The sequence below is a fragment of the Triticum aestivum genome, chromosome 7D, assembly GCF_018294505.1.
Source record: "Triticum aestivum cultivar Chinese Spring chromosome 7D, IWGSC CS RefSeq v2.1, whole genome shotgun sequence".
NCBI classification, from domain to species: domain Eukaryota; kingdom Viridiplantae; phylum Streptophyta; class Magnoliopsida; order Poales; family Poaceae; genus Triticum; species Triticum aestivum.
The window spans coordinates 392,926,790-392,998,878 of record NC_057814.1 but is presented as its reverse complement, the minus strand read 5'-3'; the positions used below and the strand labels follow the sequence as shown (position 1 = coordinate 392,998,878).

The window sequence follows — 72,089 nt, the reverse complement described above, 5'->3', positions numbered from 1 at the left end:
TCAGCAGAACTACCGTGGTGTTGTTTTTGTGTAGAAATAAAAGTTCTCGGAATGCGCTGAAAATCAACGGAGAATTTTTCTAGAAAATATAAAAAATACTGGAACAAAAATCTACCAGAGGGGAGTCCCGGGGGCCCCACGAGGATGGGGCGCGCCCTTGTGCCTCGTGGACTACCCGTGGGGCCCCTGACTTGTTCTCGACGCCAACCTCTCCTATAAATACAGAAACCTCCAGAAATTAACCAAGATAGGAAGTTCCGCCGCCGCAAGCCTCTGTAGCCATGAGAAATCAATATAGGCCCTCTCCGACACCCTGCCGGAGGGGGCCATCATCACCGGAGGCCATGGAGGAGGATCCCAGAGGGGCCATCATCGCCATGAAGGCCAAGGACCAGAGGGAGAACCTCTCCCCATCCAGAGGGGAGGCCATGGAGGAGGAAGCACAAGGGGGAGAACCTCTCCTCCTCTCTCTCAGTGGCGCCGATGTGCCATCAGGAGGGGAATCATCGCCGCGGTGATCGTCTTCATCAAACATCACCATCACCATCACCATCCTCATCTCTTTTACGCGGTACACTCTCCCACACCCCGCTGTAATCCCTACTTGAACATGGTGCTTTGTGCCACATATTATGATCCAATGATGTGTTGCCATCCTATTATGTTTTGAGTAGATATCCTTTGTCTTTGGGTTGATTGATGATCTAGATTGGTATGAGTTGTATGTTTTATTTTGGTGTTGTCCTATGGTGCCCTCCGTGTCGCGCAAGCGTGAGGGATTCCCCCTATAGGGTGTTGCAATATGTCCATGGTTTACTTATTGTCTGCGTTGCTTGAGTGATAGAAGCATAAACACGGATAAGTGGGTCACGGCGTATGGGATAAAGGGGACTTGATGCTTTAATGCTATGGTTGGATTTTACCTTAATGATCTTTAGTAGTTGCAGATGCTTGCTAGAGTTCCAATCATAAGTGCATATGATCCAAGACGAGAAACTATGTTAGCTTATGCCTCTCCCTCATATGAAATTGCAATAGTGATTACCATCTTGTTAACAATTGCCTAGGACAATTACGCACACCGATCCATCATTATTCCACACTCGCTATTTATAATATTTAGTAATATATTCTAACTTTATGATAACAACACCTACTTTTATATTTTAGCTCTCCGATACCATGCAAAATTATCCTCTTCATACCCACGACGTAGTTTTATTTCTCATTTCTAGTTGGAAGCAAACATTCGGTGTACGTAGAGTCGTATCAGTGGTAGATAAGACTTGAGAGAATATTGATCTTACCTTTAGCTCCTTGTGGGTTCGACACTCCATACTTATCACTTCCACCATTGGGAATTTCTATGATGATTCCCTGCACTTGGGGATTATCAATCATTACCCTTTACCTTTTATTGATCAAATGCTAGAAAGATTATCCAAACATACACATTTTTGCTTCCTACATGGTTATTCTGGTTTCTCTCAAATACCTGTGTCAAAAGAGGATCAAGAAAACACCACCTTTACTTGCCCTTTTGGTACCTTTGCTTATAGACATATGCCTGTTGGTTTATGCAATGCACCTGCTACCTTTCAAAGATGTATGACTGCTATATTCTTTGACTTTTGTGAAAAGATTGTTGAAGTTTTCATGGATGATTTCTCCGTATATGGAACTTATTTTGATGATTGCTTAAGCAACCTTGATCGAGTTTTGCAGAGATGTGAAGAAACTAATCTTGTCTTGAATTGGGAGAAGTGCCACTTTATGGTTAATGAAGGTATTGTCGTGGGACATAAATTTTTTGAAAGAGGTATTGAAGTTGATAAAGCTAAAGTCGATGCTATTGAGAAGATGCCGTGTCCTAAGGACATTAAAGGTATAAGGAGTTTCCTTGGTCATGCCGGTTTTTATAGGAGGTTCATTAAAGACTTCTCAAAAATTTCTAGGCCTCTGACTAATTTCTTACAAAAAGATGTTCCTTTTGTCTTTGATGATGATTGTGTAGAAGCATTTGAAATACTTAAGAAAGCTTTGATTTCTGCACCTATTGTTCAGCCTCCTGATTGGAATTTACCCTTTGAAATTATGTGTGATGCTAGTGATTATGATGTAGGTGCTGTTCTAGGACAAACAGTTGATAAGAAATTAAATGTTATCCAATATGCTAGTAAAACTCTAGAAAGTGCCCAAAGAAATTATGCTACTACCGAAAAAGAATTTTTAGCAGTTGTATTTGCTAGTGATAAGTTCAGACCTTATATTGTTGATTCTAAAGTAACTGTTCACACTGATCATGTTGCTATTGAATATCTTATGGAAAAGAAAGATGCTAAACCTAGAATTATTAGATGGGTTATCTTGCTACAAGAATTTGATTTGCATATTATTGATAGAAAGGGAGCTGAGAACCCCGTTGCAAACAACTTGTCTAGGTTAGAGAATGTTCTTGATGACCCACTACCTATTGATGATAGCTTTCTTGATGAACAATTAGCTGTCATAAATGCTTCTCGTACTGCTCCATGGTATGCTGATTATGCTAATTACATTGTTGCTAAATTTATACCACCTAGTTTCACATACCAGCAAAAGAAAAAGTTTTTCTATGATTTAAGACATTACTTCTGGGATGACCCACACCTTTATAAAGAAGGAGTAGATGGTGTTATTAGACGTTGTATACCTGAGCATGAACAGGAACAGATCCTACGCAAGTGTCACTCCGAGGCTTATGGAGGACACCACGCTGGAGATAGAACTGCACATAAGGTATTGCAATCCGGTTTTTATTGGCGTGCTCTCTTCAAAGATGCTCGTAAGTTTGTCTCGTCTTGTGATGAATGTCAAAGAATTGGTAATATTAGTAGACGTCAAGAAATGCCTATGAACTATTCACTTGTTATTGAACCATTTGATGTTTGGGGCTTTGATTATATGGGACTGTTTCCTTCCTCTAATGGGTATACACATATTTTAGTTGCTGTTGATTACGTTACTAAGTGGGTAGAAGCTATTCCAACCAGTAGTGCTGATCATAACACCTCTATTAAGATGCTTAAAGAATTTATTTTTCCGAGGTTTGGAGTCCCTAGATATTTAATGACTAATGGTGGTTCACATTTTATTCATGGCGCTTTTCGTAAAATGCTTGCTAAGTATGATGTTAATCCTAGAATTTCATCTCCATACCACCCATAGTCTAGTGGTCAAGTAGAACTGAGTAATAGAGAGATTAAATTAATTTTGCAAAAGACTGTTAATAGATCTAGAAAGAATTGGTGCAAGAAACTTGATGATGCATTATGGGCCTATAGAACTGCATATAAAAATCCTATGGGTATGTCTCCATATAAAATGGTTTATGGAAAAGCATGTCACTTACCTCTCGAACTAGAACATAAGGCATATTGGGCCATTAAAGAGCTCAATTATGATTTCAAACTTGCCGGTGAGAAGAGGTTATTTGACATTAGCTCACTTGATGAATGGAGAACCCAGGCCTATGAGAATGCCAAATTGTTTAAAGAAAAAGTTAAAAGATGGCATGACAAAAGGATACAAAAGCGTGAGTTTAATGTAGGTGATTATGTTTTGCTATACAACTCTCGTTTAAGGTTTTTTGCAGGAAAACTCCTCTCTAAATGGGAAGGCCCTTACATTATCGAGGAGGTCTATCGTTCCGGTGCCATAAAAATCAATATCTTCGAAGGCACAAATCCAAAGGTGGTGAACGGTCAAAGAGTCAAACATTATTATATCTCAGGTAATCCCATAAATGTTGAAACTAATGTTATTGAAAACGTAACCCCGGAGGAGTACATAAGGGACACTTTCCAGAATGTTTCAGACTCCGAAAAGGAATAGGTATGTGGTACGGTAAGTAAACCGACTCCAAAACAGTTCTAATAGCATTTTTTCTCCGTTTTGGAATATTTAAGAAAATAGGAAAATAAGAAGTAGTCCGAAAGGGACACGAGGCATCCACGAGGGTGGAGGGCGCACCCTACCCCCTGGGTGCGCCCCCTGCCTCGTGGGCACCTCGTGTGCCCTCCGGACTCTGTTTTCTTGCACGATACTTCTTTTGGTCGGTAAAAATTCATTATATAATCTCCCGAAGGTTTTGACCACCGTACCACGCAAATATCCTCTGTTTTTGTTTTGAGCTGTTTTTCTGACAGATCTAGAGCATCATGACATCTTCAAACGCTCCCAAGGACAAGTTCTTTGAGAAGGTTATCAATCCCTACCTCGCGGAGGTGCTGCAACACCCTCAAACCATTGAGATGCGTGATGGGTTGTTGCACATCCGCGATGTCGAGGGACCAAGAAGGACCGGAAGCGTGGAGACAAGACTCGAAGCAATGGAGCAACAAGTTTTCAAGTGCCAGGGGATGGTGGAATGCGGACTCAACGCCAACCACGTGATGATCGCGGAGTTCACCAACAACCACAAGCTGGATGCCAAGAACATTGGGGAGACCATCTTCAAGCTTCACGAGAAAATCGAGCATCTCCAAGCCCAGATCTATGACCTGCAAAACCAAAATTGTGAGTATGAATATAGATTCAAGAGGATGAGTTTGGCTGCAGATTTAAGGATCCCGAAGACTCAATCATCCTTCTATGATGGTGAACCTATGCCTTGGAAGATGGACGACAAGCCTACATCATCAACAACTCCATCATCACCACCTCCGAGGAAAGAGACATAAATACATGGGTATGGGAACTCCCCTTGGCAACTGCCAAGCTTGGGGGAGGTGCCCCGGTATCGTATCACCATCACACTTCTATCTTTAGCGTTTTTCTTAGTTCGATCCTTTTGGTAATATCTTGATCTAGTAGAATAAAGTTTTAGTATGGTCTAGTTTTGAGTTTTGCTTTATGATCCTTCTATGTAATCGAGTCCGTGAGCTATATATAATAAAGATTAGTTTTGAGTCGAGGGCTTGATTATCTTACTATGATCTTGAGGGAATAAAAATAAAAAGAAAGAATAAAAAGAAATAAAGAGATCATATGGGTTTTGTGGAGAGTAATGACTTCACATATAAAGACTATGATGAATAAAAGTTGTTGAGAGTTGACAAACATAGTTTTGGTCATCGTTGCAATTAATAGGAAGTAATAAAGAATAGAGGTTTTCACATATAAATATACTATCTTGGACATCTTTTATGATTGTGAGCACTCATTAAAATATGACATGCTAAAAAGTTGATGTTGGACAAGGAAGACAACGTAATGGGTTATGTTTTCTTATATCTGAAATAAAGTATATTGTCATGGATCGTCCAACATGTTGAGCTTGCCTTTCCCCCTCATGCTAGCCAAATTCTTTGCACCAAGTAGAGATACTACTTGTGCTTCCGAATACCCTTAAACCCAGTTTTGCCATGAGTGTCCACCATACCTACCTATGGATTGAGTAAGATCCTTCAAGTAAGTTGTCATTGTTGCATGCAATAAAAATTGCTCTCTAAATATGTATGATCTATTAGTGTGGAGAAAATAAGCTTTATACGATCTTGTGATATGGAAGCAATAAAAGCGACGGACTGCATAATAAAGGTCCATATCACAAGTGGCAATATAAAGTGACGTTCTTTCGCATTAAGATTTTGTGCATCCAACCATAAAAGCACATGACAACCTCTGCTTCCCTCTGCGAAGGGCCTATCTTTTATTCTTGTCTTATATCTTATACAAGAGTCATGGTGATCTTCACCATTCCTTTTTACATTTTATCCTTTGGCAAGCACATTGTGTTGGAAAGATCCTGATATATATATATCCAATTGGATGTAAGTTATCATGAACTATTATTGTTGACATTATCCTTGAGGTAAAAGGTTGGGAGGCAACACTATAAGCCCCTATCTTTCTCTGTGTCTGATTAAAACTCCATACCCATAAGTATTGCGTGAGTGTTAGCAATTGTGAAAGACTAAATGATAGTTGAGTATGTGGACTTGCTGAAAAGCTCTTATATTGACTCTTTCCGATGTTATGATAAATTGCAATTGCTTCAATGACCGAGATCATAGTTTATTAGTTTTCAATGAAGTTTCTGATTCATACTTTACATTGTGAATATATTGTTACTTTAGCGTAAGAAATCATATGACAATATATATGTTGCTGTTATAAGAATGATCATGATGCCCTCATGTCCGTATTTTATTTTATCGACACCTCTATCTCTAAACATGTGGACATATTTTTCGTTATCGGCTTCCGCTTGAGGACAAGCGAGGTCTAAGCTTGGGGGAGTTGATACGTCCATTTTGCATCATGTTTTTATATCGATATTTATTGCATTATGGGCTGTTATTACACATTATGTCACAATACTTTTGCCTTTTCTCTCTTATTTTACAAGGTTTACATGAAGAGGGAGAATACCGACAGCTGGAATTCTGGGCTGGAAAAGAAGCAAATATTAGAGACCTATTCTGCACAACTCCAAAAGTCCTGAAACTCCACGAAAGTCAGTTTGGGAATATATATAAAATATTGGGCGAAGAAAGCACCAGAGGAGGGCCACCTACCATCCACGAGGGTGGGGGCCCGCCCTACCCCCTGGGCGCGCCCCCTGCCTCGTGGGCCCCTTGGCAGGCCTCCGGTGCCCATCTTTGGCTATATGAAGTCTTTCGCCCTGGAAAAAATCGGAAGGAAGCTTTCGGGACGAAGCACCGCCACCACGAGGTGGAACCTGGCGAAACCAATCTAGGGCTCCGGCGGAGCTGTTCTGCCGGGGAAACATCCCTCCGAGAGGGGGAAATCATCACCATCGTCATCACCATCGATCCTCTCATCGGGAGGGACTCAATCTCCATCAACATCTTCACCAGCACCATCTCCTCTCAAACCCTAGTTCATCTCTTGTATCCAATCTTTGTCCCAAAACCTCAGATTGGTACCTGTGGGTTGCTAGTAGTGTTGATTACTCCTTGCAGTTGATGCTAGTTGGTTTATTTGGTGGAAGATCATATGTTCAGATCCTTTATGCATATTAATACCCCTCTGATTATGAACATGAATATGATTTGTGAGTAGTTACATTTGTTCCTGAGGACATGGGAGAAGTCTTGCTATAAGTAGTCATGTGAATTTGGTATTCGTTCGATATTTTGATGAGATGTATGTTGTCTTTCCTCTAGTGGTGTTATGTGAACGTCGACTACATGACACTTCACCATTGTTTAGGCCTAGAGGAAGGCATTGGGAAGTAATAAGTAGATGATGGGTTGCTAGAGTGACAGAAGCTTAAACCCTAGTTTATGTGTTGCTTCGTAAGGGGCTGATTGGATCCACCTGTTTCATGCTATGGTTAGGTTTACCTTAATACTTCTTTTGTAGTTGCGGATGCTTGCAATAGGGGTTAATCATAAGTGGGATGCTTGTCCAAGGAAGGGCAGTACCCAAGCACCGGTCTACCCACATATCAAATTATCAAAGTAACGAACGCGAATCATATGAGCGTGATGAAAACTAGCTTGACGATAATTCCCATGTGTCCTCGGGAGCGCTTTCCTTTATATAAGAGTTTGTCCAGGCTTGTCCTTTGCTACAAAAAGGATTGGGACACCTTGCTGCACCTTGTTTACTTTTGTTACTGGTTACCCATTACGAATTACCTTATCACAAAACTATATGTTACCTATAATTTCAGTGCTTGCAGAGAATACCTTACTGAAAACCGCTTGTCATTTCCTTCTGCTCCTCGTTGGATTTGACACTCTTACTTATCGAAAGGACTACGATAGATCCCCTATACTTGTGGGTCATCAACCCACGAGGACACATACAGAGAGGACATCCAGCGGTTCCAATGGCGCTCCCCGTGGCTCCAATGGTGCTCCCAGCGGCCGACGACGACGACGGCGGGCAGTTCACCACGCATCATGCAGTGGACACCCACGTGAGGGGGAAGGCCCTCTCGGTGGTGTACACGAAAGATCCGGTCTAGGTGGAGAGCTCCATCCAAACTATGGAGCAGTTCCTTGACGAGGACAAGTACCGAGTGGTTGGCTTCGACCTCGAGTACACCATTGGTCGTGCCGAGCAGGATCAGAAGGTTGTCGTCGCCCAGTTGTGCATGCGACATGACGTCCTCGTCTACCACTACCACCTTGCCACAAGGCCTTGCGAGCGTTTCTCCAGGTTTATCAACAGCTCTGACTACAGTTTCGCTATGGTGGACACAACCAACGATCTAAAAGCACTCAAGGTTTCGGACTTGAAATGTCTGAATCTTGTCAACATCCAGCACCACTACAAGGTCTAGGACAGCGACAAAAACAAACTGAACTCCCTGGTTGACCTCGCCTCGGCCATCATCGACCCCTACTACGCGAAGATGAAGGAAGAGAGCAATATGGACAAGAACTCCTGGCACAGTGTGTGGCATGAGAGACTGGATGAACAACAAGTCAAGTACGCGGCCATGGATGCGTACACAAGCTACGAGATGTACAGGCGGATCGTTGACATGAGGAACTGTCTTCTTCCTGACCTAGACGAGGGATCGAGCCACATAGCAGTGGCGGGAGCGTCACAAGAAGTAGATGACTAGACGATCGTTTCTCCTACTTTAGAATGCATGCAATTGTTTATTGAGGTGTGTGCGAATGATCTGTATAGTCACTTATGTAATTGGATGTTTATTTCAGTTATATATATATACATGTTATTCTACTGTAGATAGAGCAATTCACACGGCTTATTAGCAGCAATCGTCTGTGTTATTATTGGTCTTCGCACACATTTCTGATTACGGACCTGTTTGCTGCGTATCACACACGTCTTGTTCAGTTGAACCATTTCCATTGTGTTGCCTAATATCACACACAGTTCATCCCAGTGAACCCTATGCTGTATATCGCACACACCTTCATCTGGCTGCCCGTTTCTTTTGTTCCTCCTCATCCCAAACAGTTAATTGAGCAGAATTGTATGCCCTGCATCGCACACACAACTAAATTCTGAACCGTGTTTGATGCATCTGTCATCGCAAACGTTTTGCACCTCTTTTGACGGGTTTTTTACACCACCGTTTGCGATTATGGCATCGCACATAGTTTCGTCGAAGGGTCTCTGATCGTAGTGTCGCGTTTGGACCATCCTGCAGTAGTGAAAGTAGAGAAGTATTTCCCTCAGTTAGAGAACCAAGGTATCAATCCAGTAGGAGGTACAAGCATGTCTCCAATATATGCACCTGCACAAACAATCAAACACTTGCACCCAACGCGATAAAAGGGGTTGTCAATCCCTTCACGGTCAATTGCAATGATGAGATCTGATAGAGATAGGTATAAAGATTACTAAAATGTAAAACTAAATAAAAGTAAGTAAATTGCATCAAGGTATTTTTGGGTTTTTTGGTTTATACATCTGAAAATATATGATGGAAAATAGACCCGAGGGCCATAGGTTTCACTAGAGGCTTCTCTCTTGAAGGCAAATAATATGGTGGGTGAACAAATTACTGTCGAGCAATTGATAGAAAAGCGCAAAGTTATGACAATATCCAAGGCAATGATTATGCATATAGGCATCACGCCCATGTCAAGTAGACCGAAACGATTCTGCATCTACTACGATTATTCCACACATTGACCGACTCTTGCTTGCATCTAGAGTATTAAGTTCAAGATAACAGAGTAACGCATTAAGTAAGATGATATGATGTAGAGGGATAAGATCAAGCAATATGATGAAAACCCCATCTTTTTATCCTTGATGGCAACAATAAAAATATGTGCCTCGCTACCCATACTATGTCACTGGGTGAGGACACCGCAAGATTGAACCCAAAACTAAGCTCCTCTCCCATTGCAAGAAATACCAATCAAGTTGGCCAAACCAAACCGATAATTCGAAGAGAAATACAAAGATATCAAATCATGCATATAAGAATTCAGAGGAGATTCAAATAATATTCATAGATAATCTGATCATAAATCCACAACTCATCGGATCTCGACAAATACACCGCAAAAGAATATGACATTGGATAGAACTCCAAGAACATCGAGGAGAACATGGTATTGAAGAACATAGAGAGAGAACAAGTCATCTAGCTACTAGATATGGACCCATAGGTCTGAGGTAAACTACTCATGCTTCATCGGAAGGGCAATAGGGTTGATGTAGATGCCCTCCGTGATTGAATCCCCCTCCGGCAGATCACCAGTAAAGGCCCCAAGATGGGATCTCACGGGAACAGAAGGTTGCGGCAGCGGAAAAGTATTTCGAGGATGCTTCTGAGGGTTTGGGAATATTTGGGAATTTATAGGCCGAAGAATAATGTTAGAGGAGCTCCAAGGGACCCACAAGGCAGGGGGCACGCCCTGCACCCTTGTCGTCGCCTCGGGACTCTTCTGACTTGGTTCTCAAGTCCTACATGTGTCTTCTGGTTCAAGAAAAATCATTGAAAGTTTTATTCCGTTTGGACTTCATTTGATATTCCTTTTCTGCGAAACTCAAAAACAAGGAAAAAACAGAAACTGGCACTGGGCTCTGGGTTAATAAGTTAGTCCCAAAAATAATATTAAATAGCATATTAATGCATATAAAAGATCCAAAACAGATAATATAATAGCATGGAACAATCAAAAATTATAGATACGTTGGAGACGTATCACAACACAGCTACGGTAGGTACTTCCTTCAGTGATGAAACCAAGGTTATCAAACCAGTAGGAGAACCAAGCAACACTATGTAAATGGTGCCTACACACAAAGAACAAATACTTGCAACCCGACGCGTAAGAGGGGTTGTCAATCCCTCTCGGGTAAAAGATAGATTGGTTTGTAGTAGATTGGATAAACAGATCTCGCGAAAACACAAAATAAAATAAAAAAATTGCAGCAAGGTATTTTTGGGTTTTTGAAATAATAGATCTGAAAGCAAAAGCAAATAAAAATAGATCTCGAAGCAAATACGATAAAGAATAGACCCGAGGCCGTAGATTTCATTAGTGGCTTCTCTCGAGAAAAATAGCATACGGTGGGTAAACAAATTACTGTTGGGCAATTGATAGAACTTCAAATAATCATGACGATATCCAGGCAATGATCATTATATAGGCAGCACGTCCAGGATTAGTAGACCGACTCCTGCCTGCATCTACTACTATTACTCCACACATCGACCGCTATCCAGCATGCATCTAGTGTATTAAGTTCATGGAAAAATAGAGTAATGCAATAAGAACGATGACATGATGTAGACAAGATCTATTCATGTAGGAATAGACCCCATCTTGTTATCCTTAATGGCAACGATCAATACGTATCTTGCTGCCCCTTCTGTCACTGGGAAAGAGCACCGCACGACCGAACCCATCACAAAGCACCTCTTCCCATGGCAAGAAAAAATGATCTAGTCGGCCTAACTAAACCAAAGATTCGAAGAAGAAATACGAGGCTATAATAATCATGCATATAAGAGATCAAAACTCAAATAACTTTCATGGATAAAATAGATCTGATCATAAACTCAAAGTTCATCGGGTCCCAACAAACACACCGCAAAAAGAGTTACATCAAATAGATCTCCAAGAGACCATTGTATTGAGAATCAAAAGGGAGAGAGGAAGCCATCTAGCTACTAACTACGGACCCGTAGGTCCACAATGAACTACTCACGCATCATCGGAGAGGCACCAATGAGGATGATGAACCCCTCCGTGATGGTGTCTAGATTGGATCTAGTGGTTCTGGAACTTGCGGCGGCTGGAATTGTGTTTCGTCGACTCCCCTAGGGTTTTTGGATTTTTGGGGTATTTATAGAGCAAAGAGGCGGTGCGGTAGGCGGCCGAGGTGGGCACAACCCACCAGGCGCGCCTGGGCCCCCAGGCGCGCCCAGGTGGGTTGTACTCCCCTCGGAGCCCCCCTCTGGTACTTCTTTGGCCCAGCGTGTGTCTTCTGGTCCAGAAAAATTCTCCAAAAAGTTTTGCTACGTTTGGACTCCGTTTGGTATTGATTCTCTGTGAAGTAAAAAACAAGCAAAAAACAGCAACTGGCACTAGGCACTATGTCAATAGGATAGTCCTAAAAATGATATAAAGTTGCTATAAAATGATTGTAGAACATCCAAGAATGAAAATATAACAGCATGGAACAATCAAAAATTATAGATACGTTGGAGACGTATCAACATCCCCAAGCTTAATTCCTGCTCATCCTCGAGTAGGTAAATGATAAAAACAGAATTTTTGATGTGGAATGCTTCCTAACATGTTCATCACATAATCTTTTCTTTTGTAGTATGGACATATGGACTTTTATATGGTTCAAAGCAATAGTCTAGTTTTGACATGAAGATTTCAATACTCAAGCATATCAACAAGCAACCATGTCTTTCAAAATATCAACACTAAAGCAAGTTATCCCTAGCCCATCATGCTCAGTAATTGATCCATTCATGAAACACACTCGCATATTAGCTACACCCAATGCTCAAGTACGATCATAGTGCCCCTTAGTTGGTGCTTTATAAGAGAAGATGGAGACTCAAATAAAAATAAAAATTGCATAAAGTAAATAGAAAGGCCCTTCGCAGAGGGAAGTAGGGATCTGTAGAGGTGCCAGAGCTCAAAGCGAAAAAATAGAGATAAAACATTTTGGGTGGCATGATTTTCCTATCAACGAAAATGATCGAGTAGTTACCAATACTTTCCATGCTAGATATATGATAGGCGGTTCCCAAACAGAAAATAAAGTTTATTCCTTTTTCCACCATACTTTCACATTCCACGGCTAGCCGTATCCACGGGTGTCGTCCATACCAACACTTTCCAAGGAATTTATTATTTGACAACATAAAGTAATTCATTTTTCATTTCGGGATTGGGCATCCCTAATACCTTTGTCGTACTCTCGCGCAATGACAAGTGAATAAACACTCATCTTGAGAATAACACATCTAGCATGGAAAAATATCAGCCACCCCCTACCGTTTCATGAGCGGTACGAGCACACAAAAAGGAATTTATTTTGAAAATTAGAGATGGCACATACAAATTTGCTTAGAATGGCACGGGAATACCGCATATAGGTAGGTATGGTGGACTCATATGGCAAAACTATTACAAAGAATCAAGTTTATTTTGGATGCACAATTAGTATTCCTACTTAGTACAAGTGAAGGCTAGCAAAAAGATTGAGAAGCATCCAACCAAGAAACAAAAAATCACATAAGCGAGCATTAAGCATAACTAACACTGATTAATGCACCACAACTAGGATGTAATTTCATTGCATAACTATTGACTTTCATGCTTGCATAGGGAATCACAAACCTTAACACCAATATTCTTACTAACGCATAATTACTCACCAACATGACTCACATATTACTATCATCATATCGCAAAACTATTACAAAGAATCAAGTTTATTTTGTCCAATGATCTTCATGAAAGTTTTTATTATATCCCTATTGAATATCTATCACTTTGGGACTAATTTGATATGTTCCTTTTGATAAGCTCAAACAAATTTAAGTGAAGAACATGAGCATAAAGATTTTCTTCTCTCAAAATAATATAAGTGAAGCATGAGAGAATTTCTTCAAAATTTTACTAACTCTCAAATAAATCTAAGTGAAGCATGAGAGCATTTCTTCAAAAATATTAAAGCACGCCGTGCTCAAAAAGATATAAGTGAAGCACTAGAGCAATTCCATAGCTCAAAAAATTTAAGTGAAGCACATAGAGCAATTCTAAATCATACCATAATTTTGGCTCTCTCAAATAGGTGTGTCCAGCAAGGATAGATGACACAAACTAAAAGGCAAAACAAGTCAAGACTCATATAATACAAGACGCTCCAAGCAAAACTCATGATATGTGACGAATAAAAATATAGCTCCAAGTAAAATACCGATGGTCGTTAGAAGAAAGAGGGGATGCCACTCGGGGCATCCCCAAGCTTAGTTGCTTGTTCCTCTTTGGATAATAACTTGGGGTGCCATGGGGCATCCCCAAGCTTAGGCTCTTCTTACTCCTTATTCCTTCATCCATTGTGATCTCACCCAAAACTTGAAAACTTCAATCACGCAAAACTCAACAAAACCTTCGTGAGATCCGTTAGTATAACAAAGCAAATCACTACTCTAAGTACTGTTGCAAACCCATTCATATTTTGTTTTGCATTATATCTACTGTATTAAAACTTTACTATGGCTCATATCCCCCAATACAAAGCATAGATTCATCAAAATAAGCACACAATGCAAAGAAAATAGAATCTGTCAAAAACAGAACAGTTTGTAGCAATATGAAAACTTCGAATACTTATGTAACTCCAAAAATTCTGAAAAATTAGGACAACGTAGGCAATTTGTATATCAATCTTGTTTAAAAAATTCTGAATTTTATCACGCTTCTGTGATTATTTAAATTTTTTTACTGAGCGCAAAAGTTTCTGTTTTTCAACAAGATCAAATCAACCCAACATGATCCCAAAGACTTTGCTTGGCACAAACACTAATTAAAACATGCAAAGCACAACCATAACAGTAGCATAATTGTGCAAACACTCAAGAATAGAAATAAAAAGGCAAAAATAAATTTTATTCATTGGGTTGCCTCCCAACAAGCGCTATCGTTTTATGCCCCTAGCTAAGCATAATGCATAGATCTAAGTATTGTCATCTTTGGTTCTAGATCAATAGGATGCCCTCATGATTGATTCATATGGTGGCTTAATTCTTGTTCTAGGGAAGTGTTCCATTCCCTTTATTAGTGGAAATTGAAATTTAATACTGCCTTCTTTCATATCAATCACGGCACCAATAATACGTTAAAAGGGTCTACCAAGTATGATAGGACAAGACGGATTGCAATCAATATCAAGAACAATAAAATCTGTGGGCACATAATTCCTATTTGCAAGAATAAGAACATCATTAATTATTCCCATAGGCTTTTTAATAGTAGAATCCGCCAAGTGCAAATTAAGAGAACATTCTTCAATGTCGGTAAGACCAAGCACATGACATAGAGATTTCGGAATTGTGGAAACACTAGCACCCAAATCACACAAGGCAAAACACTCATAATTTTTAATCTTGACTTTGATAGTAGGTTCCCATTCATCATGTAATTTTCTAGGAATTGAAATCTCTTAGTCCAACTTTTCTTCTAAAGCTTTCAACATGGCATCTACGATATGTTCAATAAAAGCTTTATTTTGTTCATAAGCATGGGGTGAATTTATCATGGATTGCGACAAACAAATACAATCAATCAAAGAACAATTATCATAATTAAAGTCTTTGTAATCCAAAAGAGTGGGCACATCATTAGTTAAAGTTTTGACCTCTCCAAACCCACTTTTACAATTTTCTCAACAGATTTTCACCCTCCGAATTATCGGGACGCCTCTAGCTAAAGTTGACTCTTCTTCAGTCCCCTTTTCATCAATCTTAATTTTACTAAACAAGGAATCAATAGAAGAAACACCAATAACTTTAAGATCTTCATCATTCTTGTCTTCTAACGAGATTGGTTTAGCGGCCATTTTATTTACTAAGGTAGCTTGTGCATCGGATATTTTGCCTAGCAAACTTTCAGCAAAAGCATACTTAGATTGGAGATTACAAACTTCTCTACTAATATCATCGGGTTGTTTTGTTATAGCATCCATCACAACAGAGTGTTCCTTAAGTTCTTTGGTAAAATATTCATTATGCTCAAATTGTGTAGTCATATATTCCTTAGTACTTTTCTCAATTTCAAGAAAAATATTGGGTTAAGGAACATCATAATATTTTCTTTGAGGCATCATGTCTACACAAACAAGAACAAATCTGGCCAGAAAACGGCGAACGAAAAAGAGGGCGAATAAAACGGCAAATTTTTGTGAAGTGGGGGAGATGAAAATGAGAGGCAAATGGCAAATAATGTAAATTGCAAGGAGGTGAGATTTGTGATTAGGAACCTGATAGATGTTGATGATGTCTCCCCGGCAACGGCGCCAGAAATCCTTTCTTGATGGCTCGTGTCCGTGTTAGTATTTACGTGAAGAGGAAGGGATGATGCAGCACAGCTACGGTAGGTATTTCCCTCAGTGATGAAACCAAGGTTATCGAACCAGTAGGAGAACCAAGCAACACTATGTAAACGGTACCTGCACACAAAGAACAAATACTTGCAACCCGACGCGTAAGAGGGGTTGTCAATCCCTCTCGAGTAAAAGATAGATTGGTTTGTAGTAGATTGGATAAATCGATCTCGTAGAAGCACGAAATAAAATAAAAAATAAAAAATGCAGCAAGGTATTTTTGAGTTTTTGGAATAATAGATCTGAAAGCAAAATAAAATAAAAATAGATCTCGAAGCAAATATGATAAAGAATAGAGCCGGGGGCCATAGATTTCACTAGTGGATTCTCTCGGGAGCATACAGTGGGTAAACAAATTACTATTGGGCAATTCATAGAACTTCAAGTAATCACGACGATATCCAGGCAATGATCATTATATAGACATCACGTCCAGGATTAGTAGACCGACTCCTGCGTGCATCTACTACTATTACTTCACACATCAACCGCTATCCAGCATGCATCTAGTGTATTAAGTTCATGGAAAAACGGAGTAATGCAACAAGAACGATGACATGATGTAGACAAGATCTAATCATGTAGAAATAGACCCCATCTTGTTATCCTTAATGGCAACGATCAATACGTGTCTTGCTGCCCCTTCTATCACTGGGAAAGAACACCGCATGACCGAACCCATCACAAAGAACCTCTTCCCATGGCAAGAAAAATCGATCTAGTCGGCCTAACTAAACCAAAGATTCGAAGAAGAAATACGAGCTATAAGTAATCATGCATATAAGAGATCAAAACTCAAATAACTTTCATGGACAAAATAGATCTGATAGTAAACTCAAAGTTCATCGGATCCCAACAAACACACAGCAAAAAGAGTTACATCAAATAGATCTCCAAGAGACCATTGTATTGAGAATCAAGAGAGAGAGAGAGAGGAAGCCATCTAGCTACTAACTACGGACCCGTATGTCTATAATGAAATACTCACGCATTATCGGAGAGGCAATAATGAGGATGATGAACCCCTCCGTGATGGTGTCTAGATTGAATTTGGTGGTTCTGGAACTTGCGGTGGCTGGAATTGTGTTTCATCGACTCCCCTAAGGGTTTTTGGATTTTCGGGGTATTTATAGAGTAAAGAGGCAGTGCGGGAGGCGGCCGACGTGGGCACAACCCACCAAGGCACGCCCAGGTGGGTTGTGCTCCCCTCGGAGCCCCCCTCTGGTACTTCTTTGGCCCAACGTGTGTCTTCTGGTCCAGAAAAATTCTCCAAAAAGTTTCGCTGCGTTTGGACTTCGTTTGGTATTGATTATTTGTGAAGTAAAAAACAAGGAAAAAAGAACAACTGGCACCGGGCACTATGTCAATAGGTTAGTCCCAAAAAATGATATAAAGTTGCTATAAAATGATTGTAAAACATCCAAGCATGATAATATAACAACATGAAACAATAAAAAATTATAGATACATTGGAGACGTATCAGCCTCCTCCCGTGGACTTCTTTGGCTCCCTGAGTGTCTTCTGGGTAGAAAAAAATCTCCACAAAGTTTTGTGGCATTCGGACTCCGTTTGGTATTGATCTCTGCAAAGTAAAAAACAAGAGAAAAAACAACTGGCACTAGGAACTATGTCAATAGGTTAGTCCCAAAAATGATATAAAGTTGCTAGTAAATGAATATAAAACATCCAAGATTGATAATACAACAACATGAAACAATAAAAAAATTATAGATATGTTGGAGACGTATCAACATCCCCATGCTTAATTCTCGCTCGTCCTTGAGTAGGTAAATGATAAAAACAGAATTTTTGATGTGGCATGTTGCCTAACATGTTCATCACATATTCTTTTCTTTTGTAGCATGGACATTTAGACTTTAGATGATTCAAAGCAATAGTCTATAATTGACACGAGGACATGAATACTCAAGCATATCAGCAAGCAACCATGTCTTTCAAAATATCAACACTAAAGAAAGCTATCCCTAGCCCATTATGCTCAATCATTGATCCATTCATGAAACACACTCAGATATTAACTATGCCCAAAGCACCAGTATGATAATAGTGCTCCCTAGTTGTTGCTTTATAAGAGAAGATGGAGACTCAAAAAATTAAAAAATTACATAAAGTAAATAGATAGGTCCTTCACAGAGGGAAGCAGAGATTTGTAGAGGTGCCAGAGCTCAAAGCTTAAATTGAGAAATAAAATTGTTTTGAAAGGCATGCTTTTCCTATCAACGAAAACGAACGAGAATTCCCAATACTTTCCATGCTAGATAAATCATAGGCGATTCCCGAACATAAAATAAAGCTTATTCCTTTTTCCACCATTCTGTCACAATCCATGGCTAGCCGTATCCACTGGTGCCTTCCATACCAACACTTTCCAAAGAATTTATTATTGACAACCTAAATAAAAAAATTCATTTCGAGACTGGGCATCCCTATTACCTGCCATACTCTCGTGCAATGACAAGTGAATAAACACTCATTTTGAGAATAACATATCTAGCATGGAAAATATTGGCCACCCCCTGCCGCTTCATAAGCAGTATGGGCACACAAAAAGGAAATTCATTTTGAAAATTAGAGTTGGCACATACAAATTTACTTGGAACGATATGTAAATACCGCATATAGATAGGTATGGTGGACTCATTGGCACAACTTGTTTTAAGGAGTTTGGATGCACAAGCAGTATTCCCGCTTAGTACAAGGAAAGGCGCAAATAGATTGAGAAGCAACCAACCAAAAAATAAAAACAATCATAAATGGGCAATACACATAACTAACACCGAATAATGCACCACAAGAAGGATATAACTTCATTGCATAACTGACTTTCGTGCTTGCATAGGGAATCACAAACCTTAACACCAATATTCTTACTAAAGCATAATTACTCACCAACATGACTCATATATTACTATCTCCATATCTCAAAACTATTACAAGGAATCAAGTTTATAATGTCCAATGATCTTCATGAAAGTTTTTATTATATCCACCTTGGATATCTATCACTTTGGACTAATTTCATATGTTACCATTGCTACTAGCAAAGCTCTCAAACAAATTTAAGTGAAGCACAAGAGCATAAATATTTCTTCAAAATAATTTACATCTCTCAAAATAATATAAGTGAAGCATGAGAGGATTTCTTCAAATATTTACTAACTCTCAAAATAATCCAAGTGAAGCACGAGAGCATATTTCTTCAAAAATTAAAGCACCACCGTGCTCAAAAAGATATAAGTGGAGCACTAGAGCAATTCTATAGCTCAAATAATTGAAGTGAAGCACATAGAGCGACTCTAAAAATCATAGCATCATTATGGCTCTCTCAAATAGGTGTGTCCAGCAAGGATGATTGTGGCAAACTAAAAAGTAAAAAAGCAAAAACTCATATAATACAAGACGGTCCAAGCAAAACTCATGATATGTGACGAATAAAAATATAGCTCCAAGTAAAATTACCGATGGTCGTTAGAAAAAAGAGAGGATGCCTTCCGGGGCATCCCCAAGCTTAGTTGCTTGGTTCTCCTTGAATATTACCTTGGGGTGCCATGGGCATCCTCAAGCTTATCCTCATTTCACTCATTATTCCTTCATCCATATCTCACCCAAAAATTGAAACTTCAATCACACAAAACTTAACAAAAACCTTCGGGAGATCCGTTAGTATAATAAAACAAATCACCACTCTAAGTACTGTTGCAAACTCATTCATATTTTATTATTACATTATACCTACTGTATTCTAACTTTACCATGGATTCATCAAAATAAGCACACAATGTAACGAAAGCAGAATTTGTCAAAAACAGAATAGTCTGTAGCAATCTGAATTTTGACTATACTTCTGTAACTCCAAAAAATCTGAAAATTAAGACGACGTGGGCAATTTGTGCATCAGTCATGTGTAAAAAATTCAGAGCAAAAGCACATTTCTGTCAATTTTTAAAATTCCAAAACTGGGTGTAAAAGTTTCTATTTTTCAACATGATCAAATCAACTATCATCCAACATATCATAAAGGCTTTACTTGGCACAAACATTAACTAAAACATAAAAACACAATCATAACAGTAGCATAATTGTGTAAACACACAAGAACAGAAATGAAAAGAAACAAATATTTTATTCATTGGGTTGCTAGTAGAGCCTTAGCAGAGTATTGATTCATGTATTATAAAAAGGTTTTCAGTATTTATGAAATATTAGTATTTCAGCAGTCGGTCCACTAGCAGAGTATTACTTTTGTTAGACTAGCGGACCTGTAGTACTACTTATTGTTAGGTAAGGACATGCATGCATCTATTTTTTTTCTCTCCTATGCAAACAAATCCATGGACTTTATTTCATCTTACCCAATTAAAAACATTCATATCTTTTAAACCATATGTTCATATTTAAAATAATTTATATATTTGAACTCCTGGCGCAAAAACTTTTAGAACTAGACCGATCTTGGATACATTTTAAACACATTTAAATTTCAACGTTTCGCATTTCATATGTGAAACAAACAAATTTCACTTGAAAATGTGAAAAAAAATCCTTTTTAATCAGAAATATGTGAAACCAAGATATTTCACTAGAACCATATTTTAACCCAAATATGAAACAGAAATGACAACTTGTGAAACTGATTATTTGGAAATGTGTAACATTTAATTTCAAAATTATGAAATATGTCATTTCACAAATGTGCAGTTCAAATTGATGTGACTTTTGTGCAAGCCAGTAACATATTTCAGAATTGTGAAAATAACTACAAGAGAGTGAATTTGTAATGTATGATTTGAAACTATTTTTTGGGAAATGTGAAATAATCTATTTTAAAAGTGTGAGATATGTCATTTTACAAAAGGGCAATTGAAATAAATGTGATATTTGTGAAACAAACCGGTAACATATTTTAGAACTGTGAAGTAATAACTACATAAAGTGAAATTGTAATATATGATTGTGAAACTGATTATCTGAAAATATGGAATAGTGTTTCAAAAGTGTGAAATTGTAATATACGATTGTGAGACTGACTATTTGAAAATATAACATATTTCACTCTTTTGAAATAAACTGTGACACATTTTCAAATAATCAATTTCATAACAACACATTACAGTTTCATTTTCTGTGGTTACTACTTCACAATTAAAAACATTTGTTTCCCTTTTCACTGACTTGTTTCACTAAGAAACATCTATTTCAATTGCACATTTCCCAAATAACCAATTTTACTCATTTGAAAATAAAATGTTCACATTTTCAAATAATCGGTTTCACAAGTTGACATTCATGTATCTTTTTTTCACTTTCATAGCATATATTTCACTTTCCACTACCTTGTTTCACAAAAAACAGATTTTTCATTTGAAATAGGTTTGTTTCACATAGAAAATGTGAAACGTTGAATTTTAAACGTGTTTGAAATGTATCCAATATTGGTCTAGTCCTAAAGGTCTTGGCGTCAGGAATTCATATATATATATATATATATATATATATATATATATATATATATATATATATATATATATATATATATATATATATATATATATATATTATTTTAAAAACGAGCTTATGTTTTAAAAGATATAAACGTTTTTTATTAGCTAAGATGAAATAAAGTCCATGGATTTGTTTGCACGGGAGAGAGAAAGAGTAGGCGGATGCGTGTGTGTGAGGAGAGAGAGTGAGTTGTCACATCCATGTCAGCCATGTAAGGACAATGGTGAGAGCCCATAGTTGTATTAGACATGATATTCATTTTGGAGGTAATATCATTGGAAGTCATAGAACTTACGCTTAATGTTCAGTTTAGTTTTAAAACTTGCAAAATACGGAATTGTAGTCACTTAACTTGTCTCAGCATGCAAATACGGTGCTTTTAACCGTATCCCGGTGTATGGCCTGCACACGTGGCGAGCCAGCGTGGCGTAGGCCCGCATGTCCGTGGCTAGAAACATTTTTTGCAGACAACTCCCTTGTGCTTTATTCCTTTATGTACAGAATTCGTCAAATAAAATGAAAAAACTGCACAGAGTGAGATACGATCACAAGTTCTACCGGTAAGTGACTCGCATAGATAGAAATCAGACCATGCAAGCTAGACGTTTCACCTGCACAACTTTACATTATATCATATAAGAATATTAAATTCAAAATCTAAACGAAAAAGGGGAATGAACACTGTTCAAACCTGCGACCTCCTCCGGTTCAAACCTCATGTGTGCGTGGGCTAACCACCGAACCAGGTTGCACACTGCGTGAAAATGATAAACAACAGTTGTGTTGTTTGTCTTTGAGAATAGTGAAAGTTTTCATCGTGAGATAGCTTAAGATTACTTACTATATTTGGTTTGAATTGGCACTTATCGCTAGATAATAAGAGACCGACGCGAGGAACGCGGCCTCGGGATCGACCGGCGCGCTCGTGCGTGAACAGCGTGCAGACATCGCCTTCCCCCTCTCCCTCACCTGCTACCGCTCGCGCCGGGCTGCACGTGCCTCGGACTCGGGCGTCCTCGTGCGCGCCAGCCCCGACGCGGGCATGAGGACCCAGCGATGGCCGGGTACCACTTCCGGACCAGAGGGTGGTGGAGGTGGGCGGCGTACCTGGCGGAGCGGAGCTGCGCGACGGGTGGGAAGGGTCGGCGACGTCGCTGGCGCTGCGTTGACAGGTGACGGGCGCTGAGGAAGAAGATATGCCGCTACCGAGGCCGCCTTGCTCGAGCAGCGACCTCAGTGCGATGCGGAGGGCCACCTCCTCCACGTCGATGTTCGAGCCATCGGATTCTGAACCGGAGCCACCGCTGCTTCCGTCGCCGCCATTAAGGGGATCGGAAGTGGAGTGGGTGGAGAGTGGGGTGAAGTGAAGTTCGGATTGACCGGTGTCTAAGATTTTTCGGATTGAGATATTTGTGGGGCCGGGGTGGGCCGGGCTGACATGGCGGCACCCGGGCCGTCTTATATCTGCCCCATATTTAGGCTGGATATGAGGGATGCCGGTAAGCTCGAGCGTTTGAGGCGTCCGTCTAGGTGAAATTTTCATGACCAGTCTGTGTCCGAACGGACCGCCCGGGCGTTTGAGGCCGGCTTAGGCGCCCGGCTGTAGATGCTCTTACAATACTGAGCATCATCATGGTCGGGTGGTTAGCCCATGCACATGCGGTCATCGACCAACATAACAAATGTTCGAACAGTGGGGCTTTTCGTTTAGATTTTGGTTTTAATTTGTATAGTCTTCAAAGGACATATAGACTGTAATTGTGGAAGCTAAACGTGAACTATCATTGTTCTGGTGGTTCACCATGCTAAGGCGGGTGGCAGCGGATCGTGTAATCGATCTATAGCAACAGCATCTTTTTTCTTTCTTTTTAATTGATGGACTTTGTATGTGAATAAATAAAGTGTAAGGGAGTTATTTGCAAAATGAACGTTTCCAGTCATTGACGGGTGGGCCTACACCGTGCTGGCAGGCTACGTGTGCAGGCCGTACCTCCGGATACAAGAGGAAGCACCATATTTGAACAGGGGGACAAGTTATATGACCACATCTCCGTATTTTATAAATTTTAAAACTAAACTGAACGTCAAACGCAAGTTCTGTGACTGCTAGTGATATTACCTCTTCATTTTGTATAGGTCAAAAAGAGAAATAATAGTTGTCTATAGACCGGTTTTTAAAGGAGCATACAAATGATTGGATCATTACCTGTAGTTATCGTTAACGTGCAAAAGACTGCGCTGCTCGCTTTCGGTCTAGGGTTCAAATCCCGCACTCGTGTATAATTTTATTTCCATTCGACTTCTTTCTTCTACCAATGACAGGTAAGACCCGCATGATAGAGCGAGAAAACTGATTAGACGAGGCGTCAAGTGGATTGTTTGACCGGTCAAAATGGATGGAGGGAGCTATATGATCTGACAGTAATGGTATAATCACCTCATGATGTATATGACCATATTTTTAAATACAGTGATCAAAATGAACTTATACAATAAATTCAATGACCAATAGTGCATCTTACTACACCGCATCCAAGCGCAGCCTTAGGACGCATTTGGTTGAAATCTCTGAAAGTGTCCGCATTGCACACTTGTCCAACTTTAGCTTGGCTGAGCAAAAACAGGTAAAAAAACAAAACATTTGCACTTAGTTTGGTTGCCTGCATCGAGGTTGTAGGGGATCGATTTTGCATGGTGTTTCGTGTCCTGCATTGGCTCCGCGCACGCAACTACATGGTATTTGGTTGTATACACGGGATATGATTAAGAGTTAACATCTATATATCACACACAGTTAACACACAGTTACTGGGATTAGTTCGCCACGCCCCGTCGGACTAGTTCGCCGCGGCAATCGTCGAAAGCACTCCGCCTCGACACCTTGTACCAGGCTGCGGACGTGCGGCTACCAGCGCCATGGATGACTGCAGTGGACGGTGACGACGAAGACAACTAGTTCGCCTGTCGTCATCGGACTCGGCGCCACGGCCACCGTCGGACTCAGGTCGCCAGTGTGGAGTACCAGCCGTCGTGAGTGAGGAAGCACGCCGTGGACGAGTGCGCGAGCACCAGGTCCTGCAGGCTCCACGGCACCACCATGCCGCGCCAGGCGACGGAGTCCAGGTACCCCTCGGAGAGCACCACGCTGCAGTCCGGTCGAACCACCCACAGGAAGGGGCGGCTGGTGGACGCGGGTCCATGGGCCATCTCGGCCAGCTCCTCAATGGACAGCACCATGAACACCCATGAAGCCTTCTGGATGGCACGGAACAGCTTCAATATCGCATCGCTGAGGAGCTTGTAGGGGTTCGACGGCAGCAGGAAAGACGACACATCGGCAACCGACAGCGGCAGGAGCCCCGAAAGGTTGACCCGGGCATCGAGGTCGTCCTCGGGCGGGAACTCCATGAGCTCGTGCATGTGGTGGTGGTAGAGCGAGAACACGGCGCACGACCTCGACCTGAATCGCCGTCGCCGTGGGCGACCTCGAGCTTGTCTCCAACTCTCGCCGCGCCCGGGCTCCCCCAACCAAGTACCTGCTGCCGCACCACGGCAATGGCCTGCTGCGCCTCCGCCTCTGGCAGCGCCTGAGCTCCCTCGCATTTCTAAACGCAGTGGAGCTCTTCCCTGCTCCCAAAATAGCTATAAACATGAACATAAAATTAATCATCTACAGACGAAACTACGAACCGATAGTTTGAATGGAACCGTAACATCTATGTGCATATTTTTTCGTGTAGAGCTTATCTTGAATCGAAGCATCGTTGTGTAGATCGGAAGGGACAAGGAAGAAGTAGACTAGGAGGTTATCGAAGGTATAGCATGTACATGCTATACAATAGCTTGCATCCCTCCTATATTCTCTCGTGCAACGGAACCCATTACTTGCGCTTGATCTGACTCGTCTCAGCCTAGCTCGATGGAAATGGCCGATTCGGCCCCTTCTAGCGGCCCTGGCTAAATGGTGCTTGAAGATTCATACTATGCGGGTCAAACAGTGAACGTAGGCTATCAAAACAGCCCATTTTCATCCCGCGAGGGCTGGCAAGCAAACCCGTCCAGTTGCCCTAAGAATGAAACCGCGGGCTCACCCGCCCACGCTCCGGCGGCCGCCCACGATTTTCCCCTCCTCCCACACCGGGCAGCGTCTCTCGCTCCGACCGCCTTTATTTCGCCAATGACGCCGGCTCTCCCCTCCTACACGCCGATTCCTTTCCACCATGGCTGCGCCGGCGCCGCCGACCACAAGCTCCAAGCCGCCCCTCCCCCCGCGCCTCGCCGTGCCGCTCGCCCTCGCGCTCCTCCTCGCTCTCGCATTCGTTGTCGACTTCCTCTCCTATTCCTCCGCCATCAGCCCGGCCTTCTCCCCCTCTTCCAAGACGGTAGCTAACCACCCTCCCCGCCAACGCTACTTGCGTTCTCATCGACGTTGGCTTGACATGGACGCGCGCCACCGTTCTCTCTCGTGTGCAGGTAAAGGAGGGTAATAATAATGACGATACGAAGCTTCGCAATGGATCACCGACGGTGAGGCACCTCAACGCCACGTTCTCAGACCTGCCGGCGCCGCACTGGGACTGGGAGGAGATGCCGCCGGCGCCCGTTCCCCGGCTTGACGGGGCGTCCGTGCAGATCGGGGACCTCCTCTACGTCGTCGCAGGGTACGGGAGCCTCGACCATGTGAGTAACTCAACTCACTCACTCCGTGCAGACTGCAGAGTTGTTGCCTCGTTGTTCTCCGTGCAGAACTGAGATGAGATGATTATTCGTACTCCTAGCTGCCTCTGGTAAATGCTCAGCACTACCCTGTTATGGATGAAGCAAGCAAATCATATAGCTGAGCAATCTCATATCCTGCGACCGCACTACTCTGGAGTAGAATTCTAACGCAGGATATTACGAAGGACTGTTAACAACTTAACATTGCAAGTATTAGCTGTAAATTAATTAGATCTACTCTAGACTTTTGCTGAAAACTGCTACTACCAGTAGTGTAAAGGTTAAAATAGTAGCTGACTAACTGTATATTTGGATTTGAATCACAAGTTTACAACTGATGCTTCAGCAGAAGTAAAGCAAGTGTGATTATTCTTTGTTTGGCAAATGGTTACCACGGCCACAGGCTGACACGATCCCCATTTTGTGATATTTTGCTTTGCTTCATGCCATTTCAGGTCCATTCTCATGTGGATGTGTACAATTTCACTTCTAACACATGGACTGGAAGGTTTGATATGCCCAAGAAGATGTCAAATTCACATTTAGGGATGGCCTCAGATGGGAGATATATCTATGCAGTGTCTGGACAATTTGGTCCACAGTGTCGGCCAGCTGTGAGCCGTAATTTTGTTCTAGACACAAAGTTAAGGAAGTGGGACGAATTACCTCCTTTACCTGTTCCTAGGTATGCATTTCAGACTATAATTACCTGTTCCATAGACTCAAAATTGGTGCATATGTTTTGCTGTAATATTCGTTTTGGCTGCTATCTATATCTACATGTTCCTTCTGACTTTATTCTGTTCAAGCATTGCTTATCCATTTTACTGTTTATCACACACAAGAGGCAAGACAGTTGCATAATCCAATAGTGGCAATCATGTTCGTTTGTAATTTAGTGCCATGCTAATGTCGTAACTGATATTCGCTCATATCCCGTGAGTCAAATTGTACTACTGTCTTCTTAGCTTGATATTGTTAACAGTTTGTTCAGACATACTCCTAGAACCTCATTCAATATGCTCCATTGGCCCTGTTTTGACTGCAGCTATAATGCTGGAGCTATGAAATGGTCCATGCTTATACTATATGCTGCTATAACTATCAAGATCCAAAGCTTACTCTATAACATGCTGTAGGTATGCACCAGCTACTCAACTTTGGCGTGGGCGGCTTCATGTGATGGGTGGTGGCAAAGAAGACCGCCATGAACCTGGATTAGAGCACTGGAGCCTTGCTGTGAAGAATGGCAAAGCATTGGAGAATGAGTGGCGAGCTGAAATACCGATACCACGTGGTGGACCTCATAGGTGAATTTGTGTGGCTATTGTGATGCGTTATTTATATCCAATTGCCCATTGAGATATTCACCTCTTTCTAAGCTTTCTAAGAATAAAAATAGGTGTCCTGTGCTTGAAGACTAAATATCCATTGATTTGTAGTACTATTGGCACCCTCTCCGTGCATAGGGGATACTTCTTAGAATTATTTTCAGATGAACAAATATGTCGATAATTTCTTACATCCATCTTTTGGCAGGGCATGTGTTGTTGCTAATGACAAACTCTTTGTAATTGGTGGTCAAGAGGGAGACTTCATGCCTAAACCAGGGTCACCTATTTTTAAATGCGCAAGGAGGCATGAGGTATGTATGTGCATGCTAATAAACATCAAACCTTGAAATATGAGTGCTTCCTGTACACGACATTTCTCTATTTTGCAACCAAGATATGCATTTGTCCATGCTTAGTAACGTATAATATAAAGCATACACAGGAAAGTTGAATACTCATACGTTTTCTCTAACAAAAAATGTTGCTGCACCTAGTAAATGTGCTTTCTTGCATTCAGGCTTTAACCTATTGTTGTGCAATAACTGATAAAGTCTTGATTCACGGTCTGTCGCTAAAGTTTCTACCAGAACCATGATTATGTTAGATATTGTTTTGCAGGTTGTTTATGGTGATGTGTATATGCTGGACAATGAAGCTAAATGGAAGCAACTGTCTCCAATGCCAAAGCCAGATTCCCACATAGAATTTGCATGGGTCGTTGTTAATAACTCCATAGTAATTGTTGGCGGAACTACCGAGAAGCACCCTATCACCAAAAAGATGATTCTTGTTGGTGAAGTCTTCCGGTTTGATTTGGAAACATTGGTGTGTTCTATCTTATATGTAAATTATTTTGCTTGTTCATATTAGCTATGTTATGATTATTTTCCTCTGAATATTAGGACATGACTAAGTGGCTTAACATTTCCCGTGCCATTTTTGCAGAAATGGTCAGTCATTGGTCGTATGCCTTTCCGGATCAAGACAGCCTTAGCTGGTTACTGGGATGGGTGGCTCTATTTCACTTCTGGGCAGAGGGATAGGGGACCTGATAATCCAACTCCTAAGAAAGTTGTTGGTTCTATGTGGAGAACGAAACTGCACGTCTAGTGTCCAATGTTTGAACCAGAGGTTTCTGTATATTCTTAACCTCCTCTCTCCGTCCCAAAATAAGTGTTCTCCCTCCGTAAACTAATATAAGAGCGTTTAGATCACTAAAGTAATATAAGAGCGTTTAGATCACTACTTTAGTGATCTAAACGCTCTTATATTAGTGTACAGAGGGAGTACTAAAGTTAGTACAAAGTTGAGACACTTATTTTGGGACGGAGGGAGTATATGTGTTCCCATTTTCGAGCAGCTAGAGTTCCTACGAGCTGACTTGTATTCTGCTTCACCATTGTGAATACTGTATTCCTATCTTGAGTATCACTACAAATCTGAATTTCTAGGAAACCGGCTTCAAATTTGGCAGAGGATTTTAGCCTTGTAAGTAGTTCTGAGTTATGCAGAAATTCCTTGTGGATCATATATGTGTACCTGTCTCCATTTTCTAATTGCTATGGTGTTCCCAGCACTCCTTGCAAACTTTGTGCTGTTTATTTCTTAATTTTGTTTACTTGTTGTGGTTCTCACGTTTGGAATTGGAAGCTGGATTTTGGAGATGTGTTTCATTCAAACAACCGTAAGCAGCCTTTTGCAACAATCTTGCCCTTCAGTATACGTTATCAACTAGCAAATTTTGTGGAGAATATGTTCTTTGCTGGAAATATTTAATATTGAATGGATGAAAGCTATCATATGACCAAGTTTCTTCCTAGCTGTACAAACAGAATGGTGTTGAATTTGCTTCTCCCCTTCGCTTTTTTGCTAATCTGTAAACTTTATGATTTACAGTTTGAACTAAATACCTCAGGGCACATCCATTACTATTGTTCATACATAGTTGTGGGCTGTGGTCTTCGTACTCCTTGCCTTTAACAATTGAGATAGCTAGCTGCCTTTTACAATTTGCTACTATTAAAAAAATGAATCATTTTTGCTAATATTTTCTTCACATGTTTGCCTTGAGACAATTATTTTGTTCCACGATTGATATGGAAAAGATCCTCTTTTCGTCTTACTGCCTTTTACTCCCTACGTTCATAAATATAAGTCTTTCTAGAGATTTCACTATGGACTATATACGGATGTATATAGACTTAGTTTAGAGTGTAGATTCACTCATTTTGTTCCGTATGTAGTCTCTTATTGGAATCTCTAAAAATACTTATATTTAGGAACGGAGGGAGTACAAATTATGAAGACTCTTCCCATTTTCTGACCATGTCGTATACCTCTCTTATGGAATTAAGTTTTCAAGCACACATAAGCAATGGCGTTGATTTCAATGTTTATGCAAATATATTGATTTTTAAAATGTAACCATGACAAATTATTTGCATATTTAATTATTTATGTAGGGCGGCAGTAGCCTTGACAACACAATTCCAGCACCAACCATTGCTGCACCTTTTCTTCAAGAACTAGTTTGCCCACTAGAACAATTATTGGACCAATAATAACATTACTAAATTTTGTTAACATTCTACTTTTCCTAGTTCAGTTGGCGGATGACGCGCTGGCTGGATGACAGTGACCGAGGCATTCTGGCCTAAACTTTGACAGCATTCGCAGGGCACTGGCAAGCGCTTAACAATGACTCATCACATGGTGAGACCGACTTGGCTTATCACCTTCATTAGTAAAATCTGACCTCCTCTGTGCCCTAGACGCCCGGCCGGTCTGGCGGTGGCGCGCTTCTGGCCGACGACGAGCCGTCGTTGTCGTCGCTGGGCAACTTGCATGGCCACCAACTCCCACCACAGAGATATGTCGACTTCATTTTGCAAGTACAGGTACAAGTATGATCGCAATTCGATTTGAATGGTCGAAATTCCCATTTGAGACCAAGTTGATCTTCAATGTTGAATATATTGTGTACGTGTATATTGTGTCTTGGGCTCATCTTCTAGTTCCTTTGTATAGTTGAGGTTGTGGTCCCCTTCTATACTCACATATATACGTGCCTGGTGCACTGATTAATGCATTGTGTTACACAGCCTATTCTTTCCCTTCTATATGGTATTAGTTTAGCACGTCGATCCTAACCCACTCACTTCTTTCGAGAGAAACTCATTCTCTAGAAAGGATCCATTCTTAGCAACAAAGATCTTGCCTTCGGATCTGTGATAGAATGTGTACTCAACAGTTTTTTTTGAGTATCCTATGAAGACGCACTTCTCCGATTTGGGTTCGAGCTTATCAGGCTGAATCTTTTTCACATAAGCATCACAACCCCAAACTTTAAGAAACGACAGCTTAGGTTTCTTGCCAAACCACAGTTCATACAGTGTCGTCTCAACGGATTTTGATGGTGCCCTATTTAACATGAATGCAGTTGTCTCTAATGCATAACCCCAAAACGATAGTGCTAAATCGGTAAGAGATATATCATAGATCACACCATATCTAATAAAATACGGTTATGACGTTCGGACACACCATTACGCTGTGGTGTTCCAGGTGGCGTGAGTTGTGAAACTATTTCACATTATTTTAAATGAAGGCCAAACTCATAACTCAAATATTCGCCTTCGCGATCAGATCGTAGAAACTTTATTTTCTTGTTACGATGATTCTCAACTTCACTCTGAGATTCTTTGAACTTTTCAAATATTTCAGACTTGTGTTTCATTAAGTAGATATACCCATATCTTCTCAAATCATCTGTGAAGGTCAGAAAATAGCGGTACCCGCCGCGAGCCTTAACATTCATCGGACCGCACACATCGGTATGTATTATTTTTAATAAGTCAGTGGCTCGCTCCATTGTTCTAGAGAACGGAGTCTTAGTCATCTTGCCCATGAGGCATGGTTCGCAAGCATCAAATGATTCATAATCAACTGATTCCAAAAGTCCATCCGCATGGAGTTTCTTCATGCGCTTTACACCAATATGACCTAAACGGCAGTGCCACTAGTATGTTGCACTATCATTATCAACTTTGCATCTTTTGACATCAATATTATGAATATGTGTATCACTACGATCAAGATTCAATAAACCATTCACCTTGGGTGTATGACCACAAAAGGTTTTATTCATGTAAACAGAATAACAATGATTCTTTGACTTAAATGAATAACCGTATTGCAATAAACACGATTCAATCATATTCATGCTCAACGCAAACACCAAATAACATTTATTTTAGGTTCAACACTAATCCCGAAGGTAAAGGGAGTGTGCGATGGTGATCTTATCAACCTTGGAATCACTTCCAACACACATCGTCACCTCGCCCTCAACTAGTATCTGTTCATTTTGCAACTCCTCTTTCGAGTTACAAATCTTTGCAACTAAACCGGTATCAAATACCGAGGGGCTACTATGAATACTAGTAAAGTACTCGTCAATAACATGTATATCAAATATACCTTTGTTCACTTTGCCATCCTTTTTATCCGCCAAGTATTTGAGGCAGTTCCTTCTTCCAGTGACCATTTCCTTTGCAGTAGAATCACTCAGGCTTGGGTCTAGCTTTGGGCTTCTTCACGGGAGTGACAACTTGCTTGTCATTCTTGAAGTTCCTTTTCTTTCCCTTGTCCTTTTTCTTGAAACTAGTGGTCTTGTTAATCATCAACACTTGATGCTATTTCTTCATTTTTATCTTCGCTGATTTCAGCATCGCGAAGAGCTTGGGAATCGTTTTCATCATCCCTTGCATATTATAGTTCATCACGAAGTTCTAGTAACTTGGTGATAGTGACTAGAGAACTCTGTCAATCACTATCTTATCTGGAAGATTAACTCCCACTTGATTCAAGCGATTGTAGTACCCAAACATTCTGAGCACATGCTCACTAGCTGAGCTATTCTCCTTCATCTTGTAGGCAAAGTACTTGTCAGAGGTCTCATACCTCTTAACACGGGCATGGGTCTGAAATATCATTTTCAGCTCTTGGAACATCTCATATGCTCCATGGTGTTCAAAACATTTTTGAAGTCCCGGTTCTAAGCCGTAAAACATGGTGCACTAAACTATCAAGTAGTCATCATACCGAGCTTGTCAAACGTTCATAACGTCTGCATCTGCTCTTGCAATAGGTCTGTCACCTAGCGGTGCATCAAGGACATAATCCTTATGTGCAGCAATGAGGATAATCCTCAGATCACGGACCCAGTCTACATCATTGCTACGTACTATCATCTTTCAACTTAGTTTTCTCTAGGAATATATCAAAAATAAAACAGGGGAGCTATACGCGAGCTATTGATCTATAACATAGATATGCAAATATTATCAGGACTAAGTTCATGATAAATTAAGTTCAATTAATCATATTACTTAAGAACTCCCACTTAGATAGACATCCCTGGAGTCATCTAAATGATCACATGATCCATATCAACTAAACCATGTCCGATCATCACATGAGATGGAGTAGTTTTCAATGGTGAACATCTCTACGTTGATCATATCTACCATATGATTCACGTTCGACCTTTCGGTCTCCAGTGTTCCGAGACATGTCTGTACATGGTAGGCTCGTCAAGTTTAACCCGAGTATTCCGCATGTGCAAAATTGTCTTGCACCCATTGTATGTGAACGTAGAGCTTATCACACCCGATCATCACGTGGTGTCTCGGCACGACGAACTGTCGCAACGGTGCATATGTTGGGAATCGTAGCATAATTTTAAAATTTTCCTACGCTCACCAAGATGCATCTATGGAGTATACTAGCAACGAGGGGAAAGGAGTGCATCTACATACCCTTGTAGATCGCGAGCGGAAGCGTTCCAATGAACGTGGATGACGGAGTCGTACTCGCCGTGATCCAAATCACCGATGACCGAGTGCCGAACGGACGGCACCTCCGCGTTCAACACACGTACGGTGCAGCGACGTCTCCTCCTTCTTGATCCAGCAAGGGGGAAGGAGAGGTTGATGGAGATCCAACAGCACGACGGCGTGGTGGTGGATGTAGCGGGTCTCGGCAGGGCTTCGCTAAGCTTCTGCGAGAGAGAGAGAGGTGTTGCAGGGGAGGAGGGAGGCGCCCAAGGCTGTTGTCTGCTGCCCTCCCTCCCCCCCTTTATATAGGACTGGGGGGGCGCCGGCCCCAAGAGATGAGATCTCAAGGGGGGCGGCGGCCACAAGGGGGGAAGGGGTTGCCTTGCCCCCCAAGGCAAGGGGGGACTCCCCCCCTAGGGTTCCCAACCCTAGGCGCATGGGGGGAGGCCCAAGGGGGGCGCCCCAGCCCACTAAGGGCTGGTTCCCTTCCACTTTCAGCCCACGGGGCCCTCCGGGATAGGTGGCCCCACCCGGTGGACCCCCGGGACCCTTCCGGTGGTCCCGGTACAATACCGGTAACCCCCGAAACTTTTCCGGTGGCCGAAACTAGACTTCCTATATATAATTCTTCACCTCCGGACCATTCCGGAACCTCTCGTGGCGTCCGGGATCTCATCCGGGACTCCGAACAACTTTCGGGTTTCCGCATACATATATCTCTACAACCCTAGCGTCACCGGACCTTAAGTGTGTAGACCCTACGGGTTCGGGAGACATGCAGACATGACCGAGACGCCTCTCCGGTCAATAACCAACAGCGGGATCTGGATACCCATGTTGGCTCCCACATGTTCCACGATGATCTCATCGGATGAACCACGATGTCGAGGATTCAATCAATCCCGTATGCAATTCCCTTTGTCAATCGGTATGTTACTTGCCCGAGATTCGATCGTCGGTATCCCAATACCTTGTTCAATCTCGTTACCGGCAAGTCTCTTTACTCGTACCGCAATGCATGATCCCGTGACTAACGCCTTAGTCACATTGAGCTCATTATGATGATGCATTACCGAGTGGGCCCAGAGATACCTCTCCGTCATACGGAGTGACAAATCCCAGTCTCGATCCGTGCCAACCCAACAGACACTTTCGGAGATACCCGTAGTGCACCTTTATAGTCACCCAGTTACGTTGTGACGTTTGGCACACCCAAAGCACTCTTACGGTATCCGGGAGTTGCACGATCTCATGGTCTAAGGAAAAGATACTTGACATTGGAAAAGCTCTAGCAAACGAAACTACACGATCTTTTATGCTATGCTTAGGATTGGGTCTTGTCCATCACATCATTCTCCTAATGATGTGATCCCGTTATCAATGACATCCAATGTCCATAGTCAGGAAACCATGACTATCTGTTGATCAACGAGCTAGTCAACTAGAGGCTTACTAGGGACACTTTGTGGTCTATGTATTCACACATGTATTACGATTTCCGGACAATACAATTATAGCATGAATAATAGACAATTACCATGAACAAAGAAATATAATAATAACCATTTATTATTGCCTCTAGGGCATATTTCCAACAGTCTCCCACTTGCACTAGAGTCAATAATCTAGTTACATTGTGATGAATCGAACACCCATTGCGTCCTGGTGTTGATCATGTTTTGCCCTAGGGAGAGGTTTAGTCAACGGATCTGCTACATTCAGGTCCGTGTGTACTTTACAAATATCTATGTCTCCATTTTGAACACTTTCACGAATGGAGTTGAAGCGACGCTTGATATGCCTGGTCTTCCTGTGAAACCTGGGCTCCTTCGCAAGGGAAATAGCTCCAGTGTTGTCACAGAAGAGAGTCATCGGGCCCGACGCATTGGGAATCACCCCTAGGTCGGTAATGAACTCCTTTATCCAGACTGCTTCCTGTGCTGCCTCCGAGGCTGCCATGTACTCCGCTTCACATGTAGATCCCGCCACGACGCTTTGCTTGCAACTGCACCAGCTTACTTCTCCTCTATTCAATATATACACGTATCCGGTCTGTGACTTCGAGTCATCCAGATCTGTGTCGAAGCTAGCGTCGACGTAACCCTTTACGACGAGCTCTTCGTCACCTCCATAAACGAGAAACATATCCTTAGTCCTCTTCAGGTACTTCAGGATATTCTTGACCGCTGTCCAGTGTTCCTTGCCGGGATTACTTTGGTACCTTCCTACCAAACTTACGGCAAGGTTTACATCAGGTCTGGTACACAGCATGGCATACATAATAGACCCTATGGCCGAGGCATAGGGGATGACACTCATCTCTTCTATATCTTGTGCCGTGGTCGGGCATTGAGCCGTGCTCAATTGCACACCTTGCAATACAGGCAAGAACCCCTTCTTGGACTGATCCATATTGAACTTCTTCAATATCTTGTCAAGGTATGTACTCTGTGAAAGACCAATGAGGCGTCTTGATCTATCCCTATAGATCTTGATGCCTAATATATAAGCAGCTTCTCCAAGGTCCTTCATTGAAAAACACTTATTCAAATAGGCCTTTATACTTTCCAAGAATTCTATATCATTTCCCATCAATAGTATGTCATCCACATATAATATGAGAAATGCTACAGAGCTCCCACTCACTTTCTTGTAAACACAGGCTTCTCCATAAGTCTGTGTAAACCCAAACGCTTTGATCATCTCATCAAAGCGAATGTTCCAACTCCGAGATGCTTGCACCAGCCCATAAATTGAGCGTTGGAGCTTGCATACTTTGTTAGCATTCTTAGGATCGACAAAACCTTCCGGCTGCATCATATACAACTCTTCCTTAAGGAAGCCGTTAAGGAATGCCGTTTTGACGTCCATCTGCCATATCTCATAATCATAGTATGCGGCAATTGCTAACATGATTCGGACGGACTTCAGCTTCGCTACGGGTGAGAAAGTCTCATCGTAGTCAACCCCTTGAACTTGTCGATAACCCTTAGCGACAAGTCGAGCTTTGTAGATGGTCACATTACCATCTGCGTCCGTCTTCTTCTTAAAGATCCATTTATTTTCTATGGCTCGCCGCTCATCGGGCAAGTCAGTCAAAGTCCATACTTTGTTTTCATACATGGATTCTATCTCGGATTTCATGGCTTCTAGCCATTTGTCGGAATCCGGGCCCGCCATCGCTTCTTCATAGTTCGAAGGTTCACCGTTGTCTAACAACATGATTTCCAGGACAGGGTTGCCGTACCACTCTGGTGCGGAACGTATCCTTGTGGACCTACGAAGTTCAGTAACTTGATCTGAAGCTTCATGATCATCATCATTAACTTCCTCCCCAGTCGGTGTAGGCACCACAGGAACATTTTCCCGCGCTGCGCTACTTTCCGGTTCGGAAGGGGTGACTATCACCTCATCAAGTTCCACTTTCCTCCCACTCAATTCTTTCGAGAGAAACTCCTTCTCTAGAAAGGACCCGTTCTTGGCAACGAAGATCTTGCCTTCGGATCTGAGGTAGAAGGTATACCCAATAGTTTCCTTAGGGTATCCTATGAAGACGCATTTTTCCGATTTGGGTTCGAGCTTTTCAGGTTGAAGTTTCTTGACATAAGCATCGCATCCCCAAACTTTTAGAAACGACAGCTTAGGTTTCTTCCCAAACCATAATTCATACGGTGTCGTCTCAACGGATTTCGACGGAGCCCTATTTAAAGTGAATGCGGCAGTCTCTAAAGCATAGCCCCAAAATGAGAGCGGTAAATCGGTAAGAGACATCATAGATCGCACCATATCCAATAGAGTGCGATTACGACGTTCGGACACACCATTTCTCTGAGGTGTTCCAGGCGGCGTGAGTTGTGAAACTATTCCACATTTCCTTAAGCGTGCACCAAACTCGTGACTTAAATATTCTCCACCACGATCTGATTGTAGGAATTTTATTCTCCTGTCACGTTGATTTTCAACCTCACTCTGAAATTCTTTGAACTTTTCAAAGGTTTCAGACTTGTGTTTCATTAGGTAGACATACCCATATCTACTTAAATCATCAGTGAGAGTGAGAACATAACGATATCCTCCGCGAGCCTTAACACTCATTGGACCACACACATCGGTATGTATGATTTCCAATAAGTTGGTTGCTCGCTCCATTGTTCCGGAGAACGGAGTCTTGGTCATCTTACCCATGAGGCATGGTTCGCACGTGTCAAATGATTCATAATCAAGAGACTCCAAAAGTCCATCTGCATGGAGCTTCTTCATGCGCTTGACACCAATGTGACCAAGGCGGCAGTGCCACAAGTATGTGGGACTATCGTTATCAACTTTACATCTTTTGGTATTCACACTATGAACATGTGTAACATCACGTTCGAGATTCATCAAAAATAAACCATTGACCAGCGGGGCATGACCATAAAACATATCTCTCAAATAAATAGAACAACCATTATTCTCGGATTTAAATGAGTAGCCATCTTGAATTAAACGAGATCCAGATACAATGTTCATGCTCAAAACTGGCACTAAATAACAATTATTGAGGTTTAAAACTAATCCCGTAGGGAGATGCAGAGGTAGCGTGCCAACGGCGATCACATCGACCTTGGAACCATTCCCGACGCGCATCGTCACCTCGTCCTTTGCCAGTCTCCGTTTATTCCGTAGTTCCTGCTTTGAGTTACAAATATGAGCAACCGCACCGGTATCAAATACCCAGGAGCTACTACGAGTACTGGTAAGGTACACATCAATTACTTGTATATCACATATACCTTGGGTGTTGCCGGCCTTCTTCTTGTCCGCTAAATATTTGGGGCAGTTCCGCTTCCAGTGACCACTTCCCTTGCAATAAAAGCACTCAGTCTCGGGCTTGGGTCCATTCTTTGACTTCTTCCCGGTAACTGGCTTACCGGGCGCGGCAACTCCCTTGCCGCCCTTCTTGAAGTTCTTCTTACCCTTGCCCTTCTTGAACTTAGTGGTTTTATTCAGCATCAACACTTGATGTTCTTTTCTGATCTCTACCTCAGCTGATTTCAGCATTGAATATACCTCGGGAATGGTCTTTTCCATCCCCTGCATATTGTAGTTCATCACAAAGCTCTTGTAGCTTGGTGGAAGCGACTGGAGGATTCTGTCAATGACCGCGTCATCCGGGAGATTAACTCCCAGCTGAGACAAGCGGTTGTGCAACCCAGACATTCTGAGTATGTGCTCACTAACAGAACTGTTCTCCTCCATTTTACAGCTGAAGAACTTGTCGGAGACATCATATCTCTCGACCCGGGCATGAGCTTGAAAAACCAGTTTCAGCTCCTCGAACATCTCATATGCTCCATGTTTCTCAAAACGCTTTTGGAGACCCGGTTCTAAGCTGTAAAGCATGCCGCACTGAACGAGGGAGTAATCATCAGCACGTGATTGCCAAGCGTTCATAACGTCTTGGTTCTCTGGGATTGGTGCTTCACCTAGCGGTGCTTCTAAGACATAATCTTTCTTGGCTACTATGAGGATGAGCCTCAGGTTCCGGACCCAGTCCGTATAGTTGCTGCCATCATCTTTCAGCTTGGTTTTCTCTAGGAACGCGTTGAAATTGAGGACAACGTTGGCCATTTGATCTACAATACATAGTGTAAAGATTTTAGACTAAGTTCATGATAATTAAGTTCATATAATCAAATTATTTAATGAACTCCCACTCAGATAGACATCCCTCTAGTCATCTAAGTGAAACATGATCCGAGTTCAACTAGGCCGTGTCCGATCATCACGTGAGACGGACTAGTCGAGATCGGTGAACATCTCCATGTTGATCGTATCTTCTATACGACTCATGCTCGACCTTTCGGTCCTCCGTGTTCCGAGGCCATGTCTGTACATGCTAGGCTCGTCAAGTCAACCTAAGTGTATTGCGTGTGTTCCGAGGCCATGTCTGTACATGCTAGGCTCGTCAACACCCGTTGTATTCGAACGTTAGAATCTATCACACCCGATCATCACGTGGTGCTTCGAAACAACGAACCTTCGCAACGGTGCACAGTTAGGGTGAACACTTTCTTGAAATTATTATAAGGGATCATCTTACTTACTACCGTCGTTCTAAGCAAATAAGATGCAAAAACATGATAAACATCACATGCAATCAAATAGTGACATGATATGGCCAATATCATCATGCTCCTTTGATCTCCATCTTCGGGGCACCATGATCATCTTTGTCACCGGCATGACACCATGATCTCCATCATCATGATCTCCATCATTGTGTCTTCATGAAGTCGTCACGCCAACGATTACTTCTACTTCTATGGCTAACGCGTTTAGCAACAAAGTAAAGTAATTTACATGGCGTTATTCAATGACACGCAGGTCATGCAAAATAATAAAGACAACTCCTATGGCTCCTGCCGGTTGTCATACTCATCGACATGCAAGTCGTGATTCCTATTACAAGAATATGATCAATCTCATACATCACATATATCATTCATCACATCTTCTGGCCATATCACATCACATAGCACTTGCTGCAAAAACAAGTTAGACGTCCTCTAATTGTTGTTGCAAGTTTTTACGTGGTTTGTAGGTTTCTAGCAAGAACGTTTTCTTACCTACGTATGACCACAACGTGATTTGCCAATTTCTATTTACCCTTCATAAGGACCCTTTTCATCGAATCCGTTCCGACTAAAGTAGGAGAGACAGACACCCGCTAGCCACCTTATGCAACTAGTGCATGTCAGTCGGTGGAACCTGTCTCACGTAAGCGTACGTGTAAGGTCGGTCCGGGCCGCTTCATCCTACAATGCCGCCGAAACAAGAAACGACTAGTAGCGGCAAGAAGAATTGGCAACATCAACGCCCACAACTTCTTTGTGTTCTACTCGTGCATAGTAACTACGCATAGGCCTGGCTCATGATGCCACTGTTGGGAATCGTAGCATAATTTTAAAATTTTCCTACGCTCACCAAGATGCATCTATGGAGTATACTAGCAACGAGGGGAAAGGAGTGCATCTACATACCCTTGTAGATCGCGAGCGGAAGCGTTCCAATGAACGTGGATGACGGAGTCGTACTCGCCGTGATCCAAATCACCGATGACCGAGTGCCGAACGGACGGCACCTCCGCGTTCAACACACGTACGGTGCAGCGACGTCTCCTCCTTCTTGATCCAGCAAGGGGGAAGGAGAGGTTGATGGAGATCCAACAGCACAACGGCGTGGTGGTGGATGTAGCGGGTCTCGGCAGGGCTTCGCTAAGCTTCTGCGAGAGAGAGAGGTGTGTTGCAGGGGAGGAGGGAGGCGCCCAAGGCTGTTGTCTGCTGCCCTCCCTCCCCCCCTTTATATAGGCCCCCTGGGGGGGCGCCGGCCCCAAGAGATGAGATCTCAAGGGGGGCGGCGGCCACAAGGGGGGAAGGGGTTGCCTTGCCCCCCAAGGCAAGGGGGAACTCCCCCCTAGGGTTCCCAACCCTAGGCGCATGGGGGAGGCCCAAGGGGGGCGCCCCAGCCCACTAAGGGCTGGTTCCCTTCCACTTTCAGCCCACGGGGCCCTCCGGGATAGGTGGCCCCACCCGGTGGACCCCCGGGACCCTTCCGGTGGTCCCGGTACAATACCGGTAACCCCCGAAACTTTCCCGGTGGCCGAAACTAGACTTCCTATATATAATTCTTCACCTCCGGACCATTCCGGAACCTCTCGTGACGTCCGGGATCTCATCCGGGACTCCGAACAACTTTCGGGTTTCCGCATACATATATCTCTACAACCCTAGCGTCACCGGACCTTAAGTGTGTAGACCCTACGGGTTCGGGAGACATGCAGACATGACCGAGACGCCTCTCCGGTCAATAACCAACAGCGGGATCTGGATACCCATGTTGGCTCCCACATGTTCCACGATGATCTCATCGGATGAACCACGATGTCGAGGATTCAGTCAATCCCGTATGCAATTCCCTTTGTCAATCGGTATGTTACTTGCCCGAGATTCGATCGTCGGTATCCCAATACCTTGTTCAATCTCGTTACCGGCAAGTCTCTTTACTCGTACCGCAATGCATGATCCCGTGACTAACGCCTTAGTCACATTGAGCTCATTATGATGATGCATCACCGAGTGGGCCCAGAGATACCTCTCCGTCATACGGAGTGACAAATCCCAGTCTCGATCCGTGCCAACCCAACAGACACTTTCGGAGATACCCGTAGTGCACCTTTATAGTCACCCAGTTACGTTGTGACGTTTGGCACACCCAAAGCACTCTTACGGTATCCGGGAGTTGCACGATCTCATGGTCTAAGGAAAAGATACTTGACATTGGAAAAGCTCTAACAAACGAAACTACACGATCTTTTATGCTATGCTTAGGATTGGGTCTTGTCCATCACATCATTCTCCTAATGATGTGATCCCGTTATCAATGACATCCAATGTCCATAGTCAGGAAACCATGACTATCTGTTGATCAACGAGCTAGTCAACTAGAGGCTTACTAGGGACACTTTGTGGTCTATGTATTCACACATGTATTACGATTTCCGGACAATACAATTATAGCATGAATAATAGACAATTACCATGAACAAAGAAATATAATAATAACCATTTATTATTGCCTCTAGGGCATATTTCCAACAGCATACTCAGGGAGAACACTTATACCTTAAAATTTTAGTGAGGGGTCATCTTATAATGCTACCGACGTATTAAGCAAAATAAGATGCATAAAATATAAACATCACATGCAATCAAAATATGTAACATGATATGGCCATCATCATCTTGTGCCTTTGATCTCCATCTCCAAAGCACCGTCATGATCTCCATCGTCACCGGCTTGACACCTTGATCTCCATCGTAGCGTCATTGTCGTCTCGCCAACTATTGCTTCTACAACTATCGCTAACGCATAGTGATAAAGTAAAGCAATTACATGGCGTTTGCATTTCATACAATAAAGTGACAACCATAAGGCTCCTGCCAGTTGCCGATAACTTTTACAATACATGATCATCTCATACAATAACGTATATCACATCATGTCTTGACCATATTACATCACAACATGCCTTGCAAAAACAAGTTAGACGTCCTCTACTTTGTTATTGCAAGTTTTACGTGGCTGCTACGGGCTTCTAGCAAGAACCGTTCTTACCTACGCATCAAAACCACAACGGTGATTTATCAAGTTTGCTATTTTAACCTTCAACAAGGACCAGCGCAGTCAAATTCGATTCAACTAAAGTTGAAGAAACATACACCCGCTAGCCACCTTTATGCAAAACTAGTTGCATGTTTGTCGGTGGAACCGGTATCATGAACGTGGTCGTGTAAGGTTGGTCCGGGCCGCTTCATCCAACAATGCCGCCGAATCAAAATAAGACATTGGTGGTAAGCAGTATGACGATCACCGCCCACAACTCTTTGTGTTCTACTCGTGCATATCATCTACGCATAGACCTGGCTCGGATGCCACTGTTGGTGAACGTAGCATGCAATTTCAAAAAAAATCCTATGCTCACGCAAGATCTATCTAGGAGATGCATAGCAACGAGAGGGGTAGAGTGTGTCCACGTACCCTTGTAGACCGAAAGCGGAGGCGTTAGTATAACGCGGTTGATGTAATCAGACGTCTTCTCGATTCAATCAATCAAGTACCGAACGTACGGCACCTCCGAGTTCTGCACACGTTCAGCTCGGTGACATCCCTCGAACTCTTGATCCAGCAAAGTGTCGAGGGAGAGTTCCTTCAGCACGACGGCGTGGTGACGGTGATGGTGAAGTGATCCGCGCAGGGCTTCGCCTAAGCACTACGTGAATATGACCGGAGGGGTAAACTGTGGAGGGGGGCGCCGCACACGGCTAACAAGTTGTTGTGTGTTCTAGGCGCCCCTCCCCACATATATAGGTGGGAGGGGGAGGGGGACAGCCATGGGGCGCCCTAAGTAGGAGGAATCCTACTTTGGGGCCTCCTCCAATTCGGCCTCCCCCTTTCCTTATCTCCGGAGGGGGGAAGGAAGGAGGGGAGAGGGGAAAGGAAGGGGGAATACTGTTCCCTTTATTTCCTTTCCTCCTCCCCTTTTCCTTTCTCCACTTAGTCCAGCCCATATGGGGGTGCACCAGCCCCTTAGGGGCTGGTCTGTCCCGCCCTTGGCCCAATAAGACCCATATCTTTGTCGGGGGTGCCCGGAACCCCTTCCGGTGACCCGATACGTATCCGGTACCCCCAGAACACTTTCGGTGTCCGAATACTATCATCCTATATATGAATCTTTACCTCTCGACCATTTCGAGACTCCTCGTCATGTCCGTGATCTCATCCGGGACTCCGAACAACATTCGATCACCAAATCACATTACTCATATAATACAAAATCGTTATCGAAACGTTAAGCGTGCGGACCCTACGGGTTCAAGAACTATGTAGACATGATCGAGACACATCTCTGATCAATAACCAACAGTGGAACCTGGATGCTTATATTCGTTCCTACATATTCTACGAAGATCTTTATTGGTCAAACCGCAATGACGACATACATCATTCCCTTTGTCATCGGTATGTTACTTGCCCGAGATTCAATCTCGTTACATTCACTTTGTGCGCGAGCAGGTGGCCCTTGGACGTATTCGGGTCCTCCATGTTCCGACTGCACAACTGTTCGCCGATGTGATGACTAAGGGACTGCCGACTTCCACCTTCAAGGAGTTTCGTTCCAGTCTCTGCGTCTCCGGCGCCGCTTCGACTACGGGGGAGGGGGGTGTTGAATATATTGTGTACGTGTATATTGTGTCTTGGGCCACCTCCTAGTTCCTATGTATAGTTGAGGTTGTGGCCCCCTTCTGTACTCACATATATACGTACCTGGTGCACCGATGAATGCATTGTGTTGCACAGTCTATTCTTTCCCTTACACTCAAGATGGACGCGAGGGACAACTGTTACACGCAGCACATGCCAATTACTTTGTTCATTGAATTAGGAAGGGGATTTTACCGGCAGCACAGGTCTGCTCTACATCGAAATCATGCGTGATCATGGCTAACGAATGCTTTCCCTCGACAGCAGGCATGCTGCCGTGGTGTGGTTCATGGCGGGCAATGGCAAGCTGGGTGAGTGCTGGCTGCTCCTTTTCTGAACACTTTTCCTTGGCAGTTTCTTCATGTGGCGGAACCAATCAAACATGGTTGATCCTCAGTGGGTATTCTTTTCAGTTTATATATTTCTGTTTTGCCAAAATGGGATCTGCTTTGACTCGAGACCCCGTCACCCGATACACTCGTCATGGGAGCACATGACCCAAACGCAACCATTGAGAAAATAATTAATTGGTTATTTGGATAATGTAGACAAAGAAAGGAATGTTTATTTTGAGACACGTCTAGGCAGGCATGATGAACTGTCTAGAGCCAGACGCTACTAGTGTCTCTGTATCCCGGCACAAAGTTGGGAGTGATCACTGAAGGATCAGACAACGGTAGTTGTTTGTGACGTGGCACATGCTAACACGCAGTCATATTTGTTGGAAGAAGCCTCTACAAGTCACTCGCATGTCAAGTATTTTTTTAACAGAGAACGTCTCCTCTTATTGAACTCGTAATGCCGAAAATTCTGAAATAAATCCAGAATAAATGCGAGCACCACTTTGATGGGCTGAGAATACCACTGTCCTCCTAACCATCCAATCACAGATTGATTCGCCGCATATAAGTACTAGCTCAAAGAAATGGTTGAGGTCATATATGATAAGCACATGTCTTTTGTATGAGTTTTTTTTAAGTATCATATCTTATAAAAGTGCATCGGGAGTATAAAGTTTTTTTTTTGAAAAAGATCAGATTTATTTCACTTGAAGTACAAAGTACCTCAAACATAATAAAAATTACATCGAGGTCCATGGACCACTGAAGGACCATTGCCGCCGCCAGAACGAGCCGCCGACGCGCGGCTATCGCCTCTCCCATACCGGAGCCAGCATGACCTTGTCGATGACAACCAGGAAGTATTCGTGCACATGCCTTAAGGACCAGCGCCCCAGAGCCGCAATCGTCATGTTGAATTCTTGAATCGATCTAAAGAACATGACACCAAATATCGCCATCGCGTACGCACGGCGAGAAACTCTAATCTCGCCGCCCCAAGGAGCTGGCAGGCATCTATGCCAAAGCTCCATCTAATACGTCCCAACGGACAAACTTGAGGAGAATCGGAGCCCGGAAGACTGACTGGAAGAAAGAGCGCCGCCATCCGTCCAAACGCCACCCCTGCGAGGACCAAAACCCTACCTATCTATCGAGATTCTAAGACCATCGAACGACAACTACTGTCTCCAGAACAAGCCGTTGATGCGCTGCTGTCGCCGTCCCAGAGCCGGTTTGACCTTGTCGATGACAGTCGGAAAGTCTTCGTGCATGTGCCCCTAAGGACCAGCGCCCTAGAGCCGCAATCGTCATCGTTGAACTCTTGCATAGATCTGAAGCACCTGAACCAAATCTCATCACACGACGAGAAACCCTAACCTCACCGCCCCAAGGAGGTGGCATGAATGTAAGTTGGAGCTCCGTTGACTACGTACAGACGGACGGACTCGAGGAGGACCGGAGCTCGAAAGACAAACTCGAAAAGAAGAGCCGCCATCCATCCGAGCGCCGCACCTGCGATGACTAAAAAAACTAACCTAAACTACTAACCGGGGCGGAGGCACCGGGATTCGCCTCCCCGTCACCAATTGTTGGAGCGGCAGACAGAGGGAAGGCGAATCCACGAGTTGGCCGATGAAGTTTGGATGAAAGAGTTTGCCCTAGCAGTCAATGGTTAAGGAAGGAAAACGAGAATGCAACAGAATTTTATGATTTATATGTCACAAAAATTACATGATTAGAATCTTCTTTCAAATAAAATTTCAACCATATACTTTTTATAGCATACTATATGGGGCGTGCTACGCGTCCGCGGGCGGAATCCGCCGCCCGTCTGATTCATTAATGCAACATGTTTGTATCGTTCCTCTTGCAACAAAACCTTTGTTGTAAAACCTTCACTTCTCTAATTTCTATAACACGATCCTTGTTGCAAAACCTTCTCTTCTTTAATTTCTGCAACAAGACTCAGGTTGCACAAACCTCTTCTTCTCTAATTTTCTGCAACAGAATTCTTATTGTAGAAGTTGTAAACGCATATCCGCCGCATCTAATTTTCTGCAGCAAGACCTATGCTGCAAAAATTGCAAGAACATCTTCGGCCATGTTGCGCATTTGCACAGTCATCGTTCGCCGCCACCATTTTGCAACACCACAATTGTTGCAGAGATAAGATGAGAAAGAGAGACGTGGTCATGTAGGTCATGTGTTGAGCAAGGGAGGCGGCAGACGGCCCACGCTGGATCGGCCGACTGATTAGAATCATTTCCCATGCTATAAATCATATGCTGTTAATATATACTCCCTCCGTCCACGAAGAGGTGTATTTCTACCTTGTGTGTTAAGTCAAAGTTTTATAATTTTGATCGACTTTAGAAAAGGGTAGTAGCATGTATGGAATTAAATTGGTATATTATGAAAGTACATTTCAAAACGAATCTAGCGATACTAATTTAGTGTCATAAATGCTGCTAATTTTTTTTATAAAATCAAGATGTGAACTTATTCGCAGACGGATGGAGTAAATAAGTAAAATTTGATCCAAAATACGAATGACTCTAATAAACCCGGACCACGAAAGTACAATTAAGAAAAAAAGCGTATTTTTGACACTACACTGTTAAAAAACGTTTTAAATTATGGGACGGAGGGAGTAGTTTGTAAAATAAAATTCCATTTTGCTCCCTGTCCGTGAGGCTACGAACCGTAGCCAGCCATGTGGAACCTTTCTGGCATCCTTCACACGCAAATCGAAAGGCACTTTGCAAAGGCACCTAGATCCACGCCACGTGTCCCTTCACTTCCCCGGCGTTGCACGCAACACCACAACACGGGAGATACCCAAAGGCCAAAGCACAGATCTCTTCGCTCCCTCCTCACTCCAACCCGCTCCCCAACCGACATGTGGGCCCACCAGAGCGGTCCCACGTGCCCGTGAACAGAATAAAAGGGCCCACTTCCTCGTCCCCTCCCAACCGCCGGCATTTTACACCTGTGCAGCGTGCCCCTTCCCGCCCTCATGGCCAACGGCGACCGCCTCGCCGGAGCACCGTCCCCGCCGCCCATGCCGCCGCCCATGCCCCCGTCACTAAGCAGGCCGCCGAATCGGCCACCGTCGGAGAACCACTTGGCGATCTCCGTGCCGCTGCTCTCGCTCGCCGGCTCCGGCGCCGACGCAGACGTGCCGCTGGCGCGGTGGCTCCGGCGGCTCGAGGCGTTCCTCGCGGTGTCGGGCCTCTCTGCCTCGACCCCTCTCGGCGTGGCCTTCGCGGCGTCCGCGCTGGCGGTGGTGGGCGTCGCGCTGCCCGCGGTGGCCGTGAGCCTCTCCCCGTGCCGCAAGCACGAGCGGGTCTGCGACGACTTCGAGGTTGAGATGTTCGAGGTGTGCGTCATGATGTCGCAGGCGGCGGCCGCAGCCGTCGCCGTCGCCTGCGTGTCGAGGAAGATGTCCATGTACGGCCTCCGCAAGTTCCTCTTCGTTGACCCGGAGCTTGGCATGCGGATCCGCTTCCAGAAGGAGTACGTCGTCAGGATCCAGGTGCTGTCTCGCAGAGCTCAATTTTGGCCTATTCTTCCATGACTTGCGGACGAATGCCTAGTAACTTTTCCATATGGCCCGTTGATTGGGGGAATTTTTGTGTGAGCTTTGGTATCCTGATTTAGCTGTGAAATGAGGCAAGGAACTTGTCTGGATTCATCTTCAAAGCGAGCAGCCGGGTGAATTTCTTGTTATACTGACTAGTAGATGAACAAATGCAACCGTGCTCCGCGCCATTTTGTCGAAACATAGTGCAACTGAATGATAAATTAAGTGAAATCAGGGAGCATATGATTGCTTTGCGTTGTGCGTGGATTTAGGAAGAAACAATACATTGGAAGTCTTGAGACTGTGGATGTAAGATGGTTCTTAGATTCAGGAGGTTTCCTTGTTGCAGCCCATCTGAAAGACTGAAACCTCCTGTCTGGATCCTTTTTTTAATATATATTTCTGCCGCCCTGGATTCATGGGCCTGTCCTTACTTGAGGGCGGGTCGAGGTGATCGATTCTCGGTTATATATGTTGTATATGCATGTCAGCATGTGCCTGCTTGTGTCCGCATGTGAGCGGGGCCATGGGTGTGTTGCACTAGCAGGTTTGTGTTTGTGCCACATGTCTGTTTGATTAGTCTCTGCTAGTCATAGGTTTAGTTATTTCTAGTGGAAATTGAATTATAAAATTCCGTGACTAGGACTGGAAAACATTATTCATTCATGACTCATAATGTATATGAGTTTTGTCATTCGATTTTTGTGTTGACAAGTGCTGCGACCCCAATGACAGGACTTCTTCCGAACACTTATGTGGTGGATATTGCCATGCCTTGCTGTGAAGGTCACCCGAGAGATGTTCCGCTTTTCCCACATGTTCCATCAGTCAATTTGGAGGTCATGCATTGTGCTATTTGCTTCCATCATGTCATGGGTGTATTTGACCACAATTGTGTTGTCTTCCTGCATGCTTTTCAACTTGGTTTGCAATCTACAAGTTATACACTTTGATGATTACGGCAAAGTTCTGGAGCAAGACGCGGATCCTCTAGTCTATTTGAAAGAGCACCTGCAGCTCCGCCATAATCTCTCCAAAATCAGTCACAGGTTCCGCATGTTTCTTTTGCTGCTCTTCTTTTCCGTTACAGCAAGTCAGTTCGCCATTCTTTACAAGACAACAGCATACAACGGGCCAATCAATTTCACCAATGGTGGTGATATAGCTGTGAGTATCATATGTTCGTTTATTCCAAAAATATCATAAACTTCCCCTTCTGTATGTTTCCCCTTCTGTATGTGGTGTCAATAATATCAGATCATAAATTTTCTGCTGCAGGTATCTTCAGTTGTTCAAGTTGTAGGCCTTGTCCTTTGTTTACATGGAGCTGCTAAAATTTCTCACAGAGCTCAAAACATTGCCGCAATAGCTAGTCGATGGCATGCTTTAGCGACATGCTCGAGTGATTCTACATATGTGAGCACCCCAAATGATTCTGGGAACCTTGTGCCCTTTCCAGCGCATATGTTTCTGAGAGATTACTCGGAAAGTGACTTGGAGTCTATGGAAAGTGGCTCAATGCAAGGCAATTCTCATAACACAGCTCAATTGGCATCTTATATGTCTTCATACCACAAGAGAGAATCGCTTGGTTAGTAAGCTAATGCTTCCTTTAAATTTTGCATTAATAAACATCGCTTTAAAGGTTCCTTCAAGTTGTGTCGCTAAATCTTTTTTTTTATGCTAGCAGTACATGCATAATGTTCTATTTTCCTTCATACAGTGCTCATGCATTTTATTCTACACTTGTGCATTGCAGTGCTCTATCTGCTAACCAACCCTGGGGGCATCACACTATACGGTTGGATTGTCGACCGGACATTCCTCAACACGATCCTGATGCTCGAGCTAACCCTTGTGCTGTTCGTGCTCAGCAAGACTGTTGTGATCCCAGCAAAAACGTTAGTCAACAGTTACATGAGTTTCCCATGAATGGAGTTTGGCGCAAGCTTAAACATTCCGATTTTGGTTTGAAGAGTGTGACACCCAGACACATAGTAGGGTTTGTACACCGCACTGGCAAAGACCGGTGCCACCATCGGCAAAGTTGATCCTTCTTGAAGACTAAAATGAACCCGGATTTGAGAACAGCAAGGTTGGTGTTTCTTGATGATTCCCTGTTTGGAGCTTGATCTTTGGGGGCAATGTCTCTTGAACACAAGATTCCGGCTAACGCGAAGCATGCAATTGTTAGACATAGGTTCCCTTTGATCACTGGACTGTACGTAGGATGTTGGTCTCGGTTGTGTTGTGTAAAGTTTTTGGACCGAAGCCAGCATCATATGGCTGTGCATATGTACATGTGCTCTTGTATTACCACGTGATATCTACGAGGACAAATTCTTTTTTTAACAGTTTTGTCAATGCTACTGGATTGTGTTGCCGCGTACTTTTCTTGGCGTAAAGTGGAAAACAAACGAACAAATAATCTACTCGTATATTTTATTTGAAGCAAACTTTAGGGGCACGGTCGCTCTGAAAGCACATGAATTCCCACGTTAGTGACAAGAAAAGGGGATTGATGAAACATTTATGCCTACAGACATACTTCTTCTTTTTTGGCACCATCGATCAAAGATTCCAAAGGCGCACAATGTTTCAGCAGAGCACGCAGAACGACAGGCATCATGGAAATTAAACAAGATAACCAGCGAACATTAGAACACTTCTCAAAAGGCACCACCTAACGTAGCATCTTACTACAGGCAGAAGATCAGAGAGGTCATTAAAAATCACAAGTTGGCATTCAGCATCAAGAGTTCGAAATCAGGAAGAGATCACAACCCTAAGATCTAGCACCCCAGGTTTTGGATTTCAGGCTCTTGTGCTTCAGAACTGGCCATCCGTTCTACCCCAGCTCATGTTGGATCCATCTGAATAGCCACCATTCCCAACATCCAAAGGTTATCCATGACAGATTAACCTAAAGAAGAAATCAACAAAAATGTCAGGAGTGTTAGGTTCGCACTTGATTTAGATCATTTAGTAGCAATCCGCTTTGCTGGCAACTTCTAAACAGAATTTCTTACCAGCAAAAGGCTAGTGGAGGCTGGAGAGATCCTTCATCTTTTTCCTAGTAGACATTCCGTGCAACGAACCATTATTATCAGTAGCCATCTTCCCCCTTTTCCTCTTTTGCTTCCTGCTGGAGAGGATGCAGTTCTTCTTCAATTCCAAAACCCCGATTGGCTTGTCAAGGACATCCTCACTCGATTTCCCTTTGCATATCATACCAATCACAGCCCTAGATGGTGTAGGGAGATCACATTCATCTTTTTCGTCCAGTGTAGTCAAGGATGCACTTCCGGGGGTTTTCAGCCAATCCATGATAGGGTTTTCTTTATCATATAGTGCAACATCCATCATCAATCTGCAAGGATCGAGCTCTTTTTTCCCCTTCCCATCCTTTTCTTCCTTATCTATTTTAGATTGTTCGAACCGCAGGTTAAGATTGTATCGGACATAGACCAACTTGTGAAGCTTTTCAGAAGCAAGCTGATTTGTCGCTTGTGCATGCATCAATGCATATGTGCTCCAGTTTCGCTCGCACCTGCTAGAGGACATACATCGGGACACAATTCGAATCGCATAGCCCTGAAGGAGTTTTACTTCTCCTCCAAAATATGACCACCAAGAAGCTGGGTCCAATGTGCTAGCACAACGTCGAGCAATATCTTTGTCAAACCTCCCGCTAGAAGAACGGAAAGTTTCGAACTGGTCCAGTGCCGCCACTGCATTTGCAGGTGAGTCTGCAACCTTCTCAATTGCCATCGTGAATGCTTGCATGTAATCTGGATTGCTTGCAAGATCATGCTTGTAGTGGGCTTCAGGATCAAGCACACCAGCTGTAGAAGAAAGAGAGTTAGATAAATTCACAATGGATGAAAGCCATTTAAAAAAAAAGAAACACAGTAACTTAGTCCTTACCTGCAATCATAAGAGTGCCATCATATAGATCTACAACCCTCCTGTCAACCACATCCATGAAATCGTTCAAATCTTCTGACCCCTCCTGGAAAAGAGATTGTAATTCATCCCTAGCAGCAATCATTCTAGGCATAAATCCAGAAATTGACCTAGTCTTAGGTGAATCCGCGTGCTGAAGTACAGCATAAAGTGGTCGGATTCTATCTAGTACCCATTTCACATCTTCCCACCAGGACCAGCTTATCAAGCAGTCATATGTGTAATCATAATCTGCCTCCCTACTCCAAGGGCCATCTTCCCACTCATTCGAGATCATCCACTGCCTGAGCTTGTCTTTATTATCCCAGTAACTTTGTAGGCACATAAAGTCAGTTCCGAACCTTGCGGCATTGGGTGGGATCAACTCTCCACCAATCTTGGTTTTCATTTGAGCGTGCAGAGGTTCAGAATAACTGTAGAAAAACCTACATATCCGCTTGGCACTGGAGAGCACCGCATCAACCTTGGGGATATTTCCAATTTCCATCAGCATGAGATTAACAGTATGAGCTGCACATGGCTGCCAAACAATGTGCGGATACTCCTTGATGAGTTGCCCGCACGCTTCCTTGAAGTTTGATCCATTCTGTGTCACAATTTGAACTACGAAGCCTTGCCCAATCTCCTCCACAACCACCTTCCTAATCAATTCATAGAGATACGGGATACTCTGCATGCTTCCGGTGGCATCAACAGACTTGTGAAAGTACATGCGCCTATCGCAGGAGATCATGAAGTTTACGATGGTTGTCCCAGTAGGTCCTATCCATGAGTCACACATCACAGTAACCCCATACAGACCCCACCAACCTTTCCATTCGGCCACACGCTCCATCAATTCGTCATACTCGGACTGCAGGCATGGCCCATCAATTTCTGAACCTGTAGGAACGTCCTGAACCACCGAACCAAGTTGTTGCGTCAATTTCATGGCCTCTTGGAAATGCAGGCAGTCGGCTTTCTCCCCAGGAATCCCATTGGCATGGAAAAACTTGGCCCAAGCCTGTCCAAGCTCCTTAGCTGAATCCTTTTGGAGAACCCCCTGGAGCCGAGGTGGGGCGGGTGCCCTGCGGCAGGAAAGGTCTGAATATATGCTTAAATCAGTAGTCACTCTCTGCCTACGACTTGGTGCAGACTTGTTCTTTCCACCAGCAACAGTACGACCTGCAATCCGTGTAGGTAAAATTTTCTTAGACCGCCGTATTCCACCATAGCAATAATCTGTTAGGGGGAGGAGGGGTATATGCCATCATATGAACATCCTATCGGAGACAGGAGGCATGTTGCATCACAGATAATGTTCTCGGAGAAACATTCCACATTTCCACCACAGATCAAGAACCATACAAGTGGTACGTATCACAACCTAGTGCATTTCGTAGACTGAACCAAACAATGCGGCGATCTACAAGTAGGGGTAGGGAGGAAAGCAAAAGGTGTTGGCACTGCTGCAACCCTAACGCCGTTTGAACCCCGACCCACAACAGATGGATGAAATCTACAGATCGTTCGGAGACGAGTTCGAGTAGAAGGCTATTAATTACCAGTACCTGAGCGCAAGGCCGCGATGCCGGGGGGACAGCTGCTGCTGCTGCTGTTGCTCCCGTCATCAGAGCCCGACTCCATGCCGGGATTTGGAGCTCTGCTCTTGTTTTGGGGAAGACGAAGAAGCCGCCGCCGGATTGTTGGGGGATGTTTTGTTTCTGAGGGTATTAGTGGGCCGTTAGGGGATGTTGGGGGGAGAAGCAAGAAGCAATAAATCGGCCCAAGAGAATTTCATGAGCTGGAAAGGCCGGATGAAAGCTTGCAGCGAGAGGGAATATCCTGACGCATTTTGCGTCAAACTGTCGAGCTCGTGAACGTGTAACATCGCTTTCGGTTTTAGGAACCTTTCAGAGATTCCCGACCGGTTTTAATTCGGTTTTGGGAACCTTCTAAAAAGCTCCTGAACAGGTTTTTTTTCTTTTTGTTTCTTCTTCGTTTTTCTTTTTCTGTTTACGTTTCTTTTTTTGTTTTTTCTTTCCTTTTTCAATTTTTTCTTTTCCCTGTTTTTTCTGTTCAGAAATTTCTAAATTTTTTTTAAGTTTAAAAAATGCTCTCGTCTTAATTTCTTTTCATAATTTCTAAAAAATGTTCATGTTTGAAAAAATCTTCACGAAATTAAAAAAAACTGGTTTCCAAAATTTGTTCGAAATTCATAAAAATATTCTTGCTTTTAAATTTTCTTCATAATTTCAAAAAATTATTGGTGTTTCGAAACAGTTCAAGAATTTCAATAAAATATTCCTGTTTTCAAATTTGTTCACAATTTCAGAAAAATGTTCAGGAATTTCAAAAAATGTTTTAGTTTTCGAATTGTTTTCACCATTTCAGAAAAATGTTCATGCTTAAAAAATGTTCATGGTTTCATCATTTTGTTCTCAATTTCAACAAACGTTCCCATGTTTCAAATTTTGATCGCATTTCCAAAAAAGCATACAATACAAATTTTGTTTGCATTAAAAAATGTTCTGTTTTAACTTTTTTTGTTCTAAATTTTAAAAATATTCATGATTTCCATTTTTTGAGAACTTAAATCCGTTCGTGATCTTAGTAAATATTCGGAAATTTGAAAAAGGTTCACATTTTTCGTAATTTGCTTGTTTTTTCAGAAATGGTTACATTTTTGAAACAATTGTTCGCATTTTAGAAAACTGTTCAGGTTTTTGCAGGATTTGTTCGTGTTTAATTGTTAAATTGGGATTTTAAAAAATAAATATAAAGAAATTGCGGCATTTCGAAACTGCTCGCAGTTTTTAAGAAATGTTTTCAAATTGTTTTCCAAATCTCAACTTTTTCTGTATGGTCTTATAACATTTCGCACCTTCATGTTTAGCTGCTGCTGTCTAGTATGGTGGCCAAGGGCTCGCTATCAGTTGACTTTAGTGTGTCTGGTTGTGGGATCAAATCACGTCACACTATGTTTTTTAGTCTTCTTTGTGTCGCGCGATAGGAAATGGATTGGGCCGGCCCAGTCACACGTCAAGCTCCTGCATGACGCAAAATGCGTCATATAGGAGGTCCCGAGAGGGTACCTACCGTTTGTCCACAGCTCTATATCTCCGTCCAAGAACAAACAAATCCCTGGTCTTCAGGCAGATCACACGAGATGCTAGCCACTCAGTCCAGGTCCCTCTCGTGGTAAATTGTAGGGGTGCGTCCGATTCAAGGCTATTCGAGCCAGTTTTTTTTTTCCTTTTTTGCTTTCTTTTGTTTTTTATTTTCCACTTTATTAAATTCTTTATCAAATTTTGTTTCTTCATTTTTTTTCTTTTCATGTTTCTTTCATTTATTTTACTGCCTTTTTTTGTTTTCTTTGTTCTTTTGGATATTATTATATATATTTTTGTACATGCCAACAATATTTTTTTAATATAAATTAATTATTTTATAATACATGGTCAACATTTTTTATACATATTTTTAACTTTTTAAACATAAAATTAACATTTTTTTAATACATGGTCTAAATTTTTTCTATACAATTTAAACATATTTTAAAATGCTTGATTAAAAAATTCAAATAAAAAGGTTACATTTTTTAATACATGGCCAACATTTTTTCTTTACACATTCAACATTTTTCAAACCTTAATTAACATTTATCAAACACTTGTTCAACATTTTTTAAATGCATGATTAACATTTTAATATAAATGATCAAGAAAACTATACACACTTAACATTTTCCAAATGATTGATTAACATTTGTCAAATGCTTGTTCACCATTTTTTTCAAATACTCAATTAACATTTTTATACATCATTAAAAAATTCATCATTTCTAGTACATTCTCAACGTTTTTCTATACACATTAAACATTTCCCAAATGCTTGAATAACATTTTTTAAATAATAGTCCAATATTTTTTTCAAAAATGCTTGGTTAACATTTTTAAATACATCATCAAAAAAATTAATCATTTTTTGATACATAATCAATATTTTTTTATACACATTCAACATTTTTCCGAATGCTCTTTCAACATTTTTCAAATATTTGTTCAACATTTTTCAAATGTGTTCTGTAGAGTTTTTTTATAATATATAGTTGAAAGTGCAATCATAAACAAAGACAAAAGCTGGCTCTTTTTCGGTTTGTTTTTTAGTATAGGGATCTCGCACTATTAAGAGGGGGTCATCGGATTTCGTGAAAGAACTTGCTCAAAACCCACAAAGTATCCTCTCACATCATATCTAATTCTTCCTCTACCTTGTGCTCAAAAACTGGTGTGATTCTAAGCCAGTGGGTTCAGCTATCACCGGTCGTCTGAAATTCTACGGACGTCAGAACTCTCACAGCCGAGTGGGCATCCGGCTCTTCCCGGATGGCCAGTGCATCTTCACCGAATATAAATTAGCGGCAGTCCGGTCCCACCGGATGACCGTTCTTCTCCGGATGTCCGGTACAGCCCCAACAGAATACTTATTAGCGGTTTTCCGACCCCGCCGGACGTCCGGTCACCGGACGACCGGCATCATCCGGTCGTCCGCTGGCTGTGTGCCTCATGCATCTTCTGTGCCCTGGTAGGCCTTCCAGCGACCGGACCACCGGTGGCCCGGCTGGACGTCCGGTCCAATCTGAGTCACCGGACGTCCGGTACCCACCGGACGTCCGACAGCTCCAGTACACTGTGTGGCTCAACGGTCAGTTTTACACTATCACTATATATAGCCTCCTCCCTCCCACGGGATAAGGTTGACCATTCACTTTGAGCTTTCTAAGAACACATCTCACTCTCTCTCTTGATTCCCTACACCAAATCCTAGATCCCCAAGGGATTTGGGAACATTTGAGAGAAGTTCCCCAATCAAGTGATAGATCCACTCCTTCCCCTTCTTCTCACCAAAGGAATTCGTGATTTGAGCAAATTCTTGAGCATTCCCAACTTTCTTGTTACTCTTGGAGGTTGGAGACTCCTAGGCGGTAGGAGTCTTTCGGAGAGGAATCGACCATTGTGATTACCCCCAGAAAAGTTTGTGAGGGTTTGGAGACCACCCCAAGGTCTACGACTAGTGGTTGAGAAACGCCTCCATGGTGTTGTCTCAAAGGGAGAATAGGGTGAGCCTTCATGGCGTTGGTGTGCCTTCGTGGTAACATCCACCTCTCTAACGGTGACGTAGCTTCCCTCCAAGGAAGTGAACATCGGCATACATCCTCGTCTCCCGGAGTTGCTGTTATTCCTAACCCTAACTCTCTACTTATGGTTACTTGTCTCTTAGCACTTACGTATATCATTTTGTGCTTGCTTACTCACATACTTGTGTTACTTGTTTTTCTTGCTTAGCACTTAACATCTTACTTGCAATTGTTAGGCTCACATTCCTATTCCACATTATTTCCTAAAATTGCTAAGTAATAATTAAAATTTGTAATTGTACCTATTCACCCCCTCTAGGTCCATCTCGATCCTTTCAATAGTACCGCGGTCAAAACTATCGCTGCCATTGACACGCGCGATGAGATCCTTGCTGAGCAGTTAGCCAAATAGGTATGGCGCGATTTCTTCGGTTTTCTATGCGACTCCCGCCTGTTTTTCATCTGCCAAGGCCGCAGACTTTCCGCTGCTCATGCAGACATGAGCATGCCTGCCAGACTTGGAGCGGCATTGGCTCGATCACGAGCGACCGTGCGGGACCAAGTGGAACTTCTCGCTGAAACAGAATCTCATCCCGGAACGGATTCCACCACCGACCCCTCTCTTTCCGCACACCCCGCCTCGAATCCAAATCGGCACACAAACATCTTTCTCCACCCCCACGACGCCGACCATCATCTTCCTCCTCCTCATAGCACCAACGTCACTGCCTCGTGCTCTTCCACCCTCTTGATTGAACTAGAGCACCGGCCGCTCCATCGTGCCCTACCCCGGACCAGGCGAGTACCACCATCTTCATGGAGATGTGTTCTCTGCATTTTTTTTTGTTTTTCTTTTGATTTCTTTTTCCTTCTTTTTTCTTCGTTTTCTCATCTAATTTATTCATTTCTTTATTGATTTACACTGGTTTTTTCTTTTCTTTCTTTTTTCTTTGGTTTTCTTTGGTTTTTGTTTTCTGTTTTTCTTCTCTTTCTTATTTTCTCCCCTCTTTTTTTGGTTTTGATCGTTTTCTTTGTTTCTTTCTTGTTATTTATTGCTTTCATTTTTTCACTGCTGTTCTTCAGGGCTTTTAATTTCATTTTCTTTGTTTCTTTTCAGCTTTTATTATTTTCTTTAGTTTTTCTTCTTTTCTTTCTTTAATTATCAATTTTCTTTTTCCCTTTCTTACAAAACATGAACAATTTTTTATACATGTTTAACATTTATTCAAATACATGAATCATTTTTTGTGTACGTGTTGAACATTTTTTTAGTTACATAATTAACAATTTGAAAACATATACTTTTATGTCAACTTTGTTATGCACATTTACATTTTTTTACACACCATGAGCATTTTTATACGTATCATTAATATTTTTTAAATACATTATTAACATTTTTAAAACATATTGTTTTATGTCTACTTTTTTGCATACACATTGTATATTTTTTATATACACATTTAACATTTCTAAATTACATGATTAGCAGTTTGTATGAATATATTTTTAGACTACTTTTTTGCTTAAGCAATTGTACATTTTTACCATTTGGCATGAATGGTGAGCTATATCAAACACAATGAACAATTTTTTTATTTTTTGTATACATCATTAACATTTTTTATACATGTTTAACATTTTCCCAATACATGACTAACATTTTTCACATATATGTTTTGATGTCTAAATTTTTTCTAGACACATTGTACATTTTTATGTACATCAGGAATATTTCTTTATGCAAATTTAACTTTTTAAAATACATGACTAACAATTTTTTTCATATATATGTTTTGATGTCTACTTATTTTCATACACATTATACAATTTTCGTATACATTAGAAACATTCTTCTCTATATGTTTAACAGTTTTTAAATGCGTGATTAACATTTTTCAATCTATGTGTTAAGCGAGTTTTATATTTAATATATTTAGAAGTCTTGCCCTAGCCATTGCACTTCGGTCACACCGAGTCGTTATGTTCGGTCTCACTGAAAAGCCTCTTTTGCAGTAGTCGGTCTCACCGAGATTTTCATGTCGGTGTCACTGAGTTGGGTCAAAGACTTATAACAGTTGGATTTTTGGTGCTGCCTATTTATACCCCTCCACCACCACCTACTCTCTAAGAGATTCCATTCCAACCATTTGAACCTGGATTTCTAGCCTTTCCCAAGTTGCTTTCCATTTAGTCCTCTCTTCTACCAAATCCAAATCTGTGAGATAGTGTTTGAGTGTTGGGGAGACTATTATTTGAAGCACAAGAGCAAGGAGTTCATCATCAACAACGCCGTATATTACCTTTTGGAGAGTGGTGTCTCCTAGATTGGTTAGGTGTCACTTGGGAGCATCCAAGATATTGTGGAGTTGAACCAATACTCAGATAATATTTACTTTGATGACTTGTGTATTATGGGTCCTCATGGCCGTGGCTTGTAATATAAAGATTTATGTTTATCCTTCATGTCATAGAGTTGTGTTGGGATATTGACATGAGTCACCGTTCATGATCATGCATCATGCATGTATGGTTAGTACACAATTATAAACGGGGGCATCACAGGGATGTGTCCAAATAACATCTTGACCGGCACGAGTCATGCATCAAGAATTAGTTGTCCTACCACGGGACCTATTCATCGCGTGGGGTTACCTTGATAATTAAGATAATGAAATTAGGCAAGAGCTTTGGGCATCTAATGACTACACCTCATTTCTCCCCAATGAGAGGATCCATGTTACCCTACTAAACCTTACGGTCACCGGTGTTTGGTATAACACTTCACGGTCTCCTTGCTCCTAGCCTCACCGGTGCTCGATCTCCATGATCCTGGATACCTGTAGGGATGAAGATCGTGGACAAGACAAGAGACATCTTCACGTAAAAATTTTATTTCACACATACGGGACATTATATCAAAGTCTTTCATTGATCCCCTCAACAAATACATCGGGTTGCAAGGCTTATGCCTCAACCCATACCTTATCAAACTACTCACACATGGAGATCAGATCATGGGAGTAAAACATTGAAGAACACATCCTGAGATTGATAGATGCAATATGCTTTACAATGGATGCCTTGTGTGATGCACAATTACAAGTATGATGGGAAATGATGAGCAATAAGGTGGTGGTGGAAATGGCTATGGAGATGGCGGCGGCTAGGGTTTGTGGATCATGATGTTGATGAAGAGGTGCTGCCTTCTGTGCTCCATGCTCGTCTCTCTGTTCACATTTCGAAAGTTGTTGGGTTGGACGACTTGCCTCGGAATCCATGCCATACGGGCGCTTGCACCCATATGGAACACCGTCTTTTGTGATATTTCTTCGCAAATGTCTCCAGATGATTCCTTCCTCCTCCATTCTTCTTCCATTCCATTTTCACGTGATTTCTTCCCTTTTTAGCCCATATCCCGTGGAAACACATCAAAGAGAGGATTTGTGGAATCCTTTGCATTCGTTAGTCATTAATACCAATATCAGAGCGAATATCTCTTTTTAATTGAAATATCATGGTTTAAGCAAAGGTGAAATAAGTGCAAAAATATCAATCAATGAGCAACGGTACCTGTCACTTCTAGAGCTACAGTCTCAGCTCCAGCTGCTGCATCTACGATTTCTCCTGCAGTGCCTCCTGTTGTCTCCACTCCTCCAACTCAACAGACCTCTGCAGATATCTTTGCAGGCGCTCTTCTCTCCACTCTGATGTCTACGCACACCGGCGCTGCAAGTCATAGGACTTCACCACCAAGAGCTGCCTGAGATCAACCCTAGAGCGACGATTAGCTCTATACTTCTTTGAAATTTTTGGTACTTGTTGCCTAAGGGGAAGAATTAGTATAGATCATCAAGCTTCAAGAGAGAGTGCTTTTGCTTTTTCTCGTTTGATTTCTTTTGATTTCATGCTACTTTGAGATACTTTTGCTTGATGCAAGTATGAGACTACGTTACATTATGTGCTTGATCATACCGTACTTTGATGCTATGCTTGCTTGAATATCTATTCATATGCTCTTTGTATTATCATTCACTTGTTTGATTGGTGATGAGTGCTTATTACTTTGCAATCATATCATTTTGAGCGCTCCACCAAGATGTATGTGACATGAAGAGTAACCCATGATCCTAATCGATTATGCATTTGCATTCCAACACAAATCTTTAATAATGCACAATCACATACTTCTCAAAGCGACGATGTATTTCATTGATTATATCATTTGTCGAAGCTTTGATCTATATGTTGTCATCAATTACCAAAAAGGGGGAGATCGAAACTGCAACTAATCCCCGGGTGGTTTTGGTATTTAATAACAACACATAAGTCATTGATCTAATGCTCATTAATGATATATTTTAGAAAAGATCAATGATGTCTACTACACAACCTTCTTCTTGTAGACGTTGTTGGGCCTCCAAGTGCAGAGGTTTGTAGGACAGTAGCAAATTTCCCTCAAGTGGATGACCTAAGGTTTATCAATCTATGGGAGGCGTAGGATGAAGATGGTCTCTCTCAAGCAACCCTGCAACCAAATAACAAAGAGTCTCTTGTGTCCCCAACACACCCAATACAATGGTAAATTGTATAGGTGCACTAGTTCGGCGAAGAGATGGTGATACAAGTGCAATATGGATGGTAGATATAGGTTTTTGTAATCTGAAAATATAAATACAGCAAGGTAACTAATGATAAAAGTGAGCACAAACGGTATTGCAATGCTAGGAAATAAGGCCTAGGGTTCATACTTTCACTAGTGCAAGTTCTCTCAACAATAATAACATAACTGGATCATATAACTATCCCTCAACATGCAACCAAGAGTCACTCCAAAGTCACTAATAGCGGAGAACAAACGAAGAGATTATGGTAGGGTACTAAACCACCTCAAAGTTATCCTTTCTGATCGATCTATTCAAGAGTCCATAGAAAAATAACACGAAGTTATTCTTTCCGTTCGATCTATCATAGAGTTTGTACTAGAATAACACCTTAAGACACAAATCAACCAAAACCCTAATGTCACCTAGATACTCCAATGCCACCACAAGTATCCGCGGGTATGATTATACGATATGCATCACACAATCTCAGATTCATCTATTCAACCAACACAAAGAACTTCCAAAGAGTGCCCCAAAGTTTCTACCGGAGAGTCAAGACGAAAACGTGTGCCAACCCCTATGCATAAGTTCACAATGTTACGGAACCCGCAAGTTGATCACCAAAACATACATCAAGTAGATCACGTGAATATCCCATTGTCACAACAAATAAGCACATGCAAGACATACATCAAGTGTTCTCAAATCCTTAAAGACTCAATCCGATAAGATAACTTCAAAGGGAAAACTCAATCCATTACAAGAGAGTAGAGGGGGAGAAACATCATAAGATCCAACTATAATAGCAAAGCTCGCGATACATCAAGATCGTACCACCTCAAGAACACGAGAGAGAGATCAAACACATAGCTACTGGTACATACCCTCAGCCCCAAGGGTGAACTACTCCCTCCTTGTCATGGAGAGCGCCGGGATGATGAAGATGGCCACCGATGAGGGATCCCACCCTCCGGCAGGGTGCCGGAACAGGGTCCCGATTGTTTTTTGGTGGCTACAGAGGCTTGCGGCAGCGGAATTCCCGATCTAGGTTATGTTCTGGAGGTTTCAGTATTTAAAGGAATTTTTGGCGTCGGAAACAAGTCAGGGAGGTGCCCGAGTCGTCCACAAGGTAGGGCAGCGTGCCGGGGGGGTGGGTGGGCGCGCCCCCACCCTCGTGGACAGCCCGGGACTCTTCTGGCCCAACTCTTTTACTCCGGGGTCTTCTTTTGGTCCATAAAAAATCGTCAAAAATTGGCACGTCCATTGGACTCCGTTTAGTATTCCTTTTCTGCAAAACTCAAAAACAAGGAAAAAACAGAAACTGGCACTGGGCTCTAGGTTAATAGGTTAGTCCCAAAAATCATATAAAATATCATATAAATGCATATAAAACATCCTAGATGGATAATATAATAGCATGGAACAATCAAAAATTATAGATACGTTGGAGACGTATCAAGCATCCCCAAGCTTAATTCCTGCTCGTCCTCGAGTAGGTAAATGATAAAAATAGAATTTTTGATGTGTAATGCTACCTAACATATTTATCAATGTAATCTTCTTTATTGTGGCAAGAATATTCAGATCCATAAGATTCAAGACAAAAGTTTAATATTGACATAAAAATAATAATACTTCAAGCATACTAACCAAGCAATTATGTCTTATCAAAATAACATGGCCAAAGAAAGTTATCCCTACAAAATCATATAGTCTGGCTATGCTCTATCTTCATCACTCAAAATATTTAAATCATGCACAACCCCGATGACAAGCCAAGCAATTGTTTCATACTTTTGATGTTCTAAAACTTTTTCAATCTTCACGCAATACATGAGCGTGAGCCATGGACATAGCACTATAGGTGGAATAGAATGGTGGTTGTGGAGAAGACAAAAAGGAGAAGATAGTCTCACATCAACTAGGTGTATCAACGGGCTATGGAGATGCCCATCAATAGATATCAATGTGAGTGAGTAGGGATTGCCATGCAACGGGTGCACTAGAGCTATAAGTGTATGAAAGCTCAACAAAAGAAACTAAGTGGGTGTGCATCCAACTTGCTTGCTCACGAAGACCTAGGGCGATTTGAGGAAGCCCATCATTGGAATATGCAAGCCAAGTTCTATAATGAAAGATTCCCACTAGTATATGAAAGTGACAACATAGGAGACTCTCTATCATGAAGATCATGGTGCTACTTTGAAGCACAAGTGTGGTAAAAGGATAGTAGCATTGCCCCCACACTTTTATTTACTTACAACTCAAGAATTACAACTCAATACTTAGAACAAAAATATGACTCTATGTGAATGCCTCCGACGGTGTACCGGGATGTGCACTGAATCAAGAGTGACACATATGAAAATCATGAACGGTGGCTTTGCCACAAATACGATGTCAACTACATGATCATGCAAAGCAATATGACAATGATGAAGCGTGTCATAATAAATGAAACGGTGAAAAGTTGCATGGCAATATATCTCGGAATGGCTATGGAAATGCCATGATAGGTAGGTATGGTGGCTGTTTTGAGGAAGGTATATGGTGGGTGTATGATAGCGGTGAAATATGCGCGGTATTAGAGAGGCTAGCAATGGTGGAAGGGTGAGAGTGCGTATAATCCATGGACTCAACATTAGTCATAAAGAACTCACATACTTATTGCAAAAATCTATTATTTATCGAAAAGAAGTAATATGCGCATGCTCCTAGGGGGGTAGATTGATAGGAAAAGACCATCGCTCGTCCCCGACCGCCACTCATAAGGAAGACAATCAATAAATAAATCATGCTCCGACTTCATCACATAACGGTTCACCATACGTGCATGCTACGGGAATCACAAACTTTAACACAAGTATCTCTCAAATTCACAACTACTCACTAGCATGACTCTAATATCACCATCTTCATATCTCAAAACAATCATAAGGAATCAAACTTCTCATAGTATTCAATGCACTTTATATGAGAGTTTTTATTATATCCCTCTTGGATGCCTATCATATTAGGACTAAAATTCATAAACAAAGCAAATTACCATGTTGTTTAAGACTCTCAAAATAATATAAGTGAAGCATGAGAGTTCATCTATTTCTTCAAAATAAAACCACCGCCATGCTCTTAAAAGGATATAAGTGAAGCACTAGAGCAAATGACAAACTACTTCGAAAGATATAAGTGAAGATCAATGAGTAGTTGAATAATTATGTAACTATGTGAAGACTCTCTAATATTTAAGAATTTCAGATCTTGGTATTTTATTCAAACATCAAGCAAATTAAAATAAAATAAACTGACGCTCCAAGCAAAACACATATCATGTGGTGAATAAAAGTATAGCTCCAAGTAAAGTTACCGATGAACAAAGACGAAAGAGGGGATGCCATCCGGGGAATCCCCAAGCTTAGGCTCTTGGTTGTCCTTGAATATTACCTTGGGGGTGCCTTGGGCATCCCCAAGCTTAGGCTCTTGCCACTCCTTATTCCATAGTCCATCGAATCTTTACCCAAAACTTGAAAACTTCACAACACAAAACTCGACAGAAAACTCGTAAGCTCCGTTAGTATAAGAAAATAAATCAACACTTAGGTACTGTTGTGAACTCATTATAAATTCATATTGGTGTAATATCTACTGTATTCCAACTTCTCTATGGTTCATACCCTCCGATACTACTCATAGATTCATCAAAATAAGCAAACAACACATAGAAAACAGAATCTGTCAAAAACAGAACAGTCTGTAGTAATCTGTATCATTCGAATACTTCTCTAACTCCAAAAATTCTGAAATAAATTGGTGGACCTGAGGAATTTGTCTATTAATCATCTGCAAAAAGAATCAACCTAATAGCACTCTCCAGTAAAAAATGGCAGCTAATCTCGTGAGCACAAAAGTTTCTGTTTTTTACAGTAAGATCGCATAGACTTCACCCAAGTCTTCCCAAAGGTTCTACTTGGCACAAACACTAATTAAAACATAAAACCACATCTAAACAGAGGCTATATGCATTATTTATTACTAAACAGGAGCAAAATGCAAAGAACAAAAGTAAATTTGGGTTGCCTCCCAACAAGCGCTAACGTTTAACGCCCCTAGCTAGACATGATGATTTCAATGATGCTCACATAAAAGATAAGAATTGGAACATAAAGAGAGCATCATGAAGAATATGACTAGCACATTTAAGTCTAACCCACTTCCTATGCATATGGATTTTGCGAGCAAACAACTTATGGGAACAATAATCAACTAGCATAGGAAGGCAAAACAAGCATAACTTCAAGATCTTCAACACATAGAGAGGAAACGTGGTATTATTGCAATTCCTACAAGCATATGTTCCTCCCTAATAATAATTTTCAGTAGCATCATGAATGAATTCAGCAATATAACCATCACATAAAGCATTCTTTTCATGATCTAGAAGCATAGAAATTTTATTACTCTCCGCATAAGCAAAATTCTTCTCATTTGGAATAGTGGGAGTATCATAAGAGACTCGAATACTATAAATTGTTTCCACATTAAAAGAGTAATGTTCAGAAAAAGGGTAATCATAATCATGACAAGTTTTATAACTATAATCATCACTACTTTTTATAGCATAAGTGTCATCACAATAATCATCATAAATAGGAGGCATGCTATCATCATAATAAATTTGCTCATCAAAACTTGGGAGGCTAAAAATATCATCTTCATTAAACATAGCATCCCCAAGCTTGGGACAAACATTAATTGCAGCAAATATATTCTCAAACATGTCATTCTCATCAAACATAGCATCCCCAAGCTTGGGCCTTTTCATATCATAAGCATAATCACTCTCATCATTAATAGTATGGATAGCACCAATAGTATAGCAATTATCATCATCACAATGAGTAATAGGAGCAACATCATTTGGGAGGGATACCTTTCTACCTTTGCTTCTCCGTCTTTTCTTTTTCTTCTTCACATCATGTGTGGGTTTAACCCTCTTTTTTGAGCTCCTTATTAATGAGATTGGTTGAATAGAAAGCTCCTCCTCGTTACCTGATTCATCATAAGAAATAATAGGAGGATATTGGGAAGTCTCTTCCCTTTCATTAGTATTCTCTTCATCTTCTATTTGTTTTCTTTTCTTTATGTAATTGGCAATATAAGGATTTTCAATGCAATTCACCGCACAATACATAAAAATTTCTTCTAGATCAAAATCAAGAACTTTATCAAGGACAAATTCTGGCATATCCTTAGTTATACGTTTCATTTCTTCATAACCCAAAAGCAAACTAAGTTCATTATGATGTGCAAGGGAAATCAAGTCATCACAATTTTTGGACACGATACGATCATGAAACAATTTGCATTGGATATTTAAATGACCACGTTCATTGCAAAGTTCACAAGGATGATTAAGAAAATTTAAATTTTCAGCACAAACATCTAGCCTTTCTTGCAACCATTTGGTTTCTAAATACTTATGCCTCTTGCAAAATCTATCTTCCCTATTTGGTGTGTACTTGCAAACTCTACGCACTCCACAAAAATTGACATGCTTATAAAAGACATTTTCATCATGACTAGTGCAATCATCATTAGTACTATGGATATTCAGAGAGTTCATACTAACAACATTGCAATCATGCTCATCATTCAAAGATTTAGTGCCAAACATTTTAATGCATTCTTCTTCTAGCACTTGGGCACAATTATTGGACTCCTTATTTTCATGAAATATATTAAAAAGATAAAGCAGATGAGGCACCCTCAATTCCATTTTTTTGTACTTTTCTTTTGTAAACTAAACTAGTGATAAAACAAGAAACTAAAAGATTCGATTGCAAGATCTAAAGATATACCTTCAAGCACTCACCTCCCCGGCAACGGCGCCATAAACTGCTTGATGTCTACTACACAACCTTCTTCTTGTAGACGTTGTTGGGCCTCCAAGTGCAGAGGTTTGTAGGACAGTAGCAAATTTCCCTCAAGTGGATGACCTAAGGTTTATCAATCTATGGGAGGCGTAGGATGAAGATGGTCTCTCTCAAGCAACCCTTCAACCAAATAATAAAGAGTCTCTTGTGTCCCCAACACACCCAATACAACGGTAAATTGTATAGGTGCACTAGTTCGGTGAAGAGATGGTGATACAAGTGCAATATGGATGGTAGATATAGGTTTTTGTAATCTGAAAATATAAATACAGCAAGGTAACTAATGATAAAAGTGAGCACAAACGGTATTGCAATGCTAGGAAATAAGGCCTAGGGTTCATACTTTCACTAGTGCAAGTTCTCTCAACAATAATAACATAACTGGATCATATAACTATCCCTCAACATGCAACCAAGAGTCACTCCAAAGTCACTAATAGCGGAGAACAAACGAAGAGATTATGGTAGGGTACGAAACCACCTCAAAGTTATCCTTTCTGATCGATCTATTCAAGAGTCCATAGTAAAATAACACGAAGTTATTCTTTCCGTTCGATCTATCATAGAGTTCGTACTAGAATAACACCTTAAGACACAAATCAACCAAAACCCTAATGTCACATAGATACTCCAATGTCACCACAAGTATCCGCGGGTATGATTATACGATATGCATCACACAATCTCAGATTCATCTATTCAACCAACACAAAGAACTTCCAAAGAGTGCCCCAAAGTTTCTACCGGAGAGTCAAGACGAAAACGTGTGCCAACCCCTATGCATAAGTTCACAATGTTACGGAACCCGCAAGTTGATCACCAAAACATACATCAAGTAGATCACGTGAATATCCCATTGTCACAACATATAAGCACATGCAAGACATACATCAAGTGTTCTCAAATCCTTAAAGACTCAATCCGATAAGATAACTTCAAAGGGAAAACTCAATCCATTACAAGAGAGTAGAGGGGGAGAAACATCATAAGATCCAACTATAATAGCAAAGCTCGCGATACATCAAGATCGTACCACCTCAAGAACACGAGAGAGAGAGATCAAACACATAGCTACTGGTACATACCCTCAGCCCCAAGGGTGAACTACTCCCTCCTTGTCATGGAGAGCGCCGGGATGATGAAGATGGCCACCGATGAGGGATCCCACCCTCCGGCAGGGTGCCGGAACAGGGTCCCGATTGTTTTTTGGTGGCTACAGAGGCTTGCGGCAGCGGAATTCCCGATCTAGGTTATGTTCTGGAGGTTTCAGTATTTAAAGGAATTTTTGGCGTCGGAAACAAGTCAGGGAGGTGCCCGAATCGTCCACGAGGTAGGGCAGCGTGCCGGGGGGGGGGGGGGTTGGGCGCGCCCCCACCCTCGTGGACGGCCTGGGACTCTTCTGGCCCAACTCTTTTACTCCGGGGTCTTCTTTTGGTCTTTAAAAAATCGTCAAAAATTGGCACGTCCATTGGACTCCGTTTGGTACTCCTTTTCTGCAAAACTCAAAAACAAGGAAAAAACAGAAACTGGCACTGGGCTCTAGGTTAGTAGGTTAGTCCCAAATATCATATAAATGCATATAAAACATCCTAGAGGATAATATAATAGCATGGAACAATAAAAAATTATAGATACGTTGGAGACGTATCAATCAATGATTGGCATGGGAAGGACTTGATGATGTGGACCCCTTCAAAATGCTAAGGACAAGGATTGACAAAGCTTCAAGACTCTACATTTTTGGTTAAGGGATCGAAGATCACATTGAGTCCGTAGGAAGGCCAACAGTATTAAAAGGGGATGACATTTCGATCATGACTCGATTGCTCAAGTGCTTAGTGGTATTGCTCCAAAATCCTCAACCATTTCTCCACATCACTTCTACACAAAACCCTAAAAGTCCATCTCGGTCCCACCAAAATATTCCCATCCGGAACCACCGAGATGACCCCATATTTTGCTACATGCCAAACCCTAACGTTTCGGTATAGCCGATGTGGATCTCGGTCTCATCGAGATGGCCTGACCAAGTTTCTGTAGTGAAGTTATTTCATTTTGGAATCACCGAATTGAAATGACTGGAACTACCAAAATGAAGTCTTTCCCTAGGCATTGCACTTCCGTCACACCGAGTCTTTCTACTTGGTCTCACCGAAAAGCCTAATGGTCAAGTCTTTTGCACTGGTCGGTCTCACCGAGATTTTCATGTCAGTGTCACCAAGTTGGGTCAAAGACTTGTAACGGTTGGATTTTTGGTGTTGCCTATTTATACCCAACCACGACCACCTACTCTCCAAGTGAGCCATTAGAACGAACCACTACTTCCATATTACTCATTTTCTGAGAGAGAACCACCTACTCATGTGTTGAGATCAAGAGATTCCAATCCAACCATTTGAACCTTGATTTCTAGTATTTCCCAAGTTGTTTTCCATTCAATCCTCTCTTCTACCAAAGCTAAAATCTATGAGGGAGTGTTTGAGTGTTGGGGAGACTATCATTTGAAGCACAAGAGCAAGGAGTTCATCATCAACAACACTATCTATTACCTTTTACAGAGTGGTATCTCCTAGGTTGGTTAGGTGTCACTTGGGAGCCTCCAAGAGATTGTGGAGTTGAACCAAGGAGTTTGTAAGGGCAAGGAGATCGCCTACTTTGTGAAGATCTACCCGAGTGAGGCTAGTCCTTCATGGGCATAAGCCATGATGGAATAGACAAGGTTACTTCTTCGTGGACCCTTCGTGGATGGAGCCTTCCGTGGACTCGCGCAACCGTTACCCTCCGTGGGTTGAAGTCTCCATCAACATGGATGTACGATAGCACCACCTATCGGAACCACGACAAAACTCATGTCTTCATTGCATTTGGTTTATCCGATCCCTCCTTTACATTCATATGCAAAGCTGATACGTCTCCAACGTATCTATAATTTTTGATTGTTCCATGCTATTATATTATCTGTTTTGGATGTTTTATATGCATTAATATGCTATTTTATATTATTTTTGGGACTAACTTATTAACCTAGAGCCCAGTGCCAGTTTCTGTTTTTTCCTTGTTTTTGAGCTTCACAGAAAAGGAATACCAAACGGAGTCCAAACGGAATAAAACTTCACGATGATTTTTCTTGGACCAGAAGACACACAGGAGACTTGGAGTTCAAGTCAGAAGAGCCACAAGGCGGCGACAAGGGTGGAGGGCGCGCCTAGGGGGGTAGGGCGCCCCTACCTTGTGGGCCCCTCATGACCCCCCTGACCTAGTTCCGCCTCCTATATATTCACATATATTCCCAAACCACCAGAACCATCCACGAAAACACTTTTCCACCACAGCAACCTTCTGTTCCTGCCGGAGGGGGATTCGATCACGGAGGGCATCTACATCAACCCTATTGCCCTTCCGATGAAGCGTGAGAAGTTTACCACAGACCTACGGGTCCATAGCTAGTAGCTAGATGGCTTCTTCTCTCTCTTTGATTCTCAATACCATGTTCTCCTCGATGTTCTTCGAGATGTATCCGATGTAATCTTCTTTTGCGGTGTGTTTGTCGAGATCCGATGAATTGTGGATTTATGATCAGCTTATCTATGAATATTATTTGAATCTTCTCTGAATTCTTATATGCATGATTTGGTATCTTTGTATATCTCTTCGAACTATCGGTTTGGTTTGGCCAACTTGATTGTTTTTTCTTGCAATGGGAGAGGTTCTTAGCTTTGGGTTCAATCTTGCGGTGTCCTCACCCAGTGACAAAGTAGGGGTAGCGAGGCACGTATTGTATTGTTGCCATCGAGGATAAAAAGATAGGGTTTATATCATATTGCTTGAGTTTATTCCTCTACATCATGTCATCTTACTTAAGGCATTACTCCGCTCTTTATGAACTTAATACTCTAGATGCATGCTCGATAGCGGTCGATGTGTGGAGTAATAGTAGTAGATGCAGGCAGGAGTCGCTCTACTTGACACGGACGTGATGCCTATATTACATAATCATTGCCTTGGATACCGTCATAACTTTGCGCTTTTCTATCAATTGCTCGACAGTAATTTGTTCACCCACGTATTATTTGCCTTCATGAGAGAAGCCTCTGGACCTATGGCCCCCGGGTCTATTTTCCATCATATTAGTTTCCGATCTACTATTTTGCAATCTTTTATTTTCAGATATATAACCCAAAAAACCCAAAAATATTTACTTTATCTTTTGTTTAGTTTTATCTATTTCTACCAGATCTCA

General features: G+C 42.0%; 3 protein-coding genes across 3 annotated transcripts; 2 read left to right on the top strand and 1 right to left on the bottom strand.

Annotated features, from left to right (window-relative positions):
* The first annotated feature begins 25,638 nt into the window (after positions 1 to 25,638).
* LOC123165881 (kelch repeat-containing protein At3g27220) lies at positions 25,639 to 29,191 on the top strand. The gene is made up of 7 exons (XM_044583625.1): positions 25,639 to 25,992; positions 26,084 to 26,290; positions 26,785 to 27,014; positions 27,469 to 27,639; positions 27,869 to 27,974; positions 28,282 to 28,488; positions 28,609 to 29,191. The coding sequence occupies exons 1-7, from the start codon at positions 25,831 to 25,833 to the stop codon at positions 28,771 to 28,773; spliced, it is 1,248 nt and encodes a 415-aa protein (XP_044439560.1). The 5' UTR covers positions 25,639 to 25,830; the 3' UTR covers positions 28,774 to 29,191.
* An 18,409-nt stretch (positions 29,192 to 47,600) lies between these two features.
* On the top strand, positions 47,601 to 50,579 carry LOC123168038 (uncharacterized). The gene is made up of 4 exons (XM_044585904.1): positions 47,601 to 48,179; positions 48,963 to 49,394; positions 49,506 to 49,818; positions 49,987 to 50,579. Exons 1-4 carry the CDS (start codon positions 47,661 to 47,663, stop codon positions 50,157 to 50,159), a joined length of 1,437 nt encoding a protein of 478 aa, XP_044441839.1. The 5' UTR covers positions 47,601 to 47,660; the 3' UTR covers positions 50,160 to 50,579.
* Positions 50,580 to 50,745: 166 nt separating this feature from the next.
* Positions 50,746 to 53,927, bottom strand: LOC123166243 (uncharacterized). The gene is made up of 4 exons (XM_044584014.1): positions 53,744 to 53,927; positions 52,155 to 53,357; positions 51,257 to 52,072; positions 50,746 to 51,150 (listed from the first exon to the last, which is right to left on the bottom strand). The coding sequence occupies exons 1-3, from the start codon at positions 53,817 to 53,819 to the stop codon at positions 51,267 to 51,269; spliced, it is 2,085 nt and encodes a 694-aa protein (XP_044439949.1). The 5' UTR covers positions 53,820 to 53,927; the 3' UTR covers positions 50,746 to 51,150; positions 51,257 to 51,266.
* Positions 53,928 to 72,089: the final 18,162 nt, after the last annotated feature.

What these genes read in the sequence shown, in the direction of transcription:
- LOC123165881 (XM_044583625.1), top strand. Translation starts at nt 25,831, where the DNA reads ATGGCTGCGCCGGCGCCGCCGACCACAAGCTCCAAGCCGCCCCTCCCC. An exon ending in CCTCCTTTACCTGTTCCTAG is followed by an intron (nt 27,015 to 27,468) that starts GTATGCATTTCA and finishes AACATGCTGTAG; the next exon opens with GTATGCACCAGCTACTCAAC. An exon ending in GGTTTGATTTGGAAACATTG is followed by an intron (nt 28,489 to 28,608) that starts GTGTGTTCTATC and finishes CCATTTTTGCAG; the next exon opens with AAATGGTCAGTCATTGGTCG.
- LOC123168038 (XM_044585904.1), top strand. Translation starts at nt 47,661, where the DNA reads ATGGCCAACGGCGACCGCCTCGCCGGAGCACCGTCCCCGCCGCCCATG. An exon ending in AGTACGTCGTCAGGATCCAG is followed by an intron (nt 48,180 to 48,962) that starts GTGCTGTCTCGC and finishes CCCCAATGACAG; the next exon opens with GACTTCTTCCGAACACTTAT. An exon ending in CCAATGGTGGTGATATAGCT is followed by an intron (nt 49,395 to 49,505) that starts GTGAGTATCATA and finishes TTTCTGCTGCAG; the next exon opens with GTATCTTCAGTTGTTCAAGT.
- LOC123166243 (XM_044584014.1), bottom strand. Translation starts at nt 53,819, where the DNA reads ATGGAGTCGGGCTCTGATGACGGGAGCAACAGCAGCAGCAGCAGCTGT. An exon ending in CATCGCGGCCTTGCGCTCAG is followed by an intron (nt 53,358 to 53,743) that starts GTACTGGTAATT and finishes CACGGATTGCAG; the next exon opens with GTCGTACTGTTGCTGGTGGA. An exon ending in TGGCACTCTTATGATTGCAG is followed by an intron (nt 52,073 to 52,154) that starts GTAAGGACTAAG and finishes TTTCTTCTACAG; the next exon opens with CTGGTGTGCTTGATCCTGAA.